General features: G+C 43.0%; 1 protein-coding gene and 1 long non-coding RNA gene across 4 annotated transcripts; both read left to right on the top strand.

The window, feature by feature from the left end:
• Positions 1-17,495: 17,495 nt before the first annotated feature.
• On the top strand, positions 17,496-58,704 carry LOC129155114 (gastrula zinc finger protein XlCGF57.1-like). Of its 3 annotated transcripts, none has more exons than XM_070554650.1 (5): positions 17,496-18,748; positions 20,095-20,304; positions 21,385-21,508; positions 32,144-32,377; positions 58,301-58,704. In XM_070554650.1, exons 1-5 carry the CDS (start codon positions 18,095-18,097, stop codon positions 58,702-58,704), a joined length of 1,626 nt encoding a protein of 541 aa, XP_070410751.1. In that variant the 5' UTR covers positions 17,496-18,094. The 3 variants fall into 3 exon arrangements, with proteins under 3 accessions (XP_070410751.1, XP_054591275.1, XP_070410752.1); XM_054735300.2 differs by lacking the exon at positions 58,301-58,704 and adding an exon at positions 22,113-22,171 and having other exon boundaries at positions 32,144-32,286; XM_070554651.1 differs by lacking the exon at positions 32,144-32,377.
• A 5,386-nt stretch (positions 58,705-64,090) lies between these two features.
• Positions 64,091-65,617, top strand: LOC129155132 (uncharacterized). Its single transcript, XR_008560104.2, has 4 exons — positions 64,091-64,210; positions 64,749-64,844; positions 64,935-65,024; positions 65,481-65,617. It is a non-coding gene; the product is annotated as an uncharacterized lncRNA (long non-coding RNA).
• Positions 65,618-72,089: the final 6,472 nt, after the last annotated feature.

The raw sequence follows: 72,089 nt of genomic DNA, 5'->3' as shown, positions 1-72,089 counted from the left end.
ATGTTCATATTAAGACTACAAGTAATCACTACAATAGAACTAACATTGCGGTATTTAAACACCGCCATAAAACAACGTTAGCTGTTAATATACCTTGGAGGAAGTGGTCACCGCAGACGCGGGCATTGTCAGACTCTGCTCCTCCTGACCGCAGGCGTAGGTTTAAAATCCATTTTTTCCGACGTTGTTCTGTAAGCTTTTTATACTTGTCGCCTCTGTGAACGACAACCTTCGGTACTCTAAAAAATCTTTTATTTTTTTCTCGGTTAGAGCGATTGGAGCAACCATAAACAACACAAAACATAGGCATTTTTACCGTTGCGATTGCTAAATTGCTGTATTCCACTTCACTTCCTGCCCTCCAACGAATTTGCGCACGCTGGTGATGACGTCACATGAAACCCAGCTATTGGGGAATGGGCACGTACACACCCAAACAGACACAGAGCCGGGGACAAAGAGGCTGGAGCTACAACTGGAAGGGATGGGGACGGTGGCACAGGAGTTAAGTGCTCGCCCCGTAATCGGAAGGTTGCAGGTTCGAGCCCCGCTCAGTCTGTCACTGTCGTTGTGTCCTTGGGCAAGACACTTAACCCACGTTGCCTGCTGGTGGTGGTCGGAGGGACCGGTGGCGCCAGTGCTCGGCAGCCTCGCCTCTGTCAGTGCGCCCCAGGGCAGCTGTGGCTACATCGTAGCTCATCCCCACCAGTGTGTGAATGTGTGTGTGTGAATGGGTGAATGACTGATTGTGTTGTAAAGCGCCTTGGGGGGTTTCAAGAACTCTAGAAGGCGCTATATCAAATACAGGCCATTTACCATTTTACCATTTACCATGATCGAATGCCTACAAACACATAAATGAGACACAGACAAAGGACACATGAGGGCGCTGTGAGACACAAAAGGGAATCTAGAGAGGGATGGAGGACACCAGGAGGCACATGAAGGAGGGGGCAGACGCATACCATGACAATCTCATTATATAACATACACATAATGAAGAAAGATGAAAAGAACTTAAAAGAGGACATTGATCTGTTTTTGTTCTAAGAAGACATGAATGGACGCCTTAAAAAAGGGGGGGTTATTCGTTTTATGAAATGTTGTATGTCAAAATTTGAATGAATTCTTTGAGAAAAGGAAAGCTCATGTTTAATGTAAGTTTGTTAATGTTAATGATCCATTTTGTAACGGCCACTAGAGGTATAAATGTAATTCGTGTTAAACATGAATTAGGGGCCAGAATGTGGTGGCCCTTTCAGTAAAGTAACATAAATCTGTTAGTTATAAATTTCTTTTAGAATTCCTTCTTTTATCATTCCCTTTATAATAAGTTAAGTTTGCAATTAAAATTTGTTAATTTTTTGTTTTTTGGCAAATTGATGTAGTTGAATTTTTTGGACACGCCTTAGTCATTAAGCTTATTAGTAGCACATGGGGAGGTGTGTGAAAGAATGTTTGTTGGCCAAGTGTCAGGGAAAATGGGAGGATTTGGTTAAATGATTTGTTTTTTACCATTTTTATACCTGATAATTTTATTTAAGGTTAATTTTCATTTGATCAAAAGTAGAACATTTTGAATGAATTCTGAACAATTTTTTGGAAGAATAAACCATTTATAAAATTTGTAAGAAATCAAGTCTAAAGTGCGTGCTTAGAGGAAATCATCTGTTTTCACCAACGGCCTTTAGTTGGAAATCAAATTTTTTTTGGAAGTATAAAGGCCGTGACATCTATTATGTTGATTCATTCATTACTGTAAAGCAGTCAGGACATTATTTTATTATATTAAATCGCTTTAGTTAAAAGATTAATTACATAATGTAATTCTAATTAATCTTTAAAGTGAATACTTGATTGTATGAGAAAGAATAACATTCTTTTATTAAGGGTTAAGGTTTCTGTCCTTTGTCTGGAGTCTTCTGACGAAGCACAGATTCTGTTATGACTGTACCTCCCGGTTGCGAGGTCACGAGCAATGTGTTATCTGGTTTGGAGACCAGAGAGTAACCTGTGGCACACTGATGAAGTGGACAGTGTTTTAACCTTTGCATTTCATTGCTTTCTTCACCTTCATGGTGGATGGCTGCTTATACTGAGCCAGGATCCTCTGGAGGTTTATTCCTGTTAAAAGGGAGTTTTCCTCTCCACTGTCGCTAAATGCTTGCTTAGTATGAGGAATTGCTGTAAAGAATCTGACACTAGTCAGTGACTTTATGCAACCTTTATGCTGGGTTTCTTATATAGGAACCTTTTTACTAATTGATCCTCAGTCAGCACCTAGTTTTACCTCTGCTGGTCAAACTAAATTCAGCTTTCATAAAATGTCTAAGGTTTGCTGATAAAAGATCCAAGATGTTACATCCAGACAACAGATCCACTAATCCAGTGTCAAGTCATGGAGGCAAAGTATTCATGAGGGTAACCCAGACCTACCTCCTTCCCAGTGACTCTCCAGCTCCTCCATGAGGATCCCAAGGTGTTAACAGGTCAGAGAAGATTTATAAACCTCTGGGTGATGCATGGGTCTTCCACTCCAGGGGGAGGTAGCCAGGAGGCATCTTAGACAAGTTCCTGGACCACCTAACTGGAATCCTCAGTGTGAAGATGAATGTGTTGATACTCACCGATTTCAAGCCAGTTACAATTACTCTATTTCTTCAAACCAATGTTGTTTACTGAGCAATCTACACAAACAGCTCCACAGAAACTGACTTTAAGGTTCAGTTAGAAAGTGGTCAGCATGTTTCCCCATGAATAAATTAGCATCACAACATTTCTGTATCCAGTCAAACTTAAAATGTCTATGACTTGCAAAGAGATGGAGATGTACGTTGATTACAGCTGAGGAAGAGTTTCAAATGGAGAGGATTTTGAATTGAAGTTGTAGTGTGAGACGTTCAACTTGTGACTTCATTGTCCTCCACCCTCCAGTCACTCTTCCTCTAGGTTAGATGCGCCCTCTAGTGGCCAACTCAAAAACACACACCCGCAGAGTGTCTCATCGACCCACACGTGTCAGTGAGGATAACCATCACGACGATCCCGGGGAATTCTGGGAAAACATTCTATGAACTGACAGACAAAAAAGGGAGACATCTTGGTCTGGATTCAAACCAACACAAAAAGATCAGACCTACGGGCTACATAGTGGAGCAGGTAGTGGCACTGTTGCCTTGCAACTAAAAGGTTGCTGGTTTGAATCCCGGCTGCAGTCTTTCTGTGCAGAGTTGGCATGTTCGGCCCAAACATGTGGGTTTTCTCCCAGTGCTCTAATCCCAGAGCAGGAGCATGTTTGAATTTGCATAAAAGCGTAAAATGCACAAACACAAGCCAGACACGGTGGTGGTAGTGTGGTGGTCTGGGGCTGCCATGCTGCTTCAGGACCTGGACCACCTGATGTAAAGGATGGAACCATGAATTCTGCTTTCTAGCAGAATGTCTTGAAGGAGAATGCCTGACCTTTGACTTTTAACAGGATTTTCCTGCTGAAAACCTCCAATGTGGCTGAATTCAGACGAACCTGTCAAGTCTGGAATAAGTCTACTGATGATGAAAAAGAAATAAAGACAGAAAATGTTGACTTTATGATTGCTGAGTCTCTAAAATAAAAAAACCCATACAATTTAACGTGAGTATTAATACATTTATTACATACTAAAAGATATTTTTCACACAACCCGGCGATGCTCCCAGGACAACAACAGCCATACAAAGTTGTTCTCCTACATACATGAGTATCAGTAATACTCTGGCCTTCAGCCTTATGAGGGGACACCAGTACCTTTCCAGGTTGAGACTGCTGGTCATAAACTAAGAAAGTTAGAAACCAGTTAACTGATATAACCAGGGTCAGATTAGCTTTCTAATGTTAGAATTGTTCCACGGGGGACAGATCAATGCATTAGGTTGAGGGCAGGTCGCTTTAGACTATTTTAAAAGGTTTCATTAACAGGAAACCACGTAACACGTGTTTTTGTTTTATAAACTCAAGTTCCACAAGCTCAACGTGAACGTTTTAAGTATCTTTGCCTGCATTTGCTGCAGAAAGGAAAGACGTGGTAAATGATCGGGTCGGAAAGGGCTAGTCTCTTCTACGCCTCGGTGCAAATTAACATTTCATGATGTTTTCCTCTTGGATGAATCACAGTAATGTGATCTGGCCCATCTCTGCCTGGATGTGTATGATATTTTATTAAGTTGCTCTCCAGAGGAAATACTTCCATATTGTTTACAGAGAACACAGCAAACGTTTAGTTTTTTTAAAAAGTAAATTATTTCATTAGTTAAAATTTTAGAATAGTCTCCATCAGCAGCGCTGCATTAGATCAAAGACCTTCAAAGGGGACCTAGAATGCAGTTAATCAGCAATCTAAAACTGATCTCTGAGCCTCTATGAATTTTGTTGGAGCTTAAAATCTCCCACGAGCCCCGACTAAAACACACATAAGTCCTGTTCTCCCCTCAGACTTCACCAGTGAGTGTGTGTGTGTGTGTGTGTGTGTGCGAGTGCGCGCATGCGAGTGAGTGAGTGTGTTGGGGAATTTGAAGAGAGATAAATGAAAGCGGAAACTAAACTGAAGTCAGGGTTTCTCAGTAAGCTCCCACTCAAACCTTACATAACAGATCTTTTAACAAGAAGGCTTTAAAAACAATTAATTTTTGCACTACATATAAATTACCGTATTGACCCGAAGAGGCTGTCTTCTCCTTCACATCTGCAGGGATCTCCTTCTTGTCCTCGTAGCCCAAGAAGAAGAGAGAAAACCGCATGGCGGGGAAGTCGAACTTCTGCAGTAGCCTATAAGATTTTACACAGCAAAGAGAAAGTTGTTTACAAAGCCTAGTTAATGTTTAGGTGGAGATCATTTAACCCATAAAACCATGTTAAAACTATAGCTGCATCACTCCATGAAGGAATGATCACAGAGATTTAAACTAAAACTATCTGATGTGATGTTTAGTTCCGTTACCAACACACCAAACTGTAGCGCCTTATCTGTTGAACAGTCTTCCAATTTTATGTTTGTCAAAGTCAAAAAGCAGCTGATTTAGCTAACGGACCAACAGCATGAAAGAACATATTTAAAATCTAAGTTTTAAATGAAGACCTGATGACTTTTTAGCATCTGTGGTGGTGACTCATCTAATACTGTACAAATTTAAGCTCAATATCAGTAGAAATGATGAAGTTCCGTCCATTTTTCATCCACTTATCCAGGGTCGGGTCGCAGGGGCAGCAGCCTAAGCAGGGAGGCCCAGACTTCCCTCTCCCCAGCCACTTGGGCCAGCTCCTCCAGGGGAATCCTAAGGTGTTCCCTGGCCAGCTGGGAGACAGTCTCTTCAACATGTCCTGGGTTTTCCTCTAGGTCTCCTCCCAGTTGGATGTGCTCTGAAAACCTCACCAGGGAGGCATCCAGGAGGCATCCTGACCAGTTGCCCGAGCCACCTCAACTTGCTCCTCTCGACATGGAGGAGCAGCGGGTCTCCTCCCGGATGACCGAGCTTCTCACCCTAGGGTGGATTCCACAACAAAACTGTCAATTTATCTCTTGAAATTTGTCATACAGACATGGACAAAATTGTTAGCATCCTTCGGTCGATGAATGAAAAAACTTCAATTGGTCACAGAAATAACTCCAATCCAACAAAAAGTAATAATAAAAAATATTCTATGAAATTTAACCAATGAAATTCAGAAAATAATTTTCAACCATGCTTCAATGGAGTTATAAAAAGATAAAAAACCCTAAACATGGAACAGGCCTGGATAAAAATGATGGCACCCCAAACTAATTCTCAATAAAGCTTCAGTAGCCTTCTAATACATTAAGTATTTATGTTAGAGCAGTTCAACGCAAATATGTACTGTATTTAAACTTGAACATAATATTAGCAAATTATATTTTCTGCTACCCGTATGCTACAAGCTTACTAATTTAAAAGACATAATGTGGTATAATTGTTATGCAATGAAGAAATGAAAAATTAAACTCTATGAAGATTAACTGCTTTACCACATTTCACACACACACACACACACACACACACACACACACACACACACACACACACACACAAGTGAAAATTAAAATAAATACATTTTAATTCCAAGACTTTTCTAAAAAAGGTGGCAGCTCTGTAATTCATTTTTATATATTGTATTTTTTATTATTAGTTTATTGTGTAATTTAAAATGTAAAAGTCTACGTTAAATCATCTATGTATACATTTATACCAGTTTTTTTTAAATCAGACTTCTTTTTTTTTCAAAACTTTATTGAACAAGGTGATAAGTATACAAACAAATTGCATACAAAATTGAACAAAGAAGATGAAACATGCCAGGGGGTGCACTACAGAAATGTCACACACATCCAAATAAATTATAGGTGGTGAAAATAGTTATTGTTTTTAAAGCTTTTTTGTTTAGTGATCCACTAATCACTTTTATGTAAGATAGAGTGTCACTATAATAGTGCTTGAAATTAGGTTTTTGTTTTCTATACTTGCATTTGTGGAGATAGAATTTAGCTAGAATAATTAACAAATTTGTAACAAAGTATACATCTTCCTTTCTGTGCTTGCGAAAAAAAAACAAAATACAACATTTTCCCAGGTTAAAATGAAGTCCTTGCAGAGCTGTCTGATAATAAATCTGCTACAGTCTTTCCAAAACGTTGTAGCATGTGAACAGATCCAGAAGAGGTGCTGAACGGTCTCAGGGTGGCTTCCACAAAAACAGCAGTTCACATCAATGTCCCTCTTAAACTTTGTCATATAATGATTAGCTGGGTAACACTTATGAAGTATTTTGAATGAAACTTCTTTGACCTTATTTGTCACAAAATACTTATTAGGAATGGTCCATACTATTTTCCAGCTAATGCCAGTGACAAAGTAATTCCAATATAAAATCACATATGGAACAGATAAGGATTCTCTCTGAAACAAAGCACGGATATTCCTATTACTGTTTTTATGCTCGACAAGACAAACTTTCATATGTGTTCACAGGGTCGGGAGGAGAAATAGGCGGTACAAACCTGAGTGAAGTTGGCCCCCCCACCTTCTTCAAATGCAACAAAAGTGGTATCAAACCATTGTGCTATGTTTGTGCTGGTTTGTGCTGCAAAAATTTTAGTTTGTGCTACTATCATTTTAAAGATATTAATAAAAATGTCTAGAGGTCATCAGAGGTCAACCAGCCCCCCCACATTAATGGAATCAAACAAAACTGGTGTCAATCAACTGTTCTACGTTTGTGCTGGTTTGTGCTGCTAAAATTATCATTTGTGCTGCTTCTGTCTTGAAGATATTAATGAAAATGTAAAGGTCAAAAGGTCAACCAGCCCCCCATCTTCTTCAAATGCAACAAAAGTGGTATCAAACCATTGTGCTACGTTTGTGCTGGTTTGTGCTGCAAAAATTTTCGTTTGTGCTACTATCATTTTAAAGATATTAATAAAAATGTCTAGAGGTCATCAGAGGTCAACCAGCCCCCCCCCCCACATTAATTAAATCGAACAAAACTGGTGTCAATCAATTGTGCTACGTTTGTGCTGGTTTGTGCTGCTAAAATTGTCGTTTGTGCTGCTTCTGTCTTGATGATATTAATGAAAATGTAAAGGTCAAAAGGTCAACCAGCCCCCCCACCTTCTTCAAATCCAACAAAAGTGGTATCAAACCATTGTGCTACGTTTGTGCTGGTTTGTGCTGCAAAAATTTTCGTTTGTGCTACTATCGTTTTAAAGATATTAATAAAAATTTCTGGAGGTCATCAGAGGTCAACCAGCCCCCCCACATTAATGGAATCAAACAAAACTGGTGTCAATCAACTGTTCTACGTTTGTGCTGGTTTGTGCTGCTAAAATTGTCATTTGTGCTGCTATCATTTTAAAGATATTAATAAAAATTTCTAGAGGTCATCAGAGGTCAACCAGCCCCCCCACATTAATGGAATCAAACAAAACTGGTGTAAATCAATTGTGCTACGTTTGTGCTGGCTTGTGCTGCTAAAATTATCGTTTGTGCTGCTGTTGCTCATTAGCCTAGTGAACTAGACCAAATTTTTGCTTTGCAAAGTTTGGTCTAGGCATGCTCCATTGGAACCTCAGCAGCTCCTACCAGGACTCTGTCTAGCCAATCACAGCTCTCTAGAGGGGTTTCAAACACAAAAAGAGCTGTGATTGGTCCATAATAGAGGGCCAATCATAGTGCTCTATCTGCTTAGTGAACAAATCACAGAGCTTTATCCGCTTTGTGGGCCAATCAGGGCACTCTCTATATGCCTGGTGGGTGGGATGATTCAACAGAGTGAAACAAGAGTATGTCACATTCATTGTCCAGTGGAATGCGGAGATCATTTGAAATACAACGGTAGAACCCGCCCCACAACCGAGAGCCGTCAATGGAGCATGGCCACTAAATAATACATTTATTTAATCTGGCTTGCCAGGCTAGTTGCTCATGGAATCTAGCTTAAAAATGCAGATAAGATAGCTAGCACATGTTTTCTTCAACTCTTGTTTTTTTCTCTCAGAAGTAGAATGTGTATGATAGCACCCCCTTGTGATCACAAACCAAACACAGGTCGCTACGTTTGTTTTTTTTCTGGCAGAGTTGTACCAGTTTATCCTTAACAAGATCTAGTTCAAAATTCATTTGATAGTACAAAAATGAATTTAGTCAATGTTCCTTGCTCATCATCAAAATACTTGTAGATAAATCCATGCTCTGTTGAGATAAATCTGTGTCTGTGTCAATCCCACACGTGTTTAATAGTCCACTCATTTAATAGCCCTTTGTGACCATGGCTACAGAAGTTTGACTCTTGCAAAAAAATATAGTTTGGCCCTTTCAGGTAACATTGACAGTTACATAAGATTCACAGTTCTGCAGGCTGTTTGGAGCCTTTGAGTTCAGATTTGCTGAATCACTGAGTGCGTTTACATGCAGCCAGTAACCCTTTTAAAACCCGAATATTCACAATAACCCGGTTCCGCAGGTCCTTGAAAACACCGCCAAAAACCCAGATATGCTCATAACCGGGGGTAACCCTTTTCTAACCCGAATGTTTGGTCGTGTAAACGCATACCGGGATATCCCCATCAAAGCATGTGTTCTGCACATGCTCTGTTCGCAAGGAATCTTGGTCTTTTGCGTAGCGAGACGTCTTGTATGCGCCAGAACACCGGAAGTAAACAACAAGTGGGGAGCAACATGGCGAGTCGCGGCACAGCACCACACTTTTGGAGTGACGAAGAAACTAAAGCACAAACGAACGCGGTCGCTATCTCTTCCGAACTGGGAAACATGTTGTTGTTTTCACGGATACCGGAACAAGAAGAACCAGAAAAGACGCATATTGCGTCTGGACGTAGTCCATACGTCCTGACGCTACCCCAACGTCCGCATTTAAATCGGGTTATGCAAGTTAGGTGTAACTCTTTCTATTGTGCCTTTGACACAGTTGATCACAATGTTCTTTTAGAAAGACTTGAACATGTTGTAGGGATCAAAGGAACAGCGTTAGGCTGGTTTAAATCCTACCTGTCTGACAGATTTCATTTTGTAAACGTACATGACAAATCGTCTTCATACTCCAGGGTTACTTGCGGAGTACCACAGGGTTCAGTGCTTGGACCAATTCTTTTTACTATATATATGCTCCCAATTGGTAAAATCATTAGACAGCATGGGATAAACTTCCACTGTTATGCTGACGATACTCAGCTATATTTATCCATTAACCCTGATGAACCTAATCGGTTGGGTAGATTACAGGCTTGTCTTGAGGACATAAAAAATTGGATGACTCTAAACTTTTTGCTTTTAAATCAAGACAAGACGGAAGTTCTCATCTTTGGACCAGAAATCCAGAAAAGGAAATTGCTTAGCCAATCGCCTGACCTTAATGGCATTACATTAATCTCCGCGAACAAAGCAAGGAACCTTGGTGTTATCTTTGACCAGGACATGTCATTCAAATCCCAGGTTACACAAGTTTGTAGGATTTCCTTTTTCCACCTTCGGAATATTGCTAAGATTAGAAGTATACTTTCCAGAAGTGATGCTGAAAATCTAGTTCATGCATTTATTTCATCAAGACTGGATTACTGTAATTCATTACTCTCAGGAAGTCCACAGAATGTAGTTAAAATTCTTCAGCTTGTCCAAAATGCTGCAGCTAGAGTTCTGATGAGAATTAAAAAGAGAGATCATATCTCTCCTGTCTTAGCTTCCCGACATTGGCTACCTGTTAAATTCAGAATAGATTTTACGATCCTCCTTCTCACATATAAAGCTCTTAATAATCAAGCTCCATCATACATCAGTGATCTGATTGTTCCATACGTTCCTAACCGAGCGCTTCGCTCTCAGACTGCAGGTCTACTGGTGATTCCAAGAATATCTAAAATTAGGATGGGAGGCAGATCTTTTAGTTATCAGGCTCCTTTCCTGTGGAACCAGCTCCCAGCCTTAGTCCGTGAGGCAGACACTTTGTCTACATTTAAGAATAGGCTTAAAACATTTTTATTTGATAGGGCCTATGGTTAAAATCTTATGTTAGCCTAAATCTGGACAAGTGGGGGAGTACAGGGAGGTGGAGTGTACAGTCGGTAAAGACGGCTCTCCCTTGCCCTGCCTCCAACATGCCTACATCTAAATAGGATAGATTATCCAGAGTTATCTCTGTAGTTATGCTGCTATAGGCTTAGACTGCTGGAGGATACACTGACCACTTCTCACACTCTACTTCTTTCTTCTACAGTCTGCTCTTTGTACTATTTTGTGCAATTTCAGCTGTTAACTTTATTTTCTCTGTAAGTGTTTTTCTCCCCAGAAGAAGCTACAATGACGTTCTGCTGAGCTGTGGTGGCCTCATGGAGGGGGCCATCGACTAGCACACTGCTGCTAACTACTTAAACATTCTCTCTCTCCTGATAATAACTTTTTGGTTTCCTTGACTTTTGATGTGCTAATACTAGTTTATCCGTTTAATTATAGATCCACTAGGATAAATACAATAAAGTTTATCTTTCACCAAATAGAATATTTACTAAGACAGCATAATATAACTGTAGACACATTACTTGTCCGTGTGTGTGTGTGTGTGTGTGTGTGTGTGTGTGTGTGTGTGTGTGTGTCTGCTCTGTCTTCTCGATCCCCAGTGAGTCGTGGAGGATGGCTGCTTATACTGAGCCAGGATTCTCTGAAGGTTTCTTCCTGTTAAAAGGAATCATCATCAGCTGATAGGGAGCTAAAGAGGCGAATGTTTTCATCCAAGTGCATCACGGCCCGCAGATTCGCTGCTGCACGCGTGGACCTGCAGCTTTGATCTTCTTGGCGTGACAGAGAGACATTCTGAAGGTCCGCTCACCCGTTCACCGCTCAGACGTCACAATCTTCTACCATCCTAGATCATCCAACATCATCCTACTATAACCTGTTTCTGCTCATTTCTTTCGTCCCGCTGTAACACTGGTTACATCAGTCTCAGACGTCATGGGCGCTCAGGTGCTATTAGAACTACCTGTGTGTCATTACCACCCAGCTTCAGCTCTTCTGTGTTTGGGTCCTCCATCAGATTTGTGCTTCTTCTAGTGTCATTTTATAGGACTTTTATTTATTTAGCCATTATTAGATTGCCAGCAACAGAAATGCTACTAAAAACACACAATTATGTGAAGCTAGAAAACTTAGAATACTGTTCAAAATTGCATTTATTTTAGTAATTTAAGTAGACTGAGAGACCATTTAAAGGCTCGGGAACCTTACAGGTGTTTCTATTTGCAGTTATAAATTTTAGCTGATTGGGGTCTTGTTAAATATCACACAGTGACCTTTTAACAAATTAATTTCAATAATTCAGTTTTATAAAAACCATTTGGAAATACATTTTATTATGTTCCAGTCATTAGTCATTTATATTTCAGTATTGTAGTCATTTATAGTAAATTAATTAAGTTTAGTTAAGAGCGGAACCCATTTTTCTTGCATTCTTTAATGAAAAAAGTAATGAAATAGTTATATTTTTTTTTGGTAATGAGTTACTTTTATAATCTTGTAACTCCGTAAGTAACTGAGTTACATTTTGACAAAGTAATCAGTAACTTATTACGTTTTTAAAGTAACGTTCCCCACACTGTAAATGAGACCCCTGTTCTTTATCAAATGCATAGCACTTTGTAGCGTCATATGGTCAGAGGTGTCTAAACATTTACAACACAGACCAGAATTGCTGTGTTGGAAAGGCCTAGCCTTGAAATCTAGACGGACAGTAGCAGAAGCAAACTTTTTGATGGCTTGCCAGGCTAGAAAAGGCACACGAAATCATTAGACATAAAAAGATTCTCATATGTTCACTTAAAGCGTCAGAGTCTTTGGATTTAAGGGTGAGGGCCTCGAGGGCCGGTATCCAGCACGTTTTGATTTTAACTCTGCTTCAACACACCTGATTTCAATCAGCAGGTAATTAACAGGCTTCCACAGAGCCTGACGAACTGCTGCACAGGCGATTCAACCACTGAATCTAGTGTGTTGGACTAGAGAAACCTAAAACGTGCTGGATACAGGCCCTCGAGGCCCAGAATTGAGTACCCATGGGTTGGCTGGTCTTAAAAATAACTTTTAGTTGATTGTGGTCACTCTTTCTTTAGTCAAGTCGTATAAATGATTCTTAAAAGTCTGCTTTTAGTAAACGTCAGTGAGGATTTTTGGTTTGTTTTACTGTGTAACTAGAAATGGGGTTAATTGCAACAAATACTTTGTATAATGCCTAATCTTTTTTTGTTCAATTGTTTTAAAACTGTTTACATTTTTGTTTCATATAAATTAAATAAAAATGTCTATTTGGGTATGTTCCTGTGTGATTCTCATTCTCACTGATGAAAAGACTCAAACTGTGCTAAAAACGTTTAATCACATCAACATCAGAAGGTGTTAATATAAACATTTACAGCCAAGTAGACAGTTAGATTGCTTCAGTCCATTTCATGTTGTTTCCTGCTGTCCATGTGGAGGAGCTAGAGGGACATTTACCTCACTGTCACCCCTGGAACCCTGAAAAACTCTTGTTTACCACAAAGGTTGTAATTAGAGTCTTACTTAAGGAAGATAAAGAGTTATTGAACAATGTTCAGAGCAGATGAGTCACTGATCTGTTTGATAAAATACATTTCCACATCAGCATATTTTAAAATCACTTGTTTGAAGCTTTGTGAGCAAAAACTCCAGTCAGCAGAAAATAAAACTAAACCAAGATGGAAAAGATGGAGAAGACTCTGAGGAGAAACAGTTTCTTCATCAAGTAAATGAAAAACCAAGCAAGAGCATAAAATCATTGCAGCACAGTGGTTAAGTAGGAATATGACAGCCCAGCTCATCCAGACCTTTGTTGTTCCTACTTGGTGGAGCTTTATGTGCGGTGAGGGATGGAACGCATGCAGAAAATACCCAGAAGCTACAGACTGTGGATATCTTATTAAACTCCTGCTCTTTTAGTGTACTGATTCAAACAGATTGAGCCTATAAATCTTAAATGCATCTCAAAAACAATTATAAACACTAAATTAAAGATAATAAGATAGGCGCTTGATCCCTGCAGGGAAGTGACATTGTTATTGTTTTATTTAAAGGGACAAAAGAAAAGCCGTATTTTGGCTAGAACGTGTAATGACCGTGTGATAAAAGAGACCTTGAAATGGATCAAAAGAAAAGACAGAAGAACCAAAAGAAGATATGAAACTGAGAATGCTCAAAGTGTTAATCTGGAAAAAACAACTAAAGTATAAAGGGACGTGTGCGTATGTTATGAACCAGAAGTGAAACAAACCAACCTGATGGGGTAATGAGGAAACAAGGCCAATTAAATAAAGAATGATAAAGTGAATACAGAATGAACCTCCTTCATTTATTGTGTGTGTTGGATATTAATCTGGCTCAAGCCTCACATTTATTTAATAACTGGTTTTCAATTTAAGTAAATTCAAATATTATTTTTTGTAGCCTCAGATCATCTCAATGAGTTCTATATTTAAGTACAATGGCAAGATTACGCAAATACAGAGACCTTCATCAAACCCTGATCAAATCACATTAAAGGAAGAAACAGCGTGGGCTGTAATAGGAATATTCACTAGCACTTTGCCTAAATAACAATGAAAAATGTTTCAAGATTTGATTTGATAAGAGCCAAATTATCAGGGAATAGAATCCTAACATCAGGTGGACTGTTTTATTACAAATGGCCATTAATAAAAGCACTAAAGCATGGACATACAAGTGTAGTCAATGTTTACTCACATGTTGCGGCCTGTTAATGTTGTGGGGAGTGTATGACAAAATTCAAAGAAACCAAAATCAAAAGTTAAATATTTTTAATTACTCTGGCGGCTATTTGACCGCTCTTCTTGGCAGAATCAGTAGCGTTAATTTAACTTGTGGTTTCTTGGCACAAACATGTCTTTTTAGCAAAGTTTCCAAACTTTCTAAAGTTTATGGCCATTCCGGAAGCTTAAGTCAGCCTGTGTTATCCAGTCGTGTTTCATGTGCTTGGGGCCATTGTGCTTTTGCACACCCCATTACGTTACCACCACCTAAAAATAAGTAAATGTGACCAAAATAACTTAGTGTGAGCTTAATCATTAAATAATTATTTTATTCTTATTCTGATTAAACAATTTAGAGTGGCCATATCATTGAAAATCCACTTTTTGGAGCTTTTTACCATGTGGTATTGTTATTTTCTCATGAAATGATTAAAGCTGGGTTTATTTTTCATTTGGGTAGGAATAGGCCATGTGGCCTAAATCTGTATCACAATATAGTATTTTCTTTTATTCATTTTTGCCAAAATGACTATTTTTGAACATTCTCACATAGAAAGAAAACAATCTTTTATATAGCGCCTCTCAAGATAAAAATCACGAGGTGCTTCACAAAAACAAAAAAATGAATGTACCCAAAAAATAAAAGTATAAAATGATAAAAAATAAATTTTTACAAAAATGTTTAAAAGAAGAGAAAAAACAAATGTAAGGAAAGCTGCCGTTTTATCGGAGAGGGCGTAGTGCAGGGGTGGGCAATTATTTTTTCCATGGGGCCACATGAGAAATAGAAAATATTGTGGAGGGCCGCAGGCCAAAAGGCTGAAGTCAATTATGCATAATATTAATGGTATTTCTTTATAAAAAGCAGTAAATACCATTGTTTCTTCAAGCTGGTAAGAGTAGACTAAATGTTATAAATGAGCAAAAAGGAAAAAGTGAGGTTGGCTTACAAAAATGTGATTTATTCAAATTCCCCAAGGCAATGGTAAACAAAGTGTGCACATTTGGTTTTTGTTAAACATTTGTGACTTCTATTAGTTAACAGTTTCAGTCACATTCACTCCAAAACACATTCTGAGTTTCAAATATTGTTGGAAAGAGGTTCTTAGCATTCTACAGACACACAGTATTGTCTGTAAAATAAAATCACTGAACTGTGATCTTGAGAAAGAGGTTTAAAAAAAGTGTCCCAGTTCACTGCTAGTTGCCTACATTTGTGGTCCAAACACCTTATTTTGTGTTTTTAAGCAATTTTTTTCTTATTCAGTGAGAGAAATCTAGTCTCTGCTGGGCTTTAACGAGTGCATCAAAGTCAGGTTGAATGTCTGAGGTGGAGAAGCGAAGCACAGCTGACAAATGATCATCAGTGAGAGAGGATCTATACCTGGATTTTGTAAACTTCATCATTGAAAATGTTTGTTCACAAATGTAGGTAGAGCTGAAGAGAACCAACATCTTCTGAGCATGTCTCTTCAGGTTTGGAAAGTCCTCCTTAAGAGAAGAGTAGAAATCCAGCAGAGATCCTGAATCTCTGCTTTCGAGTCCCAAACCCTCTTCAGCACTTTCCCCAGGCTGAGCCATCTGACAGCTGTGTGGAGTCCTCCACAAGAGCCACAAACTGTCTGTGATTCATCGCCCGCGCCCTGATGAAGTTTATTATTTTAGTAACAACATCAGTAACACGGTTGATTTTTAGCACTGACTTGCACAACACATGTTGGTGTATAATTCAATGCAAAAACACCTATTTTTGATCTGCATCGATTTCTGTCACTTTATCTTGCATGCGTTTCAAAAGTCCGACATTTTTCCCTGTAAAGCCGGGCGTACACTGTGCGACTTTTTCACTCGCAGCGTTCAGCTTCAGCTCAAACTGTACGACTTCCCCGCAGAGCAGATCTCACGAGTCATGTGCTCACACTGTACGACCCAGTTCTCGGATGCGACCTGACTGCTCACACTGTACGTCTGGTAGCAACACGTCGGCCCTAAAAATGTGCTAAAAATAGCAGTTTTTACTCAACACGTCAGAGTTTTTTGTCTTGTTTTGCCTGTTGTCCTTCGGGAGTGCTGCTGGAGGACACACAGGGATTTATGGGGGTTGGATGAGGAAAACGAAATAAAGAAAGTGAATCTGTGTTTTGTGATCAGTTTAATTTGACACGAACACGACAAACACGCTTTCTTGACAATCTTTGTGAGTAAAAAACGTGTAGAAACAAAAACGAACAGCGTGTGTTATTAGGGAAATAGCGAGCGACAAGCGTTGATGCAGGATTGCGCGCGCATGCGCCGTGAGTGGTTCTGATACTTTTTGGGTCGCAGCTGCTCGCAGCGCCGCTTCAACAGTGCGATACCCTCACGAGGGACGAGCGAAATATTAAACACACCAGAGTGCGACCTCACGACTGCTGATCGGCGGCTGGTCACGTGGTGTTAATCGCCTCTCGTAACCCCCTGTACACTACACGACCGCTCGGCGCAAAACTCGCCCCGATGTCGTGGCTTCTCGCACGACTGGAAAATCGGCTCAAAAAAGTGAAAAAGTCGCACAGTGTACGCCCGGCTGTGACAGTCTCTCCCATTTCAATCCCAGAGTGTCCGTGCACGCATTTACCTCTGTAAAAAGATCACTCCCTGTCGTTGTCCCTCTCATCGACCGCATTGCTGCCCGCTCCTCTGTGAGCTCCGTTATCCCCCGGACAAATACGAGCAGCTGGGCTGTATCGCGGACATCACAGCTCCCGTCTAATGAGAAAAAGTCAAAACTTGCCACTTCACGTTGCAGCTGAAGCTCCAGGTTCCCCGCAATGTCCTCGATCCTCCTGGTCACGGTTCTCTGTTTTTAGCTATTTTGTGGGATATCACAGAGCTGGTCCTGGTTGCTGCATCCCTGGATGTGTGAAGCTTAGTAAAACAGCCTTGCTGCTTTTGCAACTTTGCTAGCAAAGCTTCGGATGTCCGTGCCCTCTCAGCATCAGACAAGTTCTTGTATTTTTCCGAGTGTTTCTTGTCATAATGCCGACTCAAATTGTAGTCCTTAAACACGGCAATCTCCTCCCCGCAAACCAAACACACGGTTTTACCTCCGACTTCAGTAAAAAAATACTTAGCAGTCCAATTTTTGTTGAAAATCCTGCATTCGGCATCTTTTTTTTTTTTTTTTTTTGCATGAGCGGACATTTCTCAGGCTACAATCACCATGTCAACCGCGGGCACTTGTTGCTATACGTATTGCGTCATTGTGCACGTAAAATACAACTTCAAAATAAAAGCAATGCAGCCTTAGCCCATGCATGAGGTAAAATGAGAAAATACATTTATTTTGTAATTTCCAATTAACCTTACGCGGGCCGGTCAAAGTCAACCAAAGGGCCGGATGTGGCCCGCGGGCCGTAAAATGCCCAGGTCTGGCGTAGTGCCAGTTCTGTTTCCAAGGACACTTTCTTCTCATTCGTTGTGTCATTGTGGCCAGTGATGCATTGTGGGTTACGTTATGAATGGATGGAGCTCAGGCCGCTGGAGGTGAGGTTGACTAAAACAGACCGTTTAATTTCTGGTTACAAAGACATGACTAAGGACCAAGGATAGAACCCTGTGGCACACCAAATTCATGATCAGGAAGGTAAAGAGGCGATTTCCAAATCCTACACACAAGAAATGCATTTAAAAAAACGTTTTGAGTTTTAGGAGGTGGAAATATGTGTTTTATTTCATCATAACCTAGAGAGTTTTTATGTTTTTATTGGACAGCGGAAAGCATGGATGAAATTAAAGAGGCCGAGGCTGTAATAACCAAAAAGACAAAAGAAGGACCAAAGAAGAAAGAGTTGAAAAGTCAGGATGAGGAGGAGGAACACAGCTGCTTGAGGAGGAGCCACCCAATCACACTTGGGAGGAAGAGGAGAATTAAAATCATCCAATCCAACCAGAGTCCTGAGTGTGACATCCAGCAAGACATTCCTTCAGACACAGCAGATGTTGGACACTCAAACGCTGTCCCTTCAGACAAAGACACAGACGACTCACTCCCCGCATCTCTTTCTGTCCGCTGCAGCTCTCGTCTAGCTGCTAAACCCCGACGAGTTCACAGTCTGTCCAGCAGAACTCGACACCCCCCTGCTGGATCTGACTCACCCAAACAGAATGAAGAGCAGAGCAAAGACTCAGCTGAAGGCCTAGATGTCTCTCCATCACACCCTGAGTCCGTTGTCACAGCTTGTCCTGCTGAGAAGGTCTCTGAGTTGCAACCGGAGGTCCGAGAGAGGCGGTACAGCTGTTCCAGCTGTGGTAAAAAGTTCTTCCAGATTGGTCACTTGAAGAAACATCAGTTTAGCCACACTCATGAGAAACCATTCACCTGCCAGGCCTGTGGGAAACACTACACCTCAGCAGAAAGCTTCAAAGCCCATCAGGTACAGGGAGTGGTGGTTCTGTGGATTAGTAAAACATGTATTTTTATATTGATTTTCTCTCCTCTCATTTAACTTTAACATGGATGTTCTGGTCAGAGTCATGTCAAACAACTTGGGCCCCATATGGGTTTGGAAAATTGATTTAATCCAAAAAAAAAAAAAAAAAAGCCCCAGCTTCCAAACTTTTGTATTTTTTCAGTGGCTCAGGTAATGTCTTTGAAGTGATGACACAGAGATGTTACGAGATCAAGCTGAAGGCTGATGTATTAACTGGAATGCTGTAAAATCTCAGAGATGTCATTTCTTTTCTTTCCCCAAGAGTTTAAAAATATTTTTATTTGCTATTTTCAAAGAACAACATAAAGGAGAAGCATGAAACAAATGAACAAAGAGCAGAGTTCAGTAGTCAGAAATCAGACAAGCCGCTGCTCAGGTGATATCCTCATGCTATAGTGTAGACATAAATAAGACATCAGGTTTTCTGTCATGCTAGACTAGATGCTCCATTAATAATCTGCACTTACCAGAAAGTATGATGAGGCCCAAAATGTCAGAACGTTAACCAGATTCCTGTGATTAGCACAGTTAATAAAGGAGACAGGAGAAAAACTGCCCATTATCTTTGTAAAGGTATCAGTTCTTTAGACGCAACGTGAAGAGACCGGTTTAAACTTTTAGAAATGGTCTGATGATAAATTCACTCTTATGTAAGGGTTAGGTTGTGATGCCCCAGATTATTGACAGATTACGGATTTAGCATTTTCCCAAACACCTTACCTACTTGGAATCTTAATTCCAATTCCCCCTCCCAGGTCGCTCCCAGTATCAAGGCCTAAACCTCCCTAGAGAACCTTAGAAATAGTTCTGGCATTGTAGAAGACGACACATTTCCACTTCAGTTACAGATAATTGCCAGATTTATTTTAATATTATGTGATTCATTATTGTTTTAAATGTCATTTTTAACTTCTTTTATTTTAATAATTTCTGGTCAAACGTCATTAGATTTTCAACATTAAAAAGATCTATAACGTGGATTTCCATGTGAGAAATCCTGAGTGAAAAGTCCTTTATAGTCAGGATTCTTAAAAAATGATGAAAATGTGGATTTTATTACTCAGATCTTCCATCATCTTATTTGACAGCCCTCTAGGCCAGTGTTGCTTGTTACTGAAATGAAAGGAAAGATTTTAACACAAACCAGACTCAGAACCAGAGCACTGGTGTACTGAAAAGATTGACCTCTCCCTTGTTAAAAAGCCCCAGCAGGAAACCAAAGAAGAATCAACACTCACAGCAGTGGGGCTGATCCATATTACTTAAAATAATAGAGGATTTGCTTCCAGATGAGTCACCGCGGTGAGCGTCCATTTTCCTGTCCCAACTGTGAGAAAACCTACTGTCTGAGGCGGGACCTGCAGGAGCACATGGTCCTGCACACCGGAGAGAAGCCTTACACCTGTGAGAACTGTGGCAAGTCTTATGCACGACGTCCTTCCCTGCGCGTTCATCGCCGCCTCCACTGCAGCAAGATGAGCTACACACAGTCTCCAAAGGTCATTTCAAATCATACCAGCTTTATTAAAGGGGCCATATTATGGAAAATCCACTTTTTGGAGCTTTTCACCATCTTCTATTGTCATTTCCTCATGATAAATACCCCTAAACCCTTTTTTGACTTCATTCATGCATTTTCCTGTCTCGGCTGCATTTGACTGATGTTACGATTTTTCCTACATGCAGCAGAATGTAACCCATTTGCGTCATCTGGCATTTCTTCTCCCCCTGAACCTGTTCTGGTCTCGTTCCATTCGTCCTGTCTACAAAGATGCATGTAATGGCCAGCTCAGGATATGTGTTAGACGACATGTTTTGTAACAGACTCAGTGGACCAGCGGTTAGAGTGACAGGCTGGCATATGGTTTAGCGCAGGCGCGCCTCCTGATCCCGGCAGTAACTTTTTTCTTCTATCTTTAGCTACACTTGCCAGTATTATGTTTTCCACTCTTTTTCCACTGTTTTTTCTTTGTTTGTTTAGCCAATGTGAGTCCATATGAAGTGAGTCGGAGTGTCAAATAAAATACTGCTTTGAAATGACCAAATTCAAAGATCTTTGGAGACACAACAAGTATTTTGCAGATAACAATCAATGAAACTAAAATGTAAGTAAATTTGCTGGCCATTAGGTGTGTCTTTATGGACAGGACACATGGTTTTCACAGCGGCGTTTTGTCCCCAACACAGAGATAATTTGTCAGAATATCCACTCTGGTACTGGTGCAGATTTTTTAATGACTTTCAGACTAAAACATTCTCAACCACGGCATGAAATGAATCGCTCTATACTCGCAACTCTGAAAATCTGGGCATTAGTGGTCTACTTCCAGGGGAGACAGGTTTCAGATCTGAGACTAGATTCATGGGGAGGATGACACACTCAGTTTCCATCCTCATGTCTGCAGGTCTTAACTTGCACATGAGACAGGAAAATACATGAATGTAGGCAAAAATGGGTTTCATGAGGAAATAGCAATATCACATGATCAAAAGCTCCTAAAAGTGGCTTTTCTTTGATATGGCCCCTTTAAAGTCATCAGAGATGCTTGCTGCAACTTGTTTTTTGTTTGGTCTCCCAGGTGCAGTGTTCAGTCTGCTCCAAGTTGCTGGCCAATTCGAATTCCCTGAGGAACCACATGAAGCTCCACACGGGAGAAAAGCCTCACATCTGTCAGCAATGTGGGAAGTGTTTCAGACAGAAAGGTATGTAAGGTGTGATCCTGCAGCTGCAGCAATCCGATCAGCAGTCAGCTGTGATCATTCTGATGGAGCTAGACATTTGTCTGACAGTTTATCTTGTTTAAGGCCGCCATGTTTGACCTGTAAAATAATCTGGACATTAAATCAGTTCAAAGGAAAACTCTTAAATCTGTATATGCATGAGACATATTTCATAGGTGCCAACAAGCAATCATAATAACCACGACAAACAAAATAAATAACAAATGTTAAAATATGTAAAAATGAGCTAGGTTAAATTAATGGTTCAGATTTTATAAGAGTTTTAATTGTTATCCAAACCTATGTGATTGTTTTTTTTTAATTCATCCTCAACAATAGGACTAAATCTAAATGCAGTTCACATAACAGCATCAAGGCTCTTTAAATAGAATATATCGTATTTTCCGGACTATAAGCCGCTACTTTTTCCCACGCTTTGAACCATGCGGCTTATAATGAGGTGCGGCTTTAGTCAACCAGAAAGGATGTATGCTAGAAAGTCTAATGAAGGAATGGTTAAAGGAGTGCTACGGAAAGCACCCAGGATGATTTTTTCACAGTAAAACGGCGCTGCGTGTTTTCCCAGCTTCACCCCGGGATGATGACAGCAACACGGAGAGCGACACTAACATCGCCACAGAAAAGGTATGTGACTAAGCTCTTCTGAGGCTGTTCAAGTCCGACACTGAAGAAGATGACTTCAATGGTTTCAGTGCGCAGGAGGACGATGAATAAACGAATCAATAACTTTTCCGCTTTGTTTGTTCAGTTATGTTCAGTTAAACTATGTTTTCAATTCAGTAGATATCTGCGGCTTTTAGCCCGGTGCGGCTTATATTGAGGTGTGCTCTATAGTCCGGAAATTACGGTAATAGTCTTTATTGTCATTATGTCCAGAGGCACAAAAAAAATTAAGGGTATTCTCAAATGGTAAACATGGATGTTTCCACATCTGACTGTTCATAGACCAATGTCACATGCATTACTGTTGAAGAGGATGGGTTGTATCCCTCCTGACAAAGATGTCGTCTCATTATAAACGCAGCTGTCCAGCTGAAGCTCATTCTCTTCATTCCATATGGAGCCAGTCTCCTCCCCTTGAGGTCAGCTCATGGGTGCCCTGAACAAAAATGAGTGGAAGTGAATGAATGGGGCTCTGAAACAAATTTTCTGACCTGCTGTGCCTTACGCCCTGAATCATATCTGTTATACTTCCATTTAAATGAATAAAAATGTGTCTTTAAAATTCACTGACATTAAAGGGACTTTACGGAGTTTTGAATTTTTATGCTCGCGATTGCCCCCTCAGGCCAAAAGCGTAATGGCAGCTTCAATAGTGGGTTCATGCACGAGGCGTGCATGCTGTACGTGCACACTCCTTAACAAAAATAACAGCTGAGACAGTCCCGTGTGTGTGTGTGTGTGTGTGTGTGTGTGTGTGTGTGTGTGTGTGTGTGTGTCCCGGAGGACAGAGGACAGGAGAACGCGCAGCTAATTAATTAAATAATCTGGTTATGTACCTTTCTCTTCAGCACAGCCGACAAAGGTTTAAGATGGGTCAGTCCTGCATGCGCAGATGATTCCCTTCCGTTGCTTGAAAAATTGTTCCAAAATGAAAGTTGAACCCACATCTTTTTTATCTGTGAATTCAATGCCATTCGGCGAGTCTCAAATAAAAATGTGGGCATCTTACTGTAAAAAAATATACCATTAATGTAAATAAGAAACTCTAAATAAACTGTGTTCACATCTAGAATTGAACCCAGGTCTTCTGCACGAGAGTCCAACATTTTACTAGGTGAGCTAAAGCGCCAGTGACGTCTTTGTATCAGTAACTTTTATATCCTTGATGACAGCTGAAACAACTTTCAAAGAACGGTTCGGAGCGAAAGTGGCTATTTTGTTGCTAATTTGCAGGACATATCTAGACAAAAGTTCTACAGAAAGTAGCTAAGGGTCCTCAGAAATGTAGCTAGCTTTGTCACTAGGTGTTTGGAACAGCGACAAAGTCACTGAGTTGGCACTGCCTCTCTCTCTGCTGCTAAAGCTACTGATAGCAAATGCTACGGGCGATGCCTGAGCGTGAACGCGCATGAAGCAGCCTGCTCGACCCGAGCATCTCTCTTTTTCTGTGATTTTGCAGAAAAACAGGCAATCACAGTAAAAATGCCAGGGCTCATTCTACAGGACCAGGGCATTGCTGGAGAATATATGAAGAAGAAATGTATTATTTCTATACATGTTTTGGCTGTCAAACTTCCATAATGCCCCTTTAAATTTGAAATCCATGGCACATATCACACTGGATCAGAAAACAAGTTTTATTGCTCCATAGACTCTAAATCATTGTTTTGACTGTAGGGGACCCATGGACCAGAAGTAGATGGCTGTGACTTGGATGCAGATGTAGTGTAATAGTTTATGCTCTTTTATGAAAGAGGAACCATTCTACATATTAATTTGAGATATAAATTTTAATAAATTAATAACCAAATTTTATAGTTTTAAGAAGACTCAAAGGTTGTTTTCATCGATAAACTGTCGATAATATCCGTGGGTCTGTGTTTCAGTTCAATGAAGAGACAAGTTTGAAAATTAAAAGTTTTAATTCTTCAAATTAAACTAATGATTTTGAAATTGCAAGCATAGGAAACAACAATCAACATTGGCAACTTTGTTGAACAATCTTAAACAGTTGATATTTTAAACTTGCTCAAATAGACCTTGTGTTGAATGTGTGAAATTTAATAATGAGGTGAGATGAAGGCATGTGTGCGTCTGATTTTGCTTCAGGAAGAAACAGGTGTCTGAGTGAAAAGTGATGGGTTGAATAAAGGTTTTGTTGGAAAAGATGCATCAAACGCTATCTATTGTGTTCTGCCTCACCGTACGAGGACCCTCGTTCAGATCCGGAACGTCCCAGGAGGATGTTTCATCCAGGACACACCTTGGCTGGCAGAGGAGACGAAGGTGTGCGCCGATCCGGTCCAGAGATGCCCTCGGTACACGTGATGATGAAGCGTTTGCAGATGCGCTTTCTTAAGTTTAAATTACTCCGAAAATCAAAGACTCTGGACGAGTCTGCATTAGCGGTTGCAATTCAGCTATTCCTGTCTGGCTTGGCAGGAACAGCGTGGGGGTGGGGGGTGGGGAGCCGGTGGGCTCCGTTCCCCCGTTAGCGGTTGTTCACACGTCCTCTCTCTTTCGTTGTCAAACCCCGAACTGAATCATGAACTGAAAACTTACCAAAAGCCTTTCTCTTCTCAAAGCAAAACTTGTGCGTCAGAGCAAATGTGTTTTGTAGTTTACTGTGAAAGTTTGTGTGTGTGTGAGTGTTTGAGTTAGTGTTTGTGTGTGTGAAGGTCGTTACCAAACATCCTCAAAACATTACTTAATTAAGCATTGATTCATTAGTTATTATGATTACCCAAAGCATAATAATCATTCATTTGATTAAAATACATTTATAATGAGTACAATGGTAAAATTATTATTTAGCATTAATAAACAGAGGAAGTTTAAGACTTTGTTATGTTATGACTATCTTCCATGAGAACGCATCTTCTGGCACTGCAGGTGTTCAGATGTTATGGTTTGCAGCAGACTCTTGCAGACTTTATGTCGGCAAAAGTGGGTTAAAGTTCTGCGTGACCCAGCTTTGACCCAGCCGAGTCAAATGAAACCTTTGGCACAGAAAACCCATATTTCCTCACGTTAAACAGATCCTACTCACTCCCAGGAGTCCATAAATATTGTTGGACTAAATGCCAGAGGTGGAAAGAGTACTAAAATTTCCTACTTAAGTACGAGTACCAATACTTTGATCATTTTTTTACTCACGTACAAGTAAAAGTACTTGCCTAAATTTTTACTCAAGTAAAAGTAAAAAGTATCGTATATAAAATGTACTCAAAGTAAGTTACTTAAATACATTTTTGTCATCATCAGTGCAAAACCACAACACCAGTTCACAACACGCTCATGTGTGCGCGCACACACGTACACACACACACACACACACACACACACACACACACACACACACACACACACAGACTTTGATGGAAGGATTTCTATCTAATCCGTGAGAACAGGACATGCACATTGATTGGATGAGATTTTTCTAGGATTGTACGTTTCAATTGTGATTAAAATTATTCTTTATTTTGAAAAAAAAGTTAATTTTTAGATGCCATCAGTATGTGAGGTATCTCAATGATTTCATGAAAAACTCTAACATGAGACTGTGCTCTAACCTGTCACATAACAAGCTAAGTGAAAGCCAAACATTTCAGATGGACTGTATGACAGCTGTTAACGTTGGCCCTGCCCTACTTTACCTCTACATTACAGTTCCTTTATCCATGTCCATGTAGAGCTCCTCTCTGACCTTCATGCTTATTTAGAGCAGCTGATTTTTAAAGTTAGCAGAGTTCATCCTTGGTAGTGGGTTCACTCACTCAGTTAAACCTTCACCACTGAAATCAGTTTGTTCATTCCAATCCTCCTAAATAATCCTCCAATCATCCAACTGGAATCCTTAAGGGTCCCGTAACGTCCATCCTGTCAGAATACACCTTGGGAGCCCAGGTGTTACTAGAACTAATGGTGTCTCCTCACCAGCGTGAGCCTCCAAACTGTGAAGGTTGGTCTCCAAACATGAACTTAATTCATGCATTTATCTCCTCTTGTAACACTTTAACATGTTTTAAAAGGCTTGTATCATGATATATTGTACCTATCTTTGGTCTGGGAGGTAAAACATAGAATATTATCATGAACACTGCAGAGATGTCATTATTTATGAAATAGAAGTTATTTTCCTGAGCCATTACTTCAGCCAAGATATAAGATGCATGGATTTCATGAAACCATGCTGCCTCATGCAGTCCTATATGTGTAACACACACACACACACACACACACACACACACACACACACACACACACACACACACACACACACACACACACACACACACACACACACACACACACTCTCTCACACACACACACACACACACACACTCACACACACACACACACACACACACACTCACACACACACACACGTACACACTGCAGCATGTTAAAATCTTCTGAATGACTAATTAAACTACATTGAACTACTTTTGTAATAATTTAATCTCTTATTCTGGAGTAAAATAAAGAAACAAGCTAAATCATCATAAATCTGTGGCATCAAGGAGCAACTTCTGAGTTCAAACACAGGGATGGAGCACAATGTTTACACCTGAACAGTATCAGGATGTTTTACCTCACATATGCCTGCTGGTCTTCTGTTTTATGAGCAAAGTGCTGAGAATCCACTTGTTAGGAGCGCTAAACGTTATTTTGCCACTTCCGTGCAGAGTGGTTGGGGAAACACATTTCAAACATGGAACCGAGTCCGGCTACAGAGCCGAGCAGAATTCTGATGACGTCACACCGGTGCGCAAAGGTGCGGGTTCCAACCCACAGGAGAGGAGGGAGAGAGGAGGTAAACAGCGAGTGAATCACAGGGACTATGATGTCTTTGAGCAAAAGTGTACACCCATGCCCTCCACGGTTTAGACGCAGCGCTCATGCTGGTGTCTCTTTCTGTTCCTGCTACACGCAATGTTTTTAATTTATTAAGCCTATAATTTATTTTTACTCAGTAACGGATATGATTTAAAATGTAGCGAATTACAATTCTTTTTTTAAAACTTAAGTAAAAGTAAAATGTAAAGTGATGAAGTACAGATTTTAAAAACGACTTCAAAAGTATAAATATACAAAAAAAGCTACTCAATTACAGTAACATGAGTAAATGTAATTCATTACTTTCCACCTCTGCTAAATGCACATTACAATGGGATAGCTTCTTTTCATGTGCAACGCCTTGTTTAAACAAAGTAAGGCAAAGCGGATTAGAAAATAGCTTTTTAACCCCATTGACTTGCGTTCATTTTTTTTTTGTTTGTTTTTCTAGGGACCCATGTGCCGACTGGAAAGGGAGGAGACTTAGGCTCCCTATAATTGACTTGCTTTGGCTGCCATCTTGAATTTGGTTGACTCCAAACATTGAGCAATCGTTGATGCACATCTTATCATGACTCAGTGTTTGTTAAATTAAATTATGAGAATTTATGCACGCATACACACACGCACGCACACACACACGCACGCACGCACACACACACACACACACACACACACACACACACACACACACACTTAGAAAATTATGCTAATTTGATGTTGGATGATTCATCACTGACAGCCAAAAGTACTTTTAGTTAATATTTATTTTATTTAAAAATGGAAAATAATGCTAGAGGACAGTTGGTAGCTTCAAAAGCATTCATAAAATGTTAGACTCAGTAAAATGTCAATATTATCATGTATATTATTGCCATGAACTCAGAATAAGATTACTTGTGTAAAAGTCACAGTCAGCTAGAAATTTACCAATGTTTTCTTATATAAGTAAACATATCTGCTTCAGGAGCGTCTACGTGTTTTTGTGACATTCATGACTTTAATTAGTTTTATGAGCCAAAGCAGCTGTGAGATTGTTATTGTGTGTATATAACTAAAGAGCTGATAACCTTGACTGATCTCTGCAATCTCAAAAGACACTTTTTTTTTCTATTTCTGATGTGATTTGCTGCTATGATACTTTATTAGGAGGAAAACAACTTAATGAATAATTTGGATGCATCGCCCCTTTGATTAAAAGGATGATGGTCTAGACGGTCGCTCCCCTTATAAATACCTCTCCTTTCATATTATCTTCCTGTCATCAAGTAGATAGTCAGTTTTCCTCTCTATAGGAACATCCCAACAAACATTGGTCTGACGCCGACGTGGTGTCCACGTCCAAAAATGGTCGCGGTAGGACGGCCCGAATTTGTAAAAAAAATAAATTAATTAACAGAGCATGTCTCAGAAATCCATTCAGATACATTTGTATGTGCCTACAGTTATTTGTATAATTATTATTTTGACAATTACTTAAGTATAGTTCAACATAGCATTCCAGCAAATATTGGTCCAATGGCAACGCCGTGTCCACGGTCAAAAATAGTCGCGGTAGGACCCTACAAAACATTGGTCCGGCGGAGACGTGGTGTCCACGGTCAAAAATGAGGATGGTCCAAATAAAAAAAAAAAGTTAACATAACATTTCCTAAAAATCCACTCAAATTTGTAGTTACATGTTTAATTGTTACGTGTAATTCACGTCCAGAAAAGACGTCGGTTCAACTTTCATTTTGGAACTATTTTTCAACTATGATGGGACCGACGTTGTTTCACCGTTGATTAAACGTCCGAATGTTTGTTGGGATGCAGCAACTTTGGCGACACATTAAAGAGATTTGAGCAAAAAATCTTAAAGCTTTTCAAAATAAAACAACACTGAAGATATTTTCTATTTTGGTGCAGACGTTTGCTGACCTCCTGACTCTACTTTTCATGTTATTATTACAAGGTTTGTTATTATCTCACTCATAAACAAGATTAACAAAACATGCCTGTACCACTGGCAGATTTGAGTCAGGTCACCAGGGGATGGTGTTGCCATGGCAACCCAGGGAAGAACACTATGATTCTATGAACTCAGGTGAAATAAACTTGCTTGCTGTCCTGCGGTGGTTTACTTCAGGTGACTGATGTCGCATTTGCTCAGAGATAGATTAGTCAGGGATCTTTTTAGCTTATCTTTACTTTGGTGTTGCAAACGCAACATCCCTTATAAAGAGCCACCAGTGTTGCCACAGTTACCTTGAAATCGTAATCTGATTACTGACTACTGATTACTCCTTCCAAAAGTGACTTAGTTACTTTACTGATTCATTCATTTAAAAAGTAACTAAGTTAGATTACGAGTTACTTTATTTGTTACGTTTAGCATTTACCAAAAACACTCTCCACTGCCTCAACATAAAAACTACAACTGGTTTTGCCAACACTCACTTTATTGCAAGTGTTTTTTAACAGTAATGTCAACAAAGTATCTTCTTACATTTTAAGTTGAACTTAAAACCTGATGCCTGACATAATGCATGTTTGTATAAAAATAAGATTAAAAAATAGTCTTTCTTGACCTCACTTAAAATAAATAGTATTCATAAAAAAAATAAATACACAGAGCCAGCACAGAGCAGGGTTTCCCCCAGTGCTTTATAAGCCTGGCAGGCCGCCAGGCTTTGCTTGTCCACCCGCCAGGCTAAGCGTCATGCCCCGCCCCCCTCCCAGACCCTATTGTGTCCGCTGACACGAACGGCGCAGCGAAACTAGAGCCCTCCATCAGCTGATACTGGTGAGAAACAGCAGCGGAATGTGTGTAACCCCCCCATCCCCGCTCTCATAGAGGAGCGCTGCAGGACACAGCGCGCGTCCCCCCCCCCGACGGCCGAACCCGCCAGGCTTAACTCATTTTCTGGGGGAAACCCTGCAAAGTGTACAACGAACCTTAATATTTAACTAATCCAAACTCAAAATAGTGACGATATATTTCCAGCTAGAAAATGCACCTCTCTCTCCTCCCGCCATTGTTGCTCACACTGTAGTACGTCCCTAGCTGGCGCTGCTTGGTAGGTGAGAACAAAAACATCCCGTGAACTGTCGCATTCGAGACCGTTCTATTGTTTGGTAAAGCAGTATACTGCTTCCCATGTACGTGGAAAGTCCGCGTTGATTGGGTAAATGCATTATGCATGGCTGATCTTGGCTCTGCCCCTGCCGTGTTAGTTTTCCGTTGCTCAGGATTTTCTTAAGCAGAAAAAATTCAGAGTAAAGGACAAAATAACTCACAATGGCTTGAACAAGTAACTTTAATTTGTTAACTAATGTGGAAATAGTAACGCGGTAGATTAGTCATTACCAAGAAATGACTATATTAGAGTAACGTGCTACTTTGTAACGCGTTACTGGCATCACTGAGAGCCACATACATTTAAAAGGAACTTACTTCCAACCCATAGTTGAATCCTTTTTGCTGTTTTTCACTTGTTTTTAAATTTAAATAAAATGTGTTGTTTATTGTTAAAAATGCAAAACATTCAGTGTAGATTGTAACTAATACCTGACGGTACTTTACTTTTTGGACTTAAAGCCTAATGTCACTGTTTAAAGAGACTGATCTAAAATTCTTAATGGTTTCATTTGTTTGTTTTCTTATTCCTTTGTTCGCTCCTTGTTTCCTTACCCGAGGACACCTGCTTTAGTGACTGACTCAGACATTTAATGATGTTGACTTGATGTACCGCCACGCAGCGCTGACTTGACATGATACATGATGGTTTGAAGCAATGCATTCTGGTCCGACATTCTTCCATCCTGCAGAATGTTGCTGTGGCACGCAGCTTTAAGAGCTTGTGGCAGTGAGGAGACTGTGCTTAGGGCAGCTGCTCTCCTCTGTGAGGCTCTGTCTGGTGTTTAGTTCACATCTGTTCTCTCTTATTGTTACCTCCCCTAAAGGGGGTGGTGTGTGTTTAGCGCCCTTCTTTGACAGCTCTTTATTCGTACATACGGACACTGGAGTCTTCATTTCCTGCAGAAACACTGTTAATGATTTTGTTGTCACTGAGGAAAAGAACAAATGCTGTCAGTTTTACTGTCTTTTCTTCCTCTTTGTGATGTGATTCTATAGCACACGCTTAAAAAAAGAGCTAAACACAAGTTTAACTTTGACTGTTTTCATTGATCATAAAGCTTGTTACTTAGTGCATTTGTATCAGAAAATAAAGATTTTATTAATTTTCACGGGTGTGTGGAGCAACTCATCTGATTTTAAGAAAAAGACCCAAAACTGAAGGAAGACAGTCACTTTATGTGGAGGAGGTAGAGGAGAAGTCATCATAGCTCAGCTCCATATATATTAAGTTGTGTTGAAATACATTTAAAAATTAGTTTTATTCATATATATAAATACACACATTCACCTAATACATTAAGACAGGTCATGTGATCTAAACTGCTATCTTCACTAGTAAAAAAAAAAAACCATTTAGCGTTTTAATCCAATCTGAACAGTAAACCATGTCTTGCAGGTCGTGTGTCAAACCCATTGTATGAGATGTTGGGAAACTGCTAAAATCATTTTCAAAGTTTGACCCAATTGGTTTCATTTCATCACGTTTCACCATAAGATGACCTGAGTGGAAAACGTGTCATGAAAGGCAGCGGGTGACAGGCTTTGATTCAAGGAATGAAAGGCTTTTGAAATATGATTATTTTGAGCATATGTGTGTAATAATAATCCTATTACTGACAAAAGTGTGGACATTTAAATCCATCAAATTCTTAACTAATATGATAAAATAAATAAATAGTCATCTGAAACAAAAACCTGTCACGTTAAAGTTTGTGTTTCTGTCTGTAAACCCGTTGCTGTTGCATTGATGAGTTAATTTTTGCCGTAGAAGAAAAATTCATCTGAGAAAAAACTTCCAGCTGTGATCAATTACTGCAGCCTGCCATCCGTCAAACTGGCAGCATAATTTTTTTTGTTTAAAGGCAAATTTTCTCACATTATTGGACTGATACATAATCATTTGAGTCCTCCTCTCTTTGTCGCCTCCCCCTCCACCCTAACATGTTTGGTCTTGGTCTGTCTGTCCGCCTCAGGGAACCTAGAGTACCATTTGAGACTTCACAGAGGAGAGAGGCCGTTTCCCTGCCTCGAGTGCAGCCAGGCTTTCACCCAGAAGCTTGATCTCCAGCGACACATGTTCTCCCACACCAAAGGGGGATTTCTCTGCAGCTTCTGTGGGAAGTCTCTGAGGGACCCCCACAGCCTGAGGTACCACGAGAGGCTGCACACTGGAGAGAGACCCTATTGCTGCTCTGTCTGCGGGAAAGGTGATAATCTGAAACGGAAAATGTAAAAAGAGAATCTATTTAGTTTGTAGAAGAGCTAAATAACAAGACAGTTTTCTACTTCATTCCATGAGGAATTTAGATCAGGCCAGGTTCCTCCTATAGGAAGACCGGTGCTCTTATCAGTGGAGCATGACGGCAAACTAAAGCTGCAGGATAAAAAGTCTTCAAACTGTTCAGTAAAAAGAACATTTTTCTATGTTCCTGAACAAAAACAGAGCTGTGAAAAAAAGATTGGTCCCCTTTTTGGTTTTAGTCCACACGTAACAGTTTCAGCTCATTTCATATTTATTTAAATTGCATATAATGGGATTTGAGTATAGTTGGAGGTACAGTGAGCTTTTAAAATGTGTGATATTTTGCAGTTTCATATATATATATATATATATATATATATATATATGGACTGCCTGTCCAAAATAAGTTGCCACCTGGATTTAACTAAGCAAATAGGTTGGGGCTTCCTATTGGATAAGTACTGCATGGGTGATTATCTTTCAGCTGACAACATGTTATTTAACCCCAACTGGTGCAATGAGTTTCTTCTCATTTCTTAAACAACCATGTGGAAAGACACATCTGGTGGTCGTGGAAAAGATGTTAGTCTGTTTGAGAAGGGTCAGATCATCGGCATGCATCAGTCAGAGAAAACATCTAAGGAGATTGCAGATTGCATTTGTAGCAATACACCAGCTACACTGGGTTCACCCACACCACTCAGACCACACAGCTTGCAGGTTCAACTCTGTATTAGGCTCTCCTGGTCTGACCTACACACTCCTAGTGCTCGTCCCAGGTCTCAGGGCAATCAGACTCTTCTCCTGGTGATCGGCCTCAGGTGTGCTCCGCCACAGCATTATTAAATAATAATAATAATAATAATAATAATAATAATAATACATTTTATTTCAAAGCGCCTTTCAGGACACCCAAGGTCACTTTACAGAAAACAGGTAATTAAAGACTGATGAGTCCAGATAGACCCTGTTCCAGAGTGATGGTGCATCAGGGTAAGAAGAGAGGCATCATGCCGAGTGCCTACTGTACAAGCCTGTGGGGGCAGTGCTATGATCTGGGGTTGCTGCAGTTGTTCAGGTCTATGTTCTTCAACAGGATGTGCTCCAAGAATGAGGTCAGCTGACTACCTGATTATACTGAATGGCCAGGTTATTCCATCTTCCCTGACGGCACGGGCATATTCCAAAATGACAACGCCAGGATTCGATGGGCTCCAGTAGTGAGAAAGTGGTTCAGGGAGCATGACGCATCATTTTTACATATGTATTGGCCACCACAGAGTCCAGACCTTAGCCACATCATTGGGATGTGCTGGAGAAGGCTTTGTGCAGCTCTACCATCATCAATACAAGGTTTTAGTGACACATTAATGCAACACTGGATGGAAATAAATCTTGTGACGTCTGCAGAAGCTTATCGAAACAACGCCACATCGGATATGTCGTAATCAAAAGTTCAAGGCAACAAACTACTAGAGTGACCTTTGTTTAATTTTATTGGGTTTTTTTTTTTTGGTGGAGACTTTTTTTTGTCCAGGCAGTGCACTTACACACATTTTTGTCTCTGACTTTGTTCTTTCATCCAATAATTAGGAGATTTGGAGCAGAAAAAAGTGCAGTTGAGACCAAATTTGGAAAAATAAGTTGATGAGGAGCCAGCCGGGTGCGTGAAACACATATTGGCCAACACACACACACACACACACACACACACACACACACACACACACACACACACACACACACTCTCTCTCTCTCTCTCTCTCTCTCTCTCTCTCTCTCTCTCACTCGGCCGGCCTTGTTTATCTCCCCCAGCAGGCTGCAGCTCTGTCCTTAATGCATGAAGGGAAAGCACAAACTGCTGATTACACATATGTTCACATATTCTTTTCATGAAGCGTTCTACATCGTAAACTTGCTTGCTGAGTTCACTAGTTCTATTATTGAAGAAGTTGAAGCCATTTAAAACATGTTTTGTTCAGAAACCACTGAGTTTATATTTCTGGAGTGTTGACATCAGAAATGTGTTTAATGTCTATAGACTGAAGCGATTTTGGAAGAGCCTCTGCAGTTAGTAAGTAATTATCAAGCATAACTAGTACTTCACCTAACATTACTTATAATATATTTGACTCAAAATGCTATAATTATTGTAGTGAACAGCTTATTTTCCATCTGCAGACAAACTGATGATTTTGTCCTTTTTTCATGAGGCATTTACAGTTAAGTGAAGATCTGAACGATCATAGTAAAGAGTAATGTGGGGGAGACGCTAGTGAGTGCCAACAGTGTAGGATGTTGTGTTACGCCCCTGCCTGAAGCTTCTCTCACAAAAAGCAACAGTGTTTAGTTGTTTCTTAATTTAAATGTTTTTTTAAAGGATTACTTTTAGTATTAGAAGTGGGGCTGTGTGGGGTCATTGTGGTCGGCCAGTATCTTCCCTGCAGTTCAGAGAGCCGGTGAGAATTTTCCTGAAGGAGACGAGCTGACTTCTAACCAGAGCAGGAACCATTCAAGAGAAACTTTCTACATCTAAAGCATAAAAACACCCACATGCAAATGCAAGACCTGCTGATCTGAAGGTTCAGAGTGTGTGTAGCTTCAGTAAAACAAGTCTCATCATGGCCACCATGTCTGTTTTATTTTCTCAGTAAGGAATCTTTGTCTCCTTTTATCATGAAGTGCTGCTCCTAAATTGTGCCTGCAGCTCTCTTTGTTGCTACCGTAGCGCCGCTGGATTTAAAGCTCAGTAACTCAAACATCACAGCATAGGAAACAAGATTCCTTTGTCGTGTTTTTAGTACTACATGCAGAGGAATCTATCCTGAACCATTTTTACACGGACTGTGCAAAACTAAAAAAACTTAGAAAATACTAAATTAACTAAATGTTTTAAGGGGAGACTAGGCAGTTATGGCTTGCTTTTAGCGTTCCTAGTGTCCCTTTAGTAGAACCCCTAAGCACAACTTAGCTCCTCGCTGTGTGATTGTTTTTTTAACACCTTAATCTAACTGTTGAAATGTCTCCCCAGCCTTCATTAATATCGACAGTAGCGATTCACAAGTAAATCAAACAAATCAGCTGTGGTCATGATCTATAACATGAAGGAAACTTGCTGGAAGCAGACTGCTGCACCAAGTATGTCAGCTCAACTTTTTTCTAAGTCCAACAGACTGGACTGGCAGTCCGAAGTTGCAAATTCGTTACAAGGCTCGGGATCACACGTGATTATTTGTTGCATTCTGGGATGTGGAAGACATGTTGATGACCTTACGAGTGTAAACAAACCGTGTGCTGCAGAGAAGAAGCAGATTTTGGAGAAAGGAAGCGTTAACATGTTAAAATCCCTAAACGGATGTGGGGAATATACAGGCATATGTTAAAGAGGAAAGCCAGGGACCAGTATTAGCATTATTAAGGGTTTGGATCCATATGAAAGACCCAAGACTAGAGCACCAACAACAACGTGTTGCCACTGTAGCTCTGCATAACAGACGTGTTCGGCCTACATGTTTGTGGTGTGAGCGGATGTAAACGTGCGGGTGAGACGTAAACGTTTCTTTTGCTTGTTTTCCTAGTAAAACGATCAAAATTGTCATCCTATAGAAGAAGTGTTGCAGGAGGAATTGTGTTGTGTCAGTGCGCCGTCATTAGCCTACCAGTGTGTGTGTGTGTTGTGTGTGCATGTTGCTGTTGAAGGAAAGACACGATGAGTAAAAAACATACACCATCTGTAACTTAAAAAAATGAAAATACTCCAGAAGGTGATGTTTGGTTGCTTTACAGTTGTGATCCAAGCGGGCCGACGAGACTCTGTTATAGATACTTGGTCTCTGTGAAAAGTTAGCTTGTTTTCCACCTTTTTCCCTGGGGATCACGTTACGCCCCACAACACAGCAACAATTTACCGTGGTTACGTAATATAACCGATCCAATGAATAATAGAATAAATGAAGTTGCAAGACTGACAGTGAGCATGCTGGTGTCTGGAGTAACAGTTAAGGACTTGAAAGTCGCCAACATGGCAGCTGCGTCACTGATGACAACATAATCCCAAGCCCTATTTTGGCCACACAAGGCGGTGTGGGTCATTCACCCAGTAAAGGGTCATTTTAGCTCAAACTGGTTCAAGAAAATGATTTAACCCTTACCCAACATTAAAGCATTTGTTTGTGCTGACTCGTGTATTTTTGTGTATAACTTTGGCTATGTTAATGCAATTGATCTATTTTTGGGGAGGATGTGTATTTTTGAAGGAATTACTAAAAATAGTTAGAAAAAATCTTCAACTTCCTTTATTATAACGCATAATTTTTTAGTAGCGTTAAGCATCTTTCTGCTTTTTTTTGCGCCATTGACTTCCATGTAAATCATATTTTTATGATAAGCATAAATATTAGCATAATTTTTAAAAAATATTATTTTGTCTGTGTTCTCAGACCATTCATTCATTCATTCATTCGATGGTTAGTTTTTACCGTTTTCCAATAGATGGCGTATTTTCTCCATATATAGCAGGGCAATGACTGACACTGCATTTGAATTAAATGATTCTGCTGTATTTCTTTACTTCTGACTCCATTATAACACATATTTTGCAAAAAAATGGTTTGTGTGTTATTTAGAGATTCCATACAATAGTTTGCATGTGTGTGTTCTGAATTTTTGGTAATTGTGTTTTTACAGTGTGCCTTAAAAAATAAGCCTTTACTGAAAGTAGAAAATCTGCTCATTCTCAAAATGGCATTTTGACATGTGTCACTCTGTATGCTTGTGCAGGCATGCTTGCATGCAGGGATCAAAGCACTTTACAAATCTTCAAAAGACAGATCTGTGATCATTATTTAGAGTAGTTGTGCAGGTGTGGCAAGGGGAGTGTGTGTGTGTGTGTGTGTGTGTGGGGGGGGGGGGGCGAGGTTCTCATGCACACTGTTGAAATCATGAATATTCATCAAAGGCATGCTACATATAAAAACCAAAGGATTTTCTGCAAAATTTCAGTTACTCACAATTTTACTTTTGCAAACTGTTTTTTCAACAAGCACAAAGCATTTGCATGGATGAAAATTAAGATGAAGGCTGAAAAACTTCAAAGGCATACATTTGTTTTGCAAAACAAATTCCTGCAGAGCTGAGTTTGTTTACATGGAGTTGGGGTCAGTTTACACAGGCGCACCAATTCACTAAAAGTACATATGAGACTCGGATCCGGATTAATTTCTTTCTGCCACAAGCATGAGAAGAAGTTTCAACGCAGATCAACACCTGACATCAGGATTCTCTGTCGGCCTCACACTTCCTTCGTCGAGGGATCACCCGCTTCCTAGACGGCTTCGATTTATTTTTTTAACAAGAACAATCCTTGATATAATAATTAAACACACTAATAATATAGAGGGGAGGAGAAAGTATGACAACTGGACAGATGTTGACGACGTGGAACTCCACGCATTTCTTGGGCTGCTCGTCCCCGCTGGGGGTGCTCCGTTCCTGGGGGAATTTACTAAAAGCCTCTGGGAGGAAACAGAGAGGCCGATTTTCAGAGCCACAATGAGCCTGCGAAGGTTCCATTTGCTGACGGCAACAGTTTGATGACCGCTTGAGGGCAGCACGCCGGTTGGTGCAGCAGTACAAGCTCGCTCCCCTCTGGGAGGTGTGGGACTTCCGGGTGGGCTGGCTCCCTCTTGCCTACAACCCCGGTGAAGATGTATGTGTGGATGAACAGCTCGTCGGATTCATAGGTCGCTGCAACTTCCAAGTAGTATATGCCCTCAAAGCCGGCAAAATATGGCATCAAGCTGTGGGTGGTGTGCGATGTGGCCTCTTATGTCTGGGGGATTTTTCCCTACCTGGGCAAGATGACGCGAGACGCCCCGGCACAAAGGGAGCAAGGGAGGCGGGTGGTGCTGGAGCTCACCGAGCGACTGAGCAGCTGCACTGTCACCACGGACAGAGGCGGTTTTACCATTAGGCATAGGTAGGCGGTCACCTGGGGCCCCCTTGTGTTGGGGGGCCTCCTAGACCTGACCGCCGGCACCCCTCTGTTAATGCCACAATATTCTTATTACCAACCTGTGGCCGCAGACGGGATTGGACATACTTCTCGTTACCATAATTCCTAAACCGTTCAAGATATCACTAAAATTCAAAAAGTGCTGAAAAGATTAAAAATGGGGCTTTTCGTGCATATACAATACATTACGGTAGTCACCGGGATTCCGTCTTGAGCGCAACGAATCACAACACAGATTCAGAGACGTGCTGTTTGTCATCCAAAATGCTCCGTTTTATAACTATTGAATGGCTGATCAGATTCAAAAACTTCCAACGGTTCCTAAAAGTACATAAAAGCAGCTTTCCAACGATCTACAGGTGCTGGCCAGTAAATTAGAATATCATCAAAAGGTTGAAAATATTTCAGTAATTCCATTCAAAACGTGAAACTTGTACATTATATTCATGCAATGCACACAGACCAATGTATTTCCGATGTTTATTACGTTTAATTTTTATATTTATAGGTGACAACCAATGAAAACATCAAATCTGGTATCTCAGAAAATTAGAATATTCTAAAGGCCAATGAAAAAATGTTTGTTTCTCTAATGTTGGCCAACTGAAAAGAATGAACATGAAAAGAATGTGCATGTATAGCACTCAATACTTAGTCGGGGCTCCTTTTGCCTCAATAACTGCAGTAATGCGGCGTGGCATGGACTCGATCAGTCTGTGGCACTGCTCAGGTGTTATGAGAGCCCAGGTTGCTCTGATAGTCGTCTTCAGTTCCTCTGCATTGTTGGGTCTAGCGTATTGCATCCTCCGCTTCACAATACCCCATAGATTTTCTATGGGGTTAAGGTCAGGCGAGTTTGCTGGCCAATCAAGGACAGGGATACCATGGTCCTTGAACCAGGTGCTGGTGGTTTTGGCACTGTGTGCAGGTGCCAAGTCCTGTTGAAAGGTGAAGTCTGCATCCCCATAAAGTTGGTCAGCAGCAGGAAGCATGAAGTGCTCTAAAACTTCCTGGTAGACGGCTGCATTGACCCTGGACCTCAGGAAACAGAGTGGGCCAACACCGGCAGATGACATGGCACCCCACACCATCACTGACGGTGGAAACTTTACACTGGACCTCATGCAACGTGGATTCTGTGCTTCTCCGCTCTTCCTCCAGACTCTGGGTCCTTGATTTCCAAAGGAAATGCAGAACTTGCTTTCATCAGAAAACATAACATTGGACCACTCAGCATCAGTCCAGTCCTTTTTGTCCTTGGCCCAGGCGAGACGCTTCTTGCGCTGTTTCATGTTCAAGAGTGGCTTGACACACGGAATGCGACACCTGAATCCCATGTCTTTCATGAGTCTCCTCGTGGTGGTTCTTGAAGCGCTGACTCCAGCTGCAGTCCACTCTTTGTGGATCTCCCCCACATTTTTGAATGGGTTTGTCGTCACAATTCTCTGCAGGGTGCGGTTATCCCTAGAGCTTGTACACTTTTTCTACCACATTTTTTCCGTCCCTTCGCCTGTCTGTTAATGTGCTTGGACACAGAGCTCTGCGAACAGCCAGATTCTTTAGCAATCACCTTTTGTGTCTTGCCCTCCTTGTGCAAGGTGTCAATGATTGTCTTTTGGACAGCTGTTAAGTCAGAAGTCTTCCCCATAATTGTGGTGCCTTCAAAACAAGACTGAGGGACCTTTTAAAGGCCTTTGCAGGTGTTTTGAGTAAATCAGCTGATTAGAGTGGCAGCAGGTGTCTTCTATATTCAGCCTTTTCAGAATATTCTAATTTTTTGAGATACCAAATTTAGAGTTTTCATTAGTTGTCACTTATGAATATCAAATTTAAATGTAATGAACATTGGAAATACATTGGTCTGTGTGCATTGCATGAATATAATGTACAAGTTTCACGTTTTGAATGGAATTACTGAAATATTTTCAACCTTTTGATGATATTCTAATTTACTGGCCAGCACCTGTATAGCATGAAGCAATCAGAGTTATGGAAAATATCGCTACGAGGGGAAATCCTGCTGTACAGCCTGATTGAAACGGAGCGCAGCGCCGCGGTGAAAGCGGATAACGGAACGGGGAAGCTAATTAGCATAAAAACCAGCATGAAATTATGGAAATGCCTCAAAGAAAATCAACACGATCTATTAGGTGTCCCAGAAGGCTTATATCTGAAGACAGTGACCACGAAGAAGGACAGATCTCCAGTGAACCAGGTTATGAACGTTTGTTCATTCTTTATTTTTTTATTTGAACAACCCTCAACTATTTGCTAATTGTAAGATTCAGCTTCATTCTGTAGTGGCTGACTCGAGCTGAGCGAGAGTTGGAGATGTGGCGTGGCTTCTTAACCCAAGCGCGGAGTGACTGACGCCGGGTGGAGTGATCACGCTGTTTAATCTAGGAGCCGGGTGCGCAGCGGTATGAAGAAACAGCTGAGCACAGCGGCTCCCACAGCACAGGGCTGACTTCTAAGAGTTGTCAGGTCTCTTAGATCTGGCTGATCTGGTTTGCATAGGCTGAGTGATCTGAGACGATCTGGTCTAGACTCTGAGTTCGGTTCGGTGAGAACGATGACTGAGTGATTCGGCGTTGTGCGGCATTTCCTCAAGTAGACTTGGCGGGTGACGTGAACCGGAAGACTGGCACTGGGGATGTTGAGTAATGGAGTTCGGATGGTCTGAGCGGCTCTGCGGTTCCTCCCTTGAGGAGGTCGATGGTTGTGAGGGAGACTGCGTGACACATTCCAGCATTATTTATCTTTTTACAATAAATAATTACATTTGCTAAAACAAAAAGTTTTTGGTATAGCAGTGCACGTCTGCACCCCATGGCAGTGTGAGGTGTGCAGGACTCTGCCTGTAGCTGAAGAGAAACTGCTTCAAGGTCTACCACATCAAATAAAAACGTCAGAAAGTTTACAAAAATAAACGGTCCTAAAAACTGCTAAAAAAGATACCAAGGTTTAAACTTTTTTAAGAATAGATGCATTACAAATCAAAGTTTAAATTGTTCATTCCAAATTGTTCACCCAGTAATTTTGAAGTTCCTGTTCAGTAATAAATGTAAAAAAATTCAATTCCGTTTTTTGCTTTTCTCACTTTTAAGCTGATTTTTTAAAGGCTTTAATAGAAATAAATTCTAAATACAAACCATACACTGAAAGCTGAGGTTGTTCTGAAAAAAGAAGAGTTACACACACTTTGTACTTTTTATTACAATTTTACAGCCACAAGATTAAAAAAAAATACCAGGCGGCCCTGTTATAATTATGGTCATAAGAGGGTCATTAAGACGGCGATGCACAAACAGGAAGTGATTGGTAGTCATTCCACTCCAATCCAGTTGGTGGCGGTAATGCACCAAATGGTTGTTTGCCAAGTGCCATAAGACCACAAATAATAATAAGAAGAGAGGTGGGAGCGTTCGTAACAAACTCAAAGCGATAGTCAAAACATTAAGCATGACATGAAGTTATCCTAGTGGCTCCAATAAGAGAAAGAAGCTGCATGTTTCATAAAAGCTTTTATTTTCACTTCTGAAAGTGACGTCGTTTCTCGATAAACATCAAAAGGAAGCAGAAAGGAAAGACAATGGAAAATGTTTAAAAGGAGGAAAACAAAGACCAAAATGGAAAATAGAAAAAAAAAAAAACAAAGGCAACAGCACAGGAGCACTGACAGGAAAAAGAAAGCAGAGCAAATATTGAAAGCACTCAAAAGGAGGGAAAAACAGGAAAAAAGAGGAGGACTAATAAAAAGGGAAAATAACTCATGTCAGAAGAGGGGAGAGTTTCGCAAATCCAGTTAAAGGTAAGATTGTTGAAAATTTTATGTAAGGGGCCCCATGTCTGTGTTCGCCTTGGGCCCCCAAATTGCTAAATCCGCCTCTGACCACGGACAATTTTTTCACATCATTAGCCCTTGGAGAAGAGCTGCTCCGAAATAAAATGTGTCTTGTGGGAACAGTTAGGCGCAACAAGCCAGAGCTGCCACCACAGCTGCTCCAGATGAGAAGCAGAGCGGTTCTGTCCTCCCTCTTCGCCGTCATCTCCACCACCACCGCGGTGACCTACATACCGAAGCGCAGACGGGACGTTCTGCTCCTCAGCACCAAACACCATCGGGTTGAGATCCAGGAGGGATCGCAGCAGAAGCCGACTGTAATCCTTGATTACAACCACTGCAAAAGGGCTGTTGACAACTTGGACAAGGTAATTTATTTAGTTTTATTATAATTCGCCAACCTAATTGCATATTTTATTTATTTATTCATTTATTTTAATTTCAGCTCGTCGCAACATACAGCTGCTGCAGATGAGAAGCAGAGCGGTTCTGTCCTCCCTCTTCGCCTTCACCTACTCCACCACCGCGGTGAACTACATACCGAAGCGCAGGCTTGCATGCACGCTTTGGCAGAAAATATGGACAGGCAGTGTGCGAGGAGCACTTATCAGCTGAGTGCTTAACCCACAGCTGTTAGCTCACTCCCCTCTGTGTTTCTCTCTCTCTCTCTCTCTCTCTCTCTCTCTCTCTCTCACACACACACACACACACACACACACACACACATGCACACACGCACACTTTTTTTTGTTCATGTGCTTTAATAAAGTGTTCAACTGGCCATCTTTGTAAGTGCATTTTTTTGTGCTCAAAGGACTTTAACGTGTGTATTTTAGAAAATATGACATCAAACAAAAACTACAAAGTGAGAAAAAAATATTTTTACGCCTATTTGTGACACTCCAAGGCTGTGACAACTTACCCACAAAAGAGGTCATCTGGACATAACACACAAAAAATGATTTGATTTTTTCATTTTTTGTAGTTCTATTTCGTCTAGTCTTAGCCCTTAAGCTAGCTGCTATTGGAAGGATGATCTCCGCATCAGCCAGTCATGAAGAGCTAAAATGTACGCCCACCAATAGTGGGCCCCCTCGTGGTATATAACCGCAGTGACCACACTGCTCACCTCCTTTTTCTCTTCATGCCAAGCTTGAGAGCTTTATTAAAGAGCAAATATTATCCTAAAAAGAGCAACATTATCCAAAGACGACTTACCAGCCATGTCCAGCGATGCCAGACCCTGCCCGACCTGCCAGACGGGCTCCATTTCCAGCGGTGACCTGCACGCTAAGTGTGAGGTCTGTCTCGGGGCTCACCACGCTGGCCTGGCCTTGACCCCGCAGGCCTCGTGCCCGTTCTGTGCCGCTCTGCCCGTGGCGGAGAAGATTCGCCGGGTCGAGTACTTCACTCCCGCCGCCGACGAAGAATTTCCGGTCGCTGACTCGTACCCGCTGGACAAGGCTTTGTATTTCTTCGACGCCGGTCAGGAGCTGGCTGGCTTCAACCGGCTGGATGACGTCACCGACAGCGAAAACTACGATGAGGCGGCATCCTTCCTAGACATAACGGAGGTCGACGAGCTTCGCTCAGCGGGTCCTCCTGCCCCAGTGGCTTCTCGTTCCTCCCTGCCAGCAGTAAGAGCACTGCTCCAGGAGCTGCCCGCCATAATTTCTGCGGCAGCAGCCCGCAAGGGGATAGCTGTGCCAGAACCGGCACCGCCTGAAGCGGATGATTTGGCGGGAATTTTCGGGGCGACTCAGACACGCTGTCCAGACCCTATCTGGCCGCGCTTCCCCGCTGCTATGAGCTGCTGGTCTGCCGCCTTCTCCGAGCCTGCCAAGCTCAAGGCGCCAGTCTCCACGTATGCGCCCATCACCAAGGTCGAGGGGTTTTCCGACCAAGGCTGGCCGTCCGTTCCTCCGCTAGAGCCGGACTTGGCCTCGCTGTTTGGCGCCAAGAACCACCTCGCTGGCCCGTGAGCTTTTCCCACTTCAAAACATGACCAGCTGCTAACGCGGCTCACCGACCGCGCACATCAGTGTGCCTTTCAGACCGGCGCTGCAGCGAATAACATCGCCCTTCTTGCCTTCGGCGTCTCAAAGATGATGGAGGAGCTGGAAGCTCCCGAGGAGTCGAAAGCCGTCATTACTAAGACTGCTGATGCTATCCTCAATCTGTGTGCTGCTGTGCTCACCGGTTCTGCTCGCATCGCTGCCTGGCAGACCCTCATCCAGCGAGCGATCTGGCTGAAGGCCCTGCCCTCTATTCCGGAACATCTGCAAAGGGAGATGCTAGACGGCCCCATCACCACCGATGTTCTGTTTGGTCCCCATCTTAGGGGCGTCATTGAGCGGGCTCAGAAGATGGCCGAACTATCGGCTATGGTGCGAGACCTGGTCCACCCTCGGTCAGCCTCGCACTCCGGCCGTTCAGCCAGAGGATGGGACAAACGGCGCGGAAGCTTCAGACGTCCAGCTGCACCGCCCGCTCCACGGAACCGGCCTCCTGCTTCGGCTCCACATCAGCGGGACCAGCGAGATGGCTTACAACGGTTCCGGCGGGGCCAGCAGACACAGTCTTGGCAGTCCCAAGTGCAGGAGCCTCGCAGAAAGCAGCCACGGAAGTGACTCTTTGGGGGGAATGTGTGTGTTACTGATTGTTCTGATGTTGTTGTTGGTTTTGAAATAAAACCCAAAAAACGTCACTCAAAGAGCATAATCCTACAGTCCTCCGCAGAATCCTCTGCCGAGTTCTCACACATGTTCCCCACACCAAGCATTGCTGCACGCACACATGTTCCTGCAGGTACAGGCAGTCATAATACACGGCCAGCCGTAAGGGTGCGCTCCATTTGCGCTCCGGCCAGGCCCAACTCTTCCCGCTCTCCCCACACCGTTGGGTGGGGCGGGATGTCAGGTCGTTGTCTCGACCACGCGCGGCGGCACAGTGCGCGGCTCCATCCGCTGGCACTCTGTCGCCCCCGTGCACGGGCCCGGCTCCCACTCGTCCTTCACTCTCGGACTTCACGCTCCATGGTGTGGACCAGCCTGTTCCAGCTGTTTCGCAATCGCCCTTTCGAGCGCAGCCCTCCATGGGTCGCCCCCAGTTCTCTGGTACGGGCGACGGCGGTAAGGGCGCATACACAACCCTCGGACGTTGTTCACGTGACCGCGCACACGCGTCCACTGTCGGAACGCGCGCACGAGTGGCGCCGCCTTTGTATCATGAGCAAATGGATTTCGGACACCATTCATTGCGGTCACACACTTCATTTTCAGGCCACTCCACCTCCCTTCAACAGGATCGTGGAGACGACGTTCACATCGCAAGTACAGTCTCAGGCGCTAGAGCTGGAGCTGCGGGAACTTCTGTCCAAGGACGCTATTTCCCGAGTCCCTCGCGGATGTAACGGAATCAAAGTGATGTCTCTATCTAAAGTTGTATTTTAATACTATTTTAATACACTGTAGGTAGTTCACTTTTTATAAACAGAAGAATAGGCTGTTTTTATCATCAGGGAGTTTAATTAAACACTCTGTATTGACTTTGAGACAAGAAAAGAGAGAGAGATGGGATCGTTTGAGAATCTTTAATTTCTGAATTATAAATTCTAAACAATCTACCAGGACTACTCTGTGATGGATGAGAATGGATTCGGATGTTGTGTTGGTGCGTGCGTGTGTGTGTGTGTGTGTCTGGTTCAGATTCTCTAGGCTGACGTCAATGAATCTGGTCGTCTTTGTTATGACTAGATATCACGAGGCTTATAAAGTGATGACATGAGCCGCTATTTTGCCGTGTACGTACCCAGTGGGGGTCTCCCAGGTAGATCAGGAAATGCCAGGTCTGGAGACCTCGGATGTACGATGGAGCTGTCGGTGCAGCGATCACAACGTTTCAAAGCCCGTCTGGAGGGTCGACCCCGGTACCGTTCGGCGGCGTCAGCAGGTGCTCTTATTTTGAAAGGACGTCGTCTGGTTGTTAAACGACGAAAATCTCCCGCTTCACAGTTCTTAGTTTAAAGAAGAAAACACATCTGGCCAGGCTGCGCTTTCCTTTAGGATGATGGTGAATAGAACTGAAGTCAAAATGGAACTGACTTAAAAATGGCGTTGCCTTGTTTTATATCTCTGAATTGTTGATAAGTTTCAGTAAAGTGGATTGGACACTTGAAGTCAACACCAGATTCTCCTGCGGCAGCCGAAAGCTCTGATTGGTTGGAACAATGTGTCATGCGTTTCTATGGAGATGAGGATCAGTATGTCTGTGCCGTAGTCCTGTTTTCATTAAACATAATTCATGACATATTTATTTCACAGATCATTCACTTGATTATTGTTGATCAACATCTGTTTTGCTTAATAATTTTAATCACAAATAAAGTACTTTGATTAAGTAAAGTTTATTCTTCTCCTTCGGACTCTTCTCCTGGAATGTAAACAGTCTGAGGAACACCCGACCTTGGTTTTTCTACACGGTGTTATTGTGCACAGGGGGCAGCTGTATGGAGTTGAAAACCATGAACTTCATAACCTTACATATCCCCCCTTTTCAAGGTCAATGTGGTCCTTCAAGAGACCACTTGGTCGTTGAACAAACCCAAGTTATGAAGAATCTTGACAACAGAACTGGATGCGATCCCAAGGGAACAGCCATCTGTGGTGAGGTACGAACCCCACGCCGGAGAACAGCCTCGCATACTCCTCAGGAAGAACACAAGTCAGCAGGTTATTAATTATTCCCCATGGAAGCCATAAACGAAGCAACAGCAACGTCATATCCTCACGGGCAATAAAGCAAAGCAGGAGCAAATCTTGAACGTATCCACGAACAGGGTAGTATTCCAATTAAAAATCGATTGTTGTATCCGCAGGCAGGGTAATATTCCAAATAAAAATTGAACTTTGAAAGAGTACTTATCGTAATCCACAAAAAGGGAAGAGCAGGTGACAGTAATCCCAACGAATGAGGTGTCCCAGCAGCCATGCCGGAACCACAGTCGTCCAAGGCCAACGAGCCGGACCACCACCCAGGAGTAGTCGATGCAGATGACGAGTCACGGATCCACCCCCAGGACGCAGGATCCTCACAAGCTCAGCAGAGGAGAGAGAGCACAGTGTAGGCACTTCAATGTAGACACGACAAAAGTGCATTTCATGTCATCAAAGAAATAAAAAATAATAAAAACCTAACTCTATGAGTGCCTTTTGTACCATGTGTTAGTTTTAAGTGTAATTACCCATTAAGTGAAGAAATGGATGCAGCCCTGACTGTGTAAGATGCAAAAAGGAATGATGCGAGAAGCAGAAAAACGAAAGAAACCCTAAATGGTATCAGTGAATCCTCACTGTAAATACTTGTGTCAGGACAGGGGCAAAATTGGTTATAGCCCAGTAGGATAAATCAAAGAATTGATAATCACGAACATAATTTTCACTGTAAACATCAACTGGTCAAAGGTACTATAAAAAAAAACAGAAATGTAAATCAGTACTAAAATGTAAATCAGTGGTTAGTAATCATGTTCATGTTAATGTACCCTAAGGAATTGTGATTAGTAAAGATTAAAACAAAACAAAATTTGGGACAACAGTACTATGTGACCTAACCCACTCACTGTTACCTGACTCCAGGAGCCCACAGCACGTCCGTCTCAACACACCTTAAGTCTGCACGTGACGTATAACAGGAAAGACAACCATGTACACTCACAAACAAACAAATTTGTGTAATCAGAGATAGAAATCTGTGGAACCAACGGGACGTATTTATCACCCCCCTTTTGAAATAGTGGATTGTTGTTGTTGGTATCGGCCAAATCTGTGGGACCCTTGTGCAGTTTGATATGGTCCCTGTGTACCCATTTGTAGACGGGCGCCTTGTTTTTGTCGGCGATCTTGATCTGATACACGACCGGAGAGATCTTATCTGTAATCAGGTATGGACCCGACCATCTGGGCAGAAGTTTCTTAGCCAGCTTCCCCGAGGTCGCATTGTTGTTACCCGTTTTGGGAGCGAAAATGTAGTACCATCCTTGGTCACCTACATCGAGTTCGGAATGTGAGGCTTTCTTATCGTAATAAGTTTTTCTGCCTTCAGCTGACTTTTCCAGAGACGCCTGTGCGAACGAGGATGCTGCAAGCAGGTGATTTCTCAGGTCCTGCAAGTATTGGCCGCTCGTACACGCCGGGGCTGTGTCGGACTGAACCTGTCGTTGATACAGCAGGTGAAGCGGTAGGGTCATCTGTCTACCCGTCATCATTTCAAACGGGGAGACACCTGTAGACTCGTGAGGGGTAGCGCGTATGGCCATGAGGACCAACGGAAGTTTCACATCCCAATCTCGGTGGTAAGCTTTCACGTACTTTTTTAACATGCTGATAACCGTGCGGTTCACCCTTTCGACCTGGCCAGAGGACTGGGGCCGGTGGCTAATGTGGAACTTAGCCTTGACACCCAACAGTTCCCAAAGATGTTTCATCACGTCAGAGGTGAAATGGGTACCCCTGTCCGAGTCGACCCTCGCGGGCAAACCGAAGCGGGCAAAAACGTGATTCAGCAAGAGGATCGCTGTAGTCTTAGCTGTGTCATCAGGTGCTGGCAAACATTCAACCCCTTTGGTGAATGCGCAGGTGACAGTCAGTATGTACTTACTCCCTCTGGTGGATTTGGTCAGAGGCCCCACCCAATCGAATTGCAAGTCCGACCACGGAGTGGTCGGCCCTTTTTCTTGTAGGGGAGCTCTGTGCGTAGGGTTGGACGGCTGAAACTGACAACAAACCAAGCAACGCTCAACGTGGTCCGAGATATCATGACGCATCCCCGGCCAATAAGCAACCTGGCACAGGGCACCGAACGTGGCCTTGACGCCTTTGTGACCGGCAGATGGAGAGTCATGAGCCTGCGAGATCATGCCCCTCCTCAGCGGTTTTGGAGTAACAAGGACAGGCGGCGAAGGAGGCTTGGCGGCGTGCATCAGCAGCCCTTCGACGACCCTCAGCGTGGACCGCACACGAAAGAGAGAGCGAAGCTCTGGAACGGAATCAAGCTCGACGGAAGTCGGTAGCTGGGTTTTAGGATCAGAAATGTACTTGATCATCCTGCTGATAGCAGGGTCCCGGGATTGAAGACTGACAAGATCGGTATCCGAATAGGCAGGTTGAACGGGCACCGCACCCTTGGGTGGTTCCGAGTCGGACGCTTTAGCAGCCCGAGCTCGAGTAACTACACACACCTGGTTTTCATCAGGGAAAGACCACACATGTCCCTCAAGCCACCAGGGTTCGAAAACCCACAGGGGACCATCGGTCGCGCCCTGTTTGGCCAAAGAGTCTGCAAGATCGTTCAACTCCTTTTCAGGACCGGGTGAGCGAGAGCGACCTTTGACTTTACGCCAGTAAATGTGCATGTCAAGTGCAGTCACCAGAATGTCACATGCCCTGAAGAGGGCCTGATTTTTGACGGGCTTCCGGCTAACGGTCTGGAACCCGTTATTCTTCCACGTTGGTAGATGACACAAGAAACTGAGACGCGCGTAGTCCGAGTCAGTGCAAACCACCAGTTCACGGAAGCCACGGTCCCTAGCGCTACGCAGCGCTATCACGATCCCCGCCACTTCAGCATACTGTGAGGTCTTACCACCCAGAGAGTAACATCGGGACTCCCTGCGGTCACCGTCTACCCAGACGACACCCACGCCCGCACTAGGCGCAGAACCGTGCCGAAAAGCACTGCCATCCACGTATACGGTCGGTAAACCCGCACAGTATGACTGGTCGTAGTAGTGGTGGTTGCGGTTTAGAAGAGCCTGAGGGGGCCTGGCTGGCGGGACTGACGCGATGGCGTTGTCCGAGCAATGTTGGCATGCAGCCAAACCCATGCCAAGAGGGCTACGTTGGTTCTGGGCGTAGCGCACCTCGATATCGAAGCTTTGAAGAGCCAGCAGCCACGAAGCGATTCGCGAATTGGTCACCACACCATCTCTGATGCGCTGACTGTTAAGGAAGGTCACCGGCTGGTGCTGTGTCTCAATGATGATTTTCTGTCCGCCAATGTAGTTCGCAAAGTACTTAACTGCCCACATGGTGGAAAGCAAAGCCTTTTCACAGTCCGAGTATTTCAACTCAGGTCCAGTCAAGAGCTTACTAGCATAGGCCACGACACGCCTGTCGCAGTCATGAATCTGGTAGAGACCAGCACTCAAACAGTGAGCTGAGAAACCAACCTCAAGATGGAACTCCTTGTCACAGTCGGGGAGCGCCAAGCACGGAGCCGAGCACATGGCGGCCTTCAGGTCATCCATGGCCTGCTGGTGCTGCTCCGCCCACTCGAACGCCACATCCTTCTTCAACAGATTAGTCAGAGGTCGTGCCAACTCAGCGTAATGTTCCACGAACTGACGCGAGTAGTTGCAGACCCCCAAGAAGCTGCGAAGTTCGGAGACGTTCGTCGGAGGTGTGATGGTGGCAACACCCTGAATCCTGCCAAGCTGAGGCTGCACTCCCTGTGGTCCCACAAGGAGGCCAACGTACTGAACTTGCGACCTGCACCACTGACCCTTGGCGAGAGAGATCTTAGCGCCCGCCGCCGCGAGCTGACCCATGACATGGTCCAGCTCGGCCAGGTGGTCATCCAACGTACGCCGACGAATAAGAATGTCGTCGACATAGATGAGTGTCCCACGCTCTCGAGCATCGGGGCAGGCCTTGTTCAAGAAGATGTTGAACTCAGCTAGCGAGTTGGAATAACCAAAAGGACACCGGGTGAAGGTGTACTGCCGGTTGGCAAAGGAGAAAGCAAGTTTGTGTTGGTCCGATTCATGGACGGGAATCGTCCAGAATCCAGACGCAATGTCAAGGGTGGAAAAGTACTTAGCATCTTTCACTTTTGGAAGCTCCTGCTCCAGGCGTGCCATAGGCCACCTAGACAAGGGGACCTGTTTGTTGAGTTGCCGGTAGTCAATGGTAAGTCGCCACTTACCATTAGGCTTCAGTACCGGCTACAACGGACCTGAGTAGGTGCTATTGCAGGGTCGAATGACCCCGTTAGCCAAGAGGCTGTGAATGATTTCCTGGACCGGATCTATGGACGCCAGGGGAATCTTGTATTGCCGCACAAAGGACGGCGGTGCATTGGGCCTGGTAGGAATCCGGACTTCATGGATAGTGGTCAGACCACAGTCCAAGGAGTCAAGTGAAAGAAAATCCTGGTACTTTAGCAAAAGTTGTCTTAGCTGGTCTCGCTCGACATCGTTGGTGAGAGCATCCGCTTGGTCTATGACCTTCTCAATCTGTAAGAGAAGTTCCGGGGGTCTACCCGGTGGCTTCGAGAGTGGTGGTGAGGTCGAAATCGCGTCCCCCCGCGAAAGACATGCCACCGAAGGGCGTCCGCCTGTGTCAGGCCACGGTTTGTACGGCTTTGGCTTCCGCACACGTGCAAACAGTTGTCCGGACGCACCGCTGATTCTAGCGTCAAGGCGTTGGAGACAGTCCAACACTAAGAGCATGGGCATCGGCATCTCCTCGCTGATGTACACGAGGTGTTTAAAGGACATGCCTCCTATCGAGATGATGACCTCAGTCGTCACAGCCGCGGGCGAGGGAGCGCCATAGAACTCGTTAAAATCCTTTGGGCCTGAAATGAGTTTGGGGGGTGAGATGTCCTCCCCCCTTTGTTCGCACATGCTGCTGTAAAGAGCTCCGCTGATGAGCGAGATGTCCGCTCCTGTGTCTAATAATGCGACACAGCGATGTCTCTGATTTACAGTGACCTCCACTGCGGGCCTATTATATCCCTTTCTCACGACCAGAGGTGCAAGCAAAATTTTCTCAGTTACGGCGGTGGTAGTAGTGGTACTGCGGTCGTCATCTGCGGGTTCGTCGCCTAACATCGCCACGGATGGAACGACCGGAGAGGTGTTGTCGCTTTCCTTTGAGGTGTTGTTGTTTTCCTGTGAATCAGAACCTGTGACAACATCAACCTGCAGCATTTCAGTCTCATTTTGTGGCTTCTCAGGCAAACACGGAGTCTCTGACCGGGTCTCCTGAGACTCACGCACAACTTGTTTGACGCCCTCGACGTCTTTCTGAAGATTGCAGATCATGTTCATCATGTTAGTCATCATGGGAAGGAAAGTGTTTTGAATCGCCGCCTGAAGTTGGGATTGTAATTGCATCGTTACCTCTGAGTCCATTTTCCAAAATAGTAAATAGTCTTTCCTTGTATTATTTATTAATTTACCCTTCGAATTTTGCCTTCTAATTAGATGTTTATTTAGAAACAACCTTACCTGTAGAGTTTTTTAAAGAATTAGTTACAGGGAAGCTTGGCTGGTGAATGAATATTTTGGGCAAAATTGTTCAATAATGCCAAAAATATCATTGTCATTTGACCTGCCCAAGATGGCGGGTCGAGCTACGTGTCGGGCACCTAAAATGGCGGACCGCCGCGCATGCGTCGTCCGACACCCGGCTTTGATCCCCGTAGCAATCTCACGATTCTAAACACCGCAGCGTGTTTCAGAACCGCCGCTAACGTTACCCTAAAGTATTCCGTACCGGAAGGTTTAGTGGATTAAAGGACGCAGTTCCGCTGCGTCGGAACGGCTAGAAAGCTTCACGGGACGCGTTCCCGAGCCTCCTCACCGAGAGTGGCTAGTTAGCTCGTCGGCTAATGCTAGCGAACGCCCTGTAGCGATCAGGGTCTCAAAATTGCCTCGATCAACCAACGGGCATCTCGCGCCGTGATTGAAAGGGTCTCAATAGCGTACGCAATCTGGATGCAGTATCGCTCTGCGGTTATTCTCGGCTGACAGCGTTTACCGAGCAAGTCAAGCTACGGCAGGTGCTAACGAGAATTCCGACTAAGAACAGCGCGGATCCTGCGCTCATCGAATGGAAATAAATTTCCGATGGAGTCTTCTGTCTCCGATTACACAAATGGATGCACACAGTGTCACAAACACCGCGACAAACAGTAAACAGACGGTTCCAATGCAATAAAACAGGAGAAATGTTTACCCTTTGATGTAGGCCTCAAAATCGCCGCCAGCACACGTCAGCACTTAAGGCGTTTTGATGAAACAGCGCCTCCTGTTGGAGGGTGATGAATGTGCACCCCCCTTTCTGAGAGCTGAATGAGGAAGCGCTCGCTTTTTTCTTTTCTTTAACACACAGACACTGAACCAACAATCCCAAAATGTCTCAGAGTCGGCACAAAGTGTAATAAACTGTGCAGATATCAAGCTAGGCTCGCCATATGTAACGGAATCAAAGTGATGTCTCTATCTAAAGTTGTATTTTAATACACTGTAGGTAGTTCACTTTTTATAAACAGAAGAATAGGCTGTTTTTATCATCAGGGAGTTTAATTAAACACTCTGTATTGACTTTGAGACACGAAAAGAGAGAGAGATGGGATCGTTTGAGAATCTTTAATTTCTGAATTATAAATTCTAAACAATCTACCAGGACTATTATGTGATGGATGAGAATGGATTCGGATGTTGTGTTGGTGCGTGTGTGTGTGTGTGTGTCTGGTTCAGATTCTCTAGGCTGACGTCAATGAATCTGGTCGTCTTTGTTATGACTAGATATCACGAGGCTTATAAAGTGATGACATGAGCCGCTATTTTGCCGTGTACGTACCCAGTGGGGGTCTCCCAGGTAGATCAGGAAATGCCAGGTCTGGAGACCTCGGATGTACGATGGAGCTGTCGGTGCAGCGATCACAACGTTTCAAAGCCCGTCTGGAGGGTCGACCCCGGTACCGTTCGGCGGCGTCAGCAGGCGCTCTTATTTTGAAAGGACGTCGTCTGGTTGTTAAACGACGAAAATCTCCCGCTTCACAGTTCTTAGTTTAAAGAAGAAAACACATCTGGCCAGGCTGCGCTTTCCTTTAGGATGATGGTGAATAGAACTGAAGTCAAAATGGAACTGACTTAAAAATGGCGTTGCCTTGTTTTATATCTCTGAATTGTTGATAAGTTTCAGTAAAGTGGATTGGACACTTGAAGTCAACACCAGATTCTCCTGCGGCAGCCGAAAGCTCTGATTGGTTGGAACAATGTGTCATGCGTTTCTATGGAGATGAGGATCAGTATGTCTGTGCCGTAGTCCTGTTTTCATTAAACATAATTCATGACATATTTATTTCACAGATCATTCACTTGACTATTGTTGATCAACATCTGTTTTGCTTAATAATTTTAATCACAAATAAAGTACTTTGATTAAGTAAAGTTTCTTCTCCTTCGGACTCTTCTCCTGGAATGTAAACAGTCTGAGGAACACCCGACCTTGGTTTTTCTACACGGTGTTATTGTGCACAGGGGGCAAGTGTATGGAGTTGAAAACCATGAACTTCATGACCTTATACGGACAAGAACTCTCGGGCTTCTACTCCCGCTACTTCGTAGTACCGAAGAAGTCGGGAGGAATGAGGCTGATTCTCGACCTGTCCCTGTTCAACTGCTCCATAGCAGTAATGCATTTCCGCATATTAACAATGAGACAAGTCCTGGAATACGTGCGCCCCGGGGATTGGTTCACGTCAATCGACCTGAAAGACGCATACTTCCACATACCAGTAGTTCCAAACCACCGGAAGTTTCTGCGTTTTTCGTTCAAGGGAGTTCAATATCAGTTCAATCGCCTCCCTTTCGGCTACTCGCTAGCCCCGCGCACCTTCTCCAAATGTCTGGAGACCGCGCTGCAGCCACTGCGCATGGAGGGAATGAGGGTCTTATTTTACCTGGACGATCTTCTCCTGTGCGCTCGGTCCAAGGACGAGGCGTCACAGCAAACCAGGAGGTTGACAGATGCTCTGTCAACCCTAGGGTTTTCTATAAACTGGGGGAAGAGCTCCATCCTTCCGTCCCAGTAGATTGTGTATCTCGGGGTGGAGCTGAACGCCTCCCTAATGAGAGCACGTTTGTCGCCTGCAAGAGCGGCAGATCTCTCCACGGTGATCTCCCGTGTACAACCCCGCAAGATCGTGAGAGCCCTGTTAGTCATGAAACTCCTGGGCATGATGTCCGCAGCCCATTGGGTGGTACCGCTAGGTTTGCTGCGCACGAGGCGTTTGCAACGCTGGTTCATCCGCCTCCGGGTACACCCGATACGTCAGAAGAGACGTATGTTAAAGATTCCCCCTTCAGTGGGCGGGGACCTCGCTCACTGGGGGAACCCCTGCATCCTCTCACGCGGGGTTCCCATCGGACGTCCTGCGTCACATGTATCTGTGTTTACGGATGCGTCACTGTCGGGGTGGGGGGGGCACGTGCTTGTCCCATACGGTGGCAGATAGTTGGCCCTCCCACACGCACGAGCACATAAATGTGTTGGAGCTTATGACAGTGAGGAATGTGATCAGACACTTTGCCGCCCTTCTCGAGGGCCGTCATGTCTTAGTTCACACAGACAACCAGGTGGCGGCAGCCTACATAAATCGCCAAGGGGGAGTTCGATCCCTCCCACTGTTGCGTGTCGCCACAGATTTACTGTGTTGGACACATGTCCATCTGCTGTCCATCAGAGCCATCTACATTCCGGGGGTACTGAATGTAGCGGCGGACAACCTGTCGAGAGGGGGACCCCGCGACTCCGACTGGCGTCTGCATCCTGCACTGATATCACAGATCTGGATCAGGTTCGGGGAACCGTCTGTGGATCTGTTCGCGGCTCGCGAAAACGCTCAGTGTCGCCTGTGGTTTTCCCTGAGTCCCCGGGACGGACCCCTGCTCGGGGCGGACGCCTTCTCACACCAGCCCTGGCCTCGAACGCTCCTTTATGCGTTTCCACCAGTCCCTCTGATTCCCCGTCTCCTGGACCGAATTCGGTCGGAACAGCTCTCGGTGATTCTGGTGGCTCCCAGACGCTTGTCCGCGTCATGGTTTCCGGACCTGCAAGCGCGAGTGTCCGGCTCCCCGTGGAGGGCGGACGCCCTTCTCCAGGCGGATGGGATAATCAAACATCCTCCGGAAATAGGCCAACGGCTGTGGGTCTGGCCGCTGAGCGGTCACGCTTAGAGGCTTCTGGGCTGCCGCATGATGTGGTCGCCACGATTCAGAGTGTGCGGGCGCCCTCTACCATTGCGTCTTACGCTGCTAAATGGGCAGCTTTCCAGAAATGGTGCACAGAGCGAAATGTTCAAGCACTCTCCTGCCAGCTGGCGGATGTCCTATCGTTTCTGCAGATACTGATGGACAGGGGCCTCGCATTCAGCACTATTAAAACATATGCTGCAGCTATCTCATCCTGTCATCAGGGTTTTGGAGATAGATCTGTTTTCAATCATCCCCTCACAAAACGTTTTCTAAAAGGTGTCAGGAGGAACAGACTGTGTCCTGCCCGCTTTTTCCCCAATGGGATCTAACGGTGGTTCTGCACGGCTTATCTAAAGCCCCGTTTGAGCCCTTGGACCAGGTCTCACTTACGTTCCTGTCGCTTAAAACTGCATTGCTGCTGGCGCTAGCATCAGTTAAGAGAGTGAGTGACCTGACCGCCCTCTCAGTGGCTCCCGCATGCCTCAGGCTCCGGGAGGATGGCGGGTCTGCTGTTTTATGCCCCAACCCAGCCTTTGTGCCCAAAAGCATTAATGCTTCCTTCAAATCCAGGTGAATTTCATTGGCTGGACTTTTTCCTCCTCCCCATAATTCTGAGGAGGAGGCGGCTTCGCACCTTCTCTGCCCGGTGCGCGCGCTTGCACGATATGTGTCACGCACTTCAGGGATTCGTCGCTCACAAAACCTGTTTTTGCACTACAGGGAGTCTTCCCTTGGTCAGGCGCTGTCGGCCCAGCGTCTTTCACACTGGCTGTGTGATGCCATTTCCCTCGCTTACACATCATCAGGGCAGGATCCCCCTGAGGCACTCAGGGCTCACTCAGCCAGAGGGATTTCCTCTTCTATGGCACTCCTCAGTGGTGTGTCAATGGAAGACATTTGTCAGGCTGCTTCATGGGCTTCACCCTGTTCCTTTACTCGTTATTATTTACGAGATGTGTCTTCAGGTTCCATCACTCGTTCAGTGCTTGGACCCCAGCAGGCTAAATGAATGCTTATGGCACCTCATTGGCCTTGCTGAGATGGATTTCATCCTCTTGTGGATGATATTTTTTAGTGGGGCCCCCTCTTTTATCGTGGCTGCCTCAGTCTTTAAGCCTGGTCTGAGGCTGAACGTCCCCCACTAGAGGAGATTTGATTGGGTGTGTCCATTGGTTGTGTTAACCAGAGGGGCGTAAACTCATCCAGCTGCGCTTTATTCCAATAGCAGCTAGCTTAAGGGCTAAGACTAGACGAAATAGAACGTTGGTTACGTATTGTAACCCCAGATTCTATGAGTCTAGTCACAGCCCTTAAGCCACTGGCCCCACAGGTTATGATGGGAATAAGAGCCATTGGAGGTGAGCAGTAGGGTCACTGCGGTTATATACCACGAGGGGGCCCACTATTGGTGGGTGTACATTTTAGCTCTTCATGATTGGCTGATGCGGAGATCATCCTTCCAATAGCAGCTAGCTTAAGGGCTGCGACTAGACTCATAGAATCTGGGGTTACTATACGTAACCAACGTTTTCAAACTTCTGGTTTTGATAATAAACCTGGCAATAAAGGGGTTAAATCTGAGAAACACACATATTTTATTATATTTTGTTAGGGCTGAAGCCAAGGATTAAATTCATGTAAAAAAATAGGACTTATGAAATATTATATAATATTTCTATAGGAAGCTTTCTAAGTGCATTTTTTTGTGCTCAGAGGACATTAACGTTAGAAAATTTAAACGTTGGGTAAGGGTTAAATATATGAAAATGTTGCCAAGTATCCCTTTAACTTAAAAGGTAAAAAGTATATATTAGAAACATTAAAGTTGTGACAATTCTTAAGGTTAAAACTGAATATTTAGCATTCTAGGAGGGAAATATCAAGTAGCTTTCTTGCCTTTAATTAGAGTTTAGTATTTAGACAGATAAGTAAATGACATGCTGGTAGAAATATCCCTGACAGAATCCTTTTGTTTTCTGTTTAGGCTACACGCTGGCCACCAAACTGAGGAGACACATGAGGTCTTCCCATCTGAAAGAAAAGCCATACAGTTGCTCCTGCGGTGCTTCCTACACTGTGAAACAAAGTCTGCTGAGACACCAGGCACAGCACAGGATGGAGGCAGGAGGTCAGAAGGAGGTGGAAGGAGAACAGAGAGAGGAGGTAGACCAAAATGCTGAGCAGGAGCCAGAGGCTTTAAGCTGTAGTCACTCTAAACCGGTTCGAGGCAGACCAAAGAAAGGTCTGCGCCTTCAAGAGTCTGGGGGGAGGGGAGGAGGAGATGCTGAGCAGAGAAGAGAGCTAGGAGAAGATGAGATCATGAGTGTTGAAACAGCAACCAGAGGAGCAGAAGAGACTCCAGGCGACGTCCAGCACACTGTTGTCTAGGTCCACTCAGATGACCTGTCTGCACCGACCTCCACTCCCCTGCTCCTAGATGCAGAGGACTTGCTGCCTGCAGGAACAGAGCCAGGGCTGGTGGAGGTGGTGATATCGGATGGCGTGGAGCAGTGCATCATGGTCCAGGGTCAGCAAATGGTGGGAGAGCTGCTGATCCTGCAGGAGGAAGAGGGTGGACTCTGCACTGTGGCTCAGACTGTTGAGATAAAAACAATATAACCAAAACCCTCAGCTGGAGCGTCTCAGGCCAGTGACTCAGTGAACCTCCCTTCTTCCAGCCTACCTCAACTACAGGTGTTGTGTTCATGGCAGGAAGGATTTAAAGTGGTTAAATGCTAATTTTACACAAAAATTCCAGCAAACAAAGATGGAACCTTGTTTTTATTTTATCATGCCTGTGTATGTTGCCAACACTCGACTCCGAAATTAGTTGATTTTTGTTGATGGGGAGAACTTACCTCGTCACATTCCTGTAAAAGTGCACTGAAAATATCCCAGCGTTACATCACTTCTTCAACATTTACCTGGTTATCTCCTGGAGGCAAAGGAATAGAATAAAACTTCAGTGAACTTCTGGAAAGTGGCTGACTGTGTGAGCGCAGACTCCAATAAAATCCAAAATAATACAGAAATGGGAAATCCTACATTTCAAATTGTATTTTTTTATTTTTTGTAAAAGCAGTTTTCATAAGGAAACAAGGAGCAAAGGAACAGATGAAACAGTCTCAATACCCAAGCAAACTAACTTCCTGATTCTTTCCAAATTCAGACTGTGAAAAGGTTTTTTGGTCCTGGTTAGGGATGTAAGAAAATGTCGATATGGCAATATGTCATTATAAATTTTCAAGCGATATATCTATATTCAAAAGCCGTGTATCTAATTTTTTGGAAAAATTTACATGCATTTATGTATTTTCTTTTCTTTTGGTGCAATTCAAACACCAACCGCTAAATGGCAGCAGTGTGCGATGGGGTTTGTTTCCACCATTAATATGTAAATCCCTCTGTTATGGTTCAGATACCTGATGTTAAACATGTTACATATCAGTTTGGACTGTTTATCGAATATTCCTATGGAAAAATCAGTCTAAAGAATCGCTAATATCGACTGAATTTATGGCAATATATCGTGATACATTGTATCCTTTCCCTGTATTGTGATACTTATCGTATCGCCATACACATCCCTAGTCCTGGTGATCCACGGCACAAGTGTGGGAGGCAAAAAGGCTCATAACTCATGGATGTAAAGGCAAATGGGTTCAAATCGGTTTGTTCAAACACGATCTAGTGACTAATAAATGCTGGTACATACAAAAAAGCCCCATTATGTATAAAACAATAAAAACACATCTAGTATGGAACACTTTCACCTCTAATGCACGGGTTAGCTTTAGGTTGTTTATAATTGGTCATGCTGTGGTGGTGATGTGGTGCAATTGGGTCCTTTTTACAAAAGGCATAAACGGGGTATGGGGGCGGTCTCTGCACTGCTGCAGACTTCCGCTTAACTTGGACATAACTTGGGTTTTATTGCGATCGAAGCCACACTCATTAGTTTTTTTTTTGTTCTTTTTAACAAGCCGCTCCTTAAGGTGTCTGTCCCCCACAGTCCATGCAGTCACTGGTGATCTGACCTCCAGCTCTAACAGAGAGAAGCTCCAGGAGCGCTGCATCGCTCCAGATTATCATCTCAGCTGATTCTGTTCACAAAAACAAAACTTAGGCCTGTTTTTACTTTCATTTTAGTTGCCGCCCGGGGCTCGGCAGTAATGGTCCATTCCCTTCTGTACCGGGTCGGCCCGGGCCGGGTAGCCCCAGTCGGCCCCAGCCTGGCCCGGTTGATTCCACAAATCCTTGTCTTAAGCCCATGTGGGCTGATTCTACCCATCAATCAGAGGCTTGCTCTAATGCAGACCTGGGCATTTTACGGCCCGCGGGCCACATACGGCCCTTTGGTTGACTTTGACCGGCCCGCGTAAGGTTAATTGGAAATTACAAAATAAATGTATTTTCTCATTTTACCTCATGCATGGGCTAAGGCTGCATTGCTTTTATTTTGAAGTTGTTTTTTACGTGCACAATGACGCAATACGTATAGCAACAAGTGCCCGCGGTTGACAGGGTGATTGTAGCCCGAGAAATGTCCGCTCATGCAAAAAAAAAAAAAAAAAAAAAAGAAAGATGCCGAATGCAGGATTTTCAACAAAAATTGGACTGCTAAGTATTTTTTTTACTGAATTCGGAGGTAAAGCCGTGTGTTTGGTTTGCGGGGAGGAGATTGCCGTGTTTAAGGACTACAATTTGAGTCGGCATTACGACAAGAAACACTCGGAAAAATACAAGAACTCATCTGATGCTGAGAGGGCACGGACATCCGAAGCTTTGCTAGCAAAGTTGCAAAAGCAGTAAGGCTGTTTTACTAAGCTTCACACATCCAGGGATGCAGCAACCAGGACCAGCTTTGTGATATCCCACAAAACAGCTAAAGACAGCAAGCCGTTTTCAGAGGGAGAGTTTGTCAAAGAGTGCATGGTGGACTCTGCCGCACTAATATGCCCTGAAAAAAAGGCGCATTTGAGCAAATCCCGCTGTCCAGGCGAACCGTGACCAGGAGGATCGAGGACATTGCGGGGAACCTGGAGCTTCAGCTGCAACGTGAAGTGGCAAGTTTTGACTTTTTCTCATTAGACGAGAGCTGTGATGTCCGCGACACAGCCCAGCTGCTCGTATTTGTCCGGGGGATAACGGAGCTCACAGAGGAGCGGGCAGCAATGCGGCCGATGAAAGGGACAAAGACAGGGAGTGATCTTTTTACAGAGGTAAATGCGTGCACGGACACTCTGGGATTGAAATGGGAGAGACAGTCAGGTGTCACAACAGACGGTTGTCCAAATCTTACAGGGAAAAATGTCGGACTTTTGAAACATATGCAAGATAAAGTGACAGAAATCGATGCAGATCAAAAATTGGTGTTTTTTGCATTGAATTATACACCAACATGTGTTTTGCAAGTCAGTGCTAAAAATCAACCATGTTACTGATGTTGTTACTAAAATAATAAACTTCATCAGGGCGCGGGCAATGGATCACAGACAGTTTGTCGCTCTTTAGGAGGACTCCACACAGCTGTCAGATGGCTCAGCCTGGGGAAAGTGCTGAAGAGGGTTTGGGACTTGAAAGCAGAGATTCAGGATCTCTGCTGGATTTCTACTCTTCTCTTAAGGAGGAGCACTTTCCAAACCTGAAGAGACATGCTCAGAAGATGTTGGTTTTCTTCGGCTCTACCTACATTTGTGAACAAACATTTTCAATGATGAAGTTTACAAAATCCAGGTAAAGATCCTCTCTCACTGATGATCATTTGTCAGCTGTGCTTCGCATCTCCACCTCAGACATTCAACCTGACTGATGCACTCGTTAAAGCCCAGCAGAGACTAGATTTCTCTCATTGAATAAGAAAAAAATCGCTTAAAAACACAAAATAAGGTGTTTGGACCACAAATGTAGGCAACTAGCAGTGAACTGGGACACTTTTTTTTAAACCTCTTTCTCAAGATCACAGTTCAGTGATTTTATTTTACAGACAATACTGTGTGTCTGTAGAACGCTAAGAACCTCTTTCCAACAATATTTGAAACTCAAAATGTGTTTTGGAGTGAATGTGACTAAAACTGTTAACTAATATAAGTCACAAATGTTTAACAAAAACCAAATGCGCACTTTGTTTACCATTGCCTTGGGAAATTTGAATAAATCACATTTTTGTAAGCCAACCTCACTTTTTCCTTTTTGCTCATTTATAACATATAGTCTACTCTTACCAGCTTGAAAAAACAATGGTATTTACTGCTTTTTATAAAGAAATACCACTACTATTATGCATAATTGACTTCAGCCTTTTGGCCTGGCCCTCCACAATATTTTCTATTTCTCATGTGGCCCCATGGAAAAAATAATTGCCCACCCCTGCTCTAATGGAAGGTGGGAATTTGCTGTCAGCAGTGGGTGTGTTGGCCCTGGTCGGCCTGAAGCAGACCCCCTCGAGAAGAGGGCTGAGAATGAGCCTTGGTTGGCCCGGAAAAATACCAGGCCACCCAGATATGTAAACAACCTACGCTACCCAGCCCGGGCCGACCCGGTACAGATGGGAATGGCCCGTTACTCTCCACGTGATCATGACCCCATCCTTTGTTGCACCAAGGTACAATCGCCGATTATAAGACAGACAATTACCGCAATATTACTACCGAGCAAGGTGGAACAAATGCAGAAATTTCCGCGCAACGTCATGCCAGCATGGCGTGTTCATAAGACACACCCTTGTTGTAATATTACGCTGATTTGCCAGCACGGTGTGTAAAAAGGGCAACAGGCAGCGTTACAACAAAATGTCAGCACCAAAGCTGAATGTATTCATGTGCCTGAGACATTATTCTCACCTTATTTTTTCAATTTGAAAGGAGAAAAGTGTCCTCACTGCATTTTATTAAACACTCACAAAGGAATGAATTTAACCAGTGTGAAATGTGTCGCATTAATTCTTTTGTGCAAATGTAAATGTGAGCCTGGGATTCTCCAACTCCGATTGCTCTGTTGTCTCTTAAAAGAGAAACACTTTAACATGAAGTAAACCTTCTGGCTCTGAGCAGTGTAAAACTCCTTCTGCTGCGTGACAACAAACACCTAAGCCCTCGATGCCAGATCTGTAAAATTAATCGGTCTGGTACAGTTAGGGGGATGTTGTTTTGAACTGTAATAGATTTCAAGAGTCCACTGGATCTTAGGTTTTATTTTTACAGTGTAATGAGCAGAAACAGGAGCCTTTCTCATGGATACTCTGCTTAGAAAAAAATGAAAAGGGGGGGGGGGGGTGTTCACTTTCATTATGTTTTAAAGGAGACATAACATGAAAAACCCACTTTTTTATCCATTAACACAGTGTGTTTCACATTTTAAGTGTCTAAGTGAGCAAAAAGGCTTATATTATTCACTGGAGTTGCTATTTAGATATTTAATAATTAAGTTTTGGGCATATTTGTCCACCCGTTCAGTTTTTCACATTATCTATTACATCAGTAATTTATTTCGTCAGGATAACTACCAAATATGGTAATGGCCCTCGGCTAAACACAGAGCCAATCTGCCATTTTTTCTTCTCGCTAAGATTTTTTGTAGTCCTATTGGAAAAATGCAGAATGTCTGGTTATTTTAGCCACACACAGCTCAAAACTGTTCCTCGTTTTAAGGAAGGGTGGTGTGGCAGTATTTAAACCCAGGAGCTGATGACACTACTGCTAAAAAAACACAGAAGAAAAAGTAGTGTGTTTGTGTTTGTTTGTGTGTGTGTGTGTGTGTGTGTGTGTGTGTGTGTGTGTGTGTGTGTGTGTGTGTGTGCGTGCGTGCGTGGTTCGTTCGTTCTGTCTCCAGGCTAGTGGCTAAGTACTGAGGGCTCCATCTGAATTTGGCAGCACCGGGACACAGCAGCAGAGCGGTAAGCTTCATATAACTCTAAAATGTCGACAAACTTTACTTTAGATTTACGGGCATTAGCAGCACTAAAGCGTTAGCATCCGGCTTGCTATCGCTAGCACAGTATGCTAGTAAAGTTAGCACCTAGATTAATGTGGATTTGGCTGATTTTCGTGGAATAAAACGTGATTTCTGATCAACGCCTTCTTTTACACCAGATGATAACCTCCCACTGATTGTAACAGCAGAGAGCCTGTGTGTTATTCTACGTGAGTGTGATGTAATCTTAGCATCCAGCAAATAAAGTCCCATATCAGCTAAAATGCAGCGTGACAAAGTCATTAAAGTGCGTCAACACAGTGGATTTAATAGAGTTTTAAAGAACGATCTCTGAGTGGAGTGAGGTTAGTTTTTTTGTCTCACTGCAGATATAAAAACTAACTCTGCATCAGTCAGACACAGCAAAGCTCACCGTCTGTATGAGCGTGAGCGTCGGAAAGCTGATAAAATCGGCTGTAAAATAATTAAAACAAAAGTAAAAATGCTCCTTTGCTTTTTAGAGTCAACATCCAGAAGTCTGGAGCCGTGTTTCACTGACAGGCTGTCAGACTAACGCCCTGATGAGCTCAGCAGGGACAAACTGGTCTGATGTTTAGGTAAGTGAAGATCGGCTTCTCCAAGTCCTTGAGATGCTAGTAAAAAATAATGTAGCCAGCTGGCAAATGTTACTTTTCTTCTCCTCTAAGGAACACAGAACGTTCAGATGTTGGCGTTTCACGTCACCTACTGAGGAAGGAGGCTCACCAGTAAAGAGATGGTAGCTGGACCAGACCAAAGTGAGTGATGACACACCTCAGCCACCCTCATCATTAAGAACACCTCACCCCCTGAATCACTCCGTCTGATGACAGCAGAGTGATTTATTTGATGTTTTACTTGTTTAGTCTGTTTAGAAATTATTGAATTACATTATTTTCTGTAATCGACCATCTGATCTGGATGTGTGCAGAATAACTTTCCCCAAATTCAGCAGCAGCTGGCCTACAAAAACTGCTGCAGCATGTAGTAAGTCTGTCTGCACTGCTCTCTAATGAGCTTCCTTTCATAAGGAGTCATTTGTATAATTTTAGTGTCACTATTTTATTACATTTGTAAGAATATGAAGTCACTGCAGCAAAGTGAACTTGTGAACAAACACAAACTTGACTATAAACATGAAAGCTAAAGAAACAACTTTCCTAAAGCTGCTTGTAAACAAAATACGTCATTAAAGTTATTGTCTATCATTGCAGAATATGGCGATGACATCATGGAACTGGTCTTTGGAAAAGTTTTCCCTGAACCAACTCAGTTTCTAGATGAGGTAGAGAAGATCTGCATCTCACCAACCCTCTGGTCTCAGTATTCAGACAACGGAGGTCTCCCACTGTTATCCAGGACCAGTTTGAAGCCCACATACTGCCCCTCCCTCATCATCAGGAAACATCAATCCGTTTCCTGAGGACAACAGAAGACGGCAGGAGGACAGGAACTCTGTGACCTAGATACCACCAGCACCGAGACACAAAGCACCTGTGTGCACAACGCCTGTTTAACTACTAAAGCCTGTTTATTATATTGTTCTACTTATTTGCTGTGAGGTTAATACTTAGAAAATTTGTATATTAATGTAAACAATAAAAAAAAAATCACTGATTGTATGTTTTCTTTTAGATGTAATGGTCCAAACTCAGCCTTGTAGACATTTATTGCATCCTGTAGGTAACAGGCTCAGATCCAGGATGACCCAGCATGCTCTTCTTCCATTCTGGCTGTTAGGGATTTTATCAATAACTCAATGCCTACTGATGTTTTAACCTAACAGTATTTATTTAGAATGCAGGTAAGATTTAACTATATTTGTTAGCAAAGCAGACTGATCTTGGGAATTTCACTGCAGCACTGATGTCCACCTCTCTGTACACATTAGAGAGAATTACCACTTTACAGCTAAACACATTTAATAAAGATATAGGCTAAACATTGCAGACAATAAAAACAAAGTTGTAAGCATTAGAATTATAATTATCACATTAAAGAACATTTGGAGGAATGTTCTTTATTTTTGACTAGAATCTCAAATCTTTAAATTAAAATGTAACTGCTTTTTATCCATTTTCAGCCTTTAAGACACCCAATATAAAATAAGACTACTTATAAAATTATTTATAATTATATGTATGTATATAGATAGAGATCTTAATAAAATATATTCTTTTAATGGTGTTTTAATGAGCTGTATCATTTTTTTAAACATTTTTTATAGAAATAAGCAAGCAGCATTCCTTGTGTGTGTGTGTGTGTGTGTGTGTGTGTGTGTGTGCGCGCGCGCGTGTGCCTGCTCGCTTGTCCCTCCGTCGGCCGTGACGGTGTCGGTACAAGATCTGCTCGGGTGCAAGATCGGCTCGGGTCCGTCGACTGCCGATGACGTCTAAGTAGTTGATTGGCTGAACATGAACCTTACGGAATTACGTAATCACGTAACGTTGTTATCACGTGACGTTGGTCCAGGCAAATTTTTTTCTATTGGAAAGATGGACAACTTTTACAAAGAAATCCATCATTACCTCTTTGAAAATACACTTTTAGCATAGAGCTGCAAGTATAATAGGGCTGAACGATTAACTGCATGTGCAATAAAATTGCGATGTGACAAAAGAAGATTTTCTAATGGCAAAGGCTGCAATTTGGCAGCGAGTGGTTAGCGCAATGCTAATATACATGGAAAAACCCATAGGAATGCTAATGCTAATATCGCAGATTACATTATTACAAATTATGAATTAGAAACGTGCCAAATAATTACATTTGGAGTCTAATAGAAAGTAAAAATACCATCAATCAAATAAGTACAGACAGGTATTTTAGTAAAGCCAGGAGATTTTCTAATCTCAAAGGCTGCAATTTGGCAGCGAGTGGTTAGCGCAATGCTAATATACATGGAAAAACCCATAGGAATGCTAATGCTAATATCGCCGATTACATTATTGCAAATAATGAATTACAAACGTGCCAAATGATTACATTTGGAGTCTAATAGTAAAGCCAGAAAACTTTTAACTCCAGAGTTTTGGCTAGCAGCTACAGTCTATGACAAGATGTCAAAAACTCTAAACACAAAATACTTAAATAAACGGGACACACTTCTTTCCTGCAAATTTCACAGGTGTTTCTAATACCTATGATTCTTCAAGGGATGTGCTCAAAGAGGAGTTCAACATTATGAATAAGATATAGTGTTTTATTTTACAAATACCATTATAAACACAAACTTACATCTTAAGAAACGTTATTTTAATAACGAAAGTGCTAAATTCTTTCCAACAGTATAGACGTGTAGTGTATTTTGTCCGAGTCGGTTTGCCGTACTTTGACGTCATCGGCAGTCGAAGGACCCCGAGCCGATCTTGCACCCGAGCAGATACTGTACCGACACCGGGTCTGTGTGAGTGAGAACAGACAAATGCATGAGAGAGTTAGCAGCCATGAAACAGCTTGATGAACTACTCTCCCCACATGTTTTAAAAATGCTAATATGCTATGCTAAATCTGCTATGCTAAATAATGATTTCTCTATAGAACTACAAAGTCCGACTGGGGGAGGAGAGTACAGGTCTGCACTATGGAGGGGGGGCAGAGTTTACAGCTCCTCCTCCAGTTTAAAGAGACAGTACCCAAAAACGGCTCGTTCTCAAGACTCTCCTCACAACAGGGGTAGATGAGGGTCTGTAGAGCAACAATAATGAGGAAATCAGACCAAAGAACTGCAGTTCTACTGTATTTAGACCCCCAACTGAAGGATTTAGATGTAAAAAGGAATAACTTAAAAGCATGTTATGTATCCTTTACATGTATAGGGCTTGTCAGTTTTATGTGTATAGGGCTGGTCAGTTTTACGTGTATAGGGCTGGTTACTTTTACGTTTATAGAGCAGGTTAGTTTTACGTGTATAGGGCTGGTTAGTTTTGCGGGTATAGGGTGGATTTGTTGGTTGGTTGGTTGGTTGGTTTTATGTGTGTGGAGCTGGTTAGTTTTACGTGTATAGAGCTGGTTGGTTAGATTTACGTGTATGGAGCTGGTTAGTTTTACGTGTATAGAGCAGGTTAGTTTTATGTGTATAGGGCTGGTCAGTTTTACGTGTATAGGGCTGGTCAGTTTTACGTGTATAGGGCTGGTCGGTTTTACGTGTATAGGGCTGGTTACTTTTTCAAGTATAGGGCTGGTTAGTTTTACGTGTATAGGGCTGGTCAGTTTTACGTGTATAGGGCTGGTCAGTTTTACATGTATAGGGCTGGTTACTTTTACGTGTATAGGGCTGGTTAAGTTTGCGTGTATAGGGCTGGTTAGTGTTACGTGTATAGGGTGGGTTTGTTGGTTGGTTGGTTTTACGTGTATAGAGCTGGTTAGTTTTACGTGTATAGAGCTGGTTGGTTGGTTGGTTAGTTTTATGTGTATAGAGATGGTTAGTTTTACGTGTATAGGGCTCGTTAGTTTTACGTGTATAGGGCTGGTCAGTTTTACGTGTATAGGGCTGGTTAGTTTTATGTGTATAGGGCTGGTTAGTTTTACGTGTATAGGGCTGGTTCGTTTTACATGTATAGGGCTGGTTCGTTTTACGTGTATAGGGCTGGTTAGTTTTACGTGTATAGGGCTGGTCAGTTTTACGTGTATAGGGCTGGTCAGTTTTACGTGTATAGGGTTGGTTAGTTTTATGTGTATAGGGCTGGTTAGTTTTACGTGTATAGGGCTGGTTCGTTTTACGTGTATAGGGCTGGTTCGTTTTACGTGTATAGGGCTGGTTAGTTTTACATGTATAGGGCTGCTCAGTTTGACGTGTATAGGGCTGGTCAGTTTTACGTGTATAGGGCTGGTCAGTTTTACATGTATAGGGCTGGTTACTTTTACGTGTATAGGGCTGGTTAAGTTTGCGTGTATAGGGCTGGTTAGTGTTACGTGTACAGGGTGGGTTTGTTGGTTGGTTGGTTTTATGTGTATAGAGCTGGTTGGTAGCTTGCTTGTTGGTTAGTTTTACATGTATAGAGCTGGTTAGTTTTACGTGTATAGAGCTGGTTGGTTGGTTAGTTAGTTTGATGTGTATAGAGCTGGTTAGTTTTACGTGTATAGGGCTCGTTAGTTTTACGTGTATAGGGCTGGTCAGTTTTACGTGTATAGGGCTGGTCAGTTTTACGTGTATAGGGCTGGTTAGTTTTACGTGTATAGGGCTGGTTAGTTTTATGTGTATAGGGCTGGTTAGTTTTACGTGTATAGGGCTGGTTAGTTTTATGTGTATAGGGCTGGTCAGTTTTATGTGTATAGGGCTGGTTACTTTTACGTGTATAGGGCTGGTTACTTTTACGTGCATAGGGCTGGTTAAGTTTGCGTGTATAGGGCTGGTTAGTGTTACGTGTATAGGGTGGGTTTGTTGGTTGATTGTTTTTATGTGTATAGAGCTGGTTGGTTGCTTGGTTGGTTGGGTAGTTTTACGTGTATAGAGCTGGTTAGTTTTACGTGTATAGAGCTGGTTGGTTGGTTGGTTAGTTTTATGTGTATAGAGCTGGTTAGTTTTACGTGTATAGGGCTGGTTAGTTTTACATGTATAGGGCTGGTTAGTTTTGCGTGTATAGGGCTGGTTAGTTTTGCGTGTATAGGGCTGGTTAGTTTTACGGGTATAGGGTGGGTTTGTTGGTTGGTTGGTTGGTTTTATGTGTATGGAGCTGGTTAGTTTTACGTGTATAGAGCTGGTTGGTTGGTTGGTTAGTTTTATGTGTATAGAGCTGGTTAGTTTTATGTGTATAGAGCAGGTTAGTTTTACGTGTATAGGGCTGGTTAGTTTTACGTGTATAGGGCTGGTCAGTTTTACGTGTATAGGGCTGGTCAGTTTTACGTGTATAGGGCTGGTCAGTTTTACGTGTATAGGGCTGGTTACTTTTACGTGTATAGAGCGGGTTAGTTTTACGTGTATAGGGCTTGTTAGTTTTACGTGTATAGGGCTGGTTAGTTTTATGTGTATAGGGCTGGTTAGTTTTGCGTGTATAGGGCCGGTTAGTTTTACGGGTATAGGGTGGGTTTGTTGGTTGGTTGGTTGGTTTTATGTGTATGGAGCTGGTTAGTTTTACGTGTATAGAGCTGGTTGGTTGGTTGGTTAGTTTTACGTGTATAGAGCTGGTTAGTTTTACGTGTATAGAGCAGGTTAGTTTTACGTGTATAGGGCTGGTTAGTTTTACGTGTATAGGGCTGGTTAGTTTTACGTGTATAGGGTTGGTTTGTTGGTTGATTGGTTTTATGTGTATAGAGCTGGTTGGTTGCTTGGTTGGTTGGGTAGTTTTACGTGTATAGAGCTGGTTAGTTTTACGTGTATAGAGCTGGTTGGTTGGTTGGTTAGTTTTATGTGTATAGAGCTGGTTAGTTTTACGTGTATAGGGCTCGTTAGTTTAACGTGTATAGGGCTGGTTAGTTTTACATGTATAGAGCTGGTTGGTTGGTTGGTTGGTTGGTTGATTGGTTGGTTTTATGTGTATAGAGCTGGTTAGTTTTACGTGTATAGAGCTGGTTGGTTGGTTGGCTGGTTGGTTAGTTTTACGTGTATAGAGCTGGTTAGTTTTACGTGTATAGAGCTGGTTGGTTGGTTTAGGGCTGGGCGATATGACGATTTTAGACCGTTATACGATCTATACATCTGACGGTCTGTCATTTTTGAGACCTTTTTATCACGATTCACAGCTCTGCTGTTGAATTTCTGCCTCTGAATGAAAAGTGAACTTACCCCTGGCGAATGACACGACTTTGTTTGACCCTTTTGCCGGGGACACACGGGCTGCGGAAGCGCCGCGAAAATGGGATCGCCTTCATTCCGCGCCCTTGTTAAGCTATTCTATAGACCACATGGGCCGCCAAAGCGCCGCGAATCGCCTCGCGCCGGCGCTCCAGCCTGTGCAGCGATCATTTCGGCGTGGCCTCTAATTTTTTTCACTAGCCTCGGTTGAATCGCATCAATTCTGGCAGGAAGTCAAACCTAGACATAAGAGGCAGGCCGGTAAATTTAACAAAATAAAGCATTTCAAAATAAAATTCTGCAATAGTCAAATGTGTTCGTAATCAGACACTGCAGAAAAACCACACGAACACACACACACACGCACACATCCAACTTGTGTGCATGTGTGACCACGTGAAGGGGTGTGTGGTTTTGGGTGTCTTTTCACCGGAACAAACAGGACAGAGAGGCAGAAAGTCTGAGGCAAGCAGTTAAGATGGATGACTTTAAATTAATTATGGAATCTGAGAAACACAAGGAGCTGTACGACTCCCAAAAAACATGGTTATTTAAGTACCCATTTCGGAAGAAACTGCTAGGATACAGCTGCAGAATTGGAGCGGGTTCCAAGAGATTTAACTGGCAGAAACAACTCATACCATAGGTTCACACACACACACACACACACACACACACACACACACACACACACACACACACACACACACACACACACACACACTCACACGTAGAGGAAAAGAGCTGAGAAAAGGCAGAGAGGAAATGGAGGACACCAAGTGTTTAAAAGAAAAAGTACAGGTGAGCCGAGGCGCGCCTCGACTGGGGCGCGTCTGATCTGAACTGAGGAGCGGCGAGCAGCGGCTGAATTTCGTGAGTGATTCGCTTCTGGGCGCTTCCGCGGCCGGTGTGTCCCCGGAGTTAACCAATCAGAGTGAGTCATGGTAATATATTAGTGCTCCACTTGTTTTCACCTGTGTGTGAACAAACATGGCTACGGCAAGTACGTTTTACATGTATAAAGCTGGTTGGATTGGTTGGTTGGTTAGTTTTACATGTATAGAGCTGGTTAGTTTTACGTGTATAGAAC

Source organism: Nothobranchius furzeri, chromosome 9 (genome assembly GCF_043380555.1).
Source record: "Nothobranchius furzeri strain GRZ-AD chromosome 9, NfurGRZ-RIMD1, whole genome shotgun sequence".
Taxonomy (NCBI): domain Eukaryota; kingdom Metazoa; phylum Chordata; class Actinopteri; order Cyprinodontiformes; family Nothobranchiidae; genus Nothobranchius; species Nothobranchius furzeri.
The sequence above is the reverse complement of the archived record's forward strand: the minus strand, read 5'-3'. Positions and strand labels throughout refer to the sequence as shown.

Coding starts and splice junctions, on each gene's coding strand:
- LOC129155114 (XM_070554650.1), top strand. CDS start 18,095: ATGGATGAAATTAAAGAGGCCGAGGCTGTAATAACCAAAAAGACAAAA. Junction 20,305..21,384: donor GCTACACACAGTCTCCAAAG/GTCATTTCAAAT, acceptor TTGGTCTCCCAG/GTGCAGTGTTCAGTCTGCTC. Junction 32,378..58,300: donor CTGCTCTGTCTGCGGGAAAG/GTGATAATCTGA, acceptor TTTTCTGTTTAG/GCTACACGCTGGCCACCAAA.